The sequence below is a fragment of the Chrysemys picta genome, chromosome 11, assembly GCF_011386835.1.
Source record: "Chrysemys picta bellii isolate R12L10 chromosome 11, ASM1138683v2, whole genome shotgun sequence".
NCBI lineage: Eukaryota > Metazoa > Chordata > Testudines > Emydidae > Chrysemys > Chrysemys picta.
The window spans coordinates 78666879-78737006 of NC_088801.1; the positions used below are offsets into that span (position 1 = coordinate 78666879).

Genomic DNA, 70128 nt, shown 5'->3' on the forward strand with positions numbered 1-70128 from the left:
GATAGGACACTTGCTGACCAGCGCCTGACCTGGGTCAGAGGAGGCAGAACTGAGGGGGGCTCACACCACATTTTGGGGGTTTTCAGCTTTTCCCTTCATTTGCCAGATAGTTTCTGTGTCAGTGTCACTCCTCACCTGTGCAGGTGCCTCTTGGGATGTTGCTTTTCTCGAAGGCCTGGAGATCCGGAACCCACAGCTCTTCTCCTGCTTCCAGCTGGGCGATCAGGGCAGGTTTGGGAATGGGGAGTCCTGCTCAGGGGTGAAATCAGGCATGAGCAGAGTGCACTGAGGATTGGGGCATATTTGTCACAAAGGGCGCGTCTGAAGTTTCAAATGACCCCATGATTTCTTGGGGGGTTGCAGGATGTGAACAGATGGGAACATGGTCACTGAGCCCCCGTGGGAGAGGCCGATGTCTGGAGGGAACAGGAAGTTTTCACAGCGCTACTGGGAGTGTTCAGGGTCTGTGGGCTCTGGGGACTTGCCGAGGCACACACAGCTCTGGTGTTAAACCCCTGCCTGTGTCTGAACCCCCAGAGCCCTCCCCACACATGGAGCCAGTCCCAGGAAGGGAGGTGCACAGAGATGCTGTGTGCGAGTGAGAATTAATGCAGAGAATAAGACACTGTTTCTGCCCCCGGGAAAGCTGGAGGGATGGGGCTGAATTAGCAAGTCCATTAGGTCCGTGACTCCCCTATCGCATTGGAGGGGGTTTGGAGGTGAACGCTCCCTCCTATGGGCTACGCGACCCATTCCCCTGTAATCTAATTGACCGAAGAACCTGACAGATGCAGAAATGCAGACCCCATTGCTTCAAATAGCTGAGGGGACAGGAATCCTTACCCAGCGAGGTCACGGTCTCATAGTTCTCCTGCAGGACGTCCCTGTAGAGGGCTCTCTGAGCGGGGTCCAGCAGAGCCCACTCTGCCCTGGTGAAATACACAGCCACCTCCTCGAAGGTCACCGGCCCCTGAAACAACAGGTGCCCCCCTCTCAGTGCCTGCTGCCCCAGCCACAGCCCCACTATTCATGGGGGAAGAAGCACAACACCAGGACAGCTCTGGGAGGGCCAGAGGAGCAGAATCCCACCCCAGCCTGCTCAGAGTGGCCAGGAGGCTGCAGGGAACAGAGAGAAGGGGAGAGCTCCTTGTCCCTCCCAGCAGACGGAGGAGTGTGGGGTCTTCTCATTTCCCACCCACCTACTAGGCACAGGCTGAGGTGGGAAGCAGAGCTCTGGGCAGGGAACAGGGACAGGAATCCCAGCACCTCCCATTTGTATTTCACCGAAGTCTCTGCCTGGGGGGTTCAGGCTCCAGCCAACTGCTAGAAAAGAGCAGAATCAAGGGAGCAGCAAAGACTGGGTGAAGAGGGGCCATTTATGCAGAGTCACCTTGTGACGGTGCCCCCATAAGGCTTTATGGGAATATGCTTATGAATGTATCTATGACATAACTGGAATATGTTTTATGCTACATATGCCATGTAACACATCTCTGTGAAGGTTACAATCTACTGAATATGTTCATCCTATTTGTATCCATGTGTCATTGTTGTATTCGAAGTTATGAATATTGTCTGTTTACTTGTTTGATTCTAAGTAGGTTGTAGTGAAGCAGTTGGTCAGCTTCCTGAGAGAAGACGATTCTCAGTAAGTGCCCAATCAGGAAACACTTAAGCCAACAATGAACTTGGAGACACCAACACACATCTGGGCTTTCCCAGGAATGTGGCTTGGCTGGTAAGGAACTCTGTCATGCATGGACAAGTGACTTATCCAGGTGACTCCAAAACTCCATTTTGTAGCTGAATTCTACACAGGGGGAGGGGTGTCCACCCACAAGATAAAGTCTATTTAAACCCCTGGGAGACCCCTCCATTTGGTCTTCAGCTGGCTAAAGAAATAGCCTCTCCACCCCCAAAGGATACCTGAAGGGAACTGGAACAAAGGACAGTTACCACGGGGGTGTGAGTGATTGCTGGACCCAGACTAGGAGGCTAATCTGTAAAAGAGGCTTATCTGGAACATCTCTGAGGGTGAGATTTCATCTGTATTCAGCTTCTTACTGTATTAGGTTTAGACTTGCGTGTTTTATTTTATTTTGCTTGGTAATTCACTTTGTTCTGTTATTACTTGGAACCACTTAAATCTACTTTTTGTATTTAATAAAATCACTTTTTACTTATTATTTAACCCAGAGAATGTATTAATACCTGGGGGGAGGTAGGGGGGGCAAACAGCCATGCATCTCTCTCTATCAGTGTTATAGAGAGTGAACAATTTATGAGTTTACCTTGTATAAGCTTTATGCAGGGTAAAACGGATTTATTTGGGGGTTGGACCCCATTGGGAGTTGGGCATTTGAATGTTAGAGATGGGACCACTTCTTACACTGCTTTCAATTAAGCCTGCAGTTTGTGGGACGTGGTTCAGATCTCGGTCTGTGTTTGTAGCCGGCAAGCGTGTCTGGCACAACCAGGTGGGGTGCTGGGATCCCGAGCTGGCAGGGAAAACGGTTAGTAGTAGTCTAGGCACATCAGTTGGCAGCCCCAAGGGGGTTTCTGCGATCCAACCCGTCACAGTGGCATAGTCGAGCAGGATCTGTGCACAGCTGATTGCTCTGAGACACTGGTAGTGATTTTAAGTGAGTTTGGGGTGTGGTGGCTGGAGAACAGACAAAGTGGTTACTGGTTTGTTATTTTCTGTTTGCTTATTTTGGGGAAGGGAATAGAGGCAGGAAAATCAGCAACATGAGTGAGAGCGAGGCTCAGAAAAAGCTAGAACTGCACAGATTGCAAATGGCTGAGAAAGAAAATGACGGATGGAATTAAAACAAATGGAAATGGAGGCAGAAACAGCCAGGGAGGAGGCTGCTCACAAGAGAGCTATGGAGGCAGAGGCAGCCAGGGAGGAGGCTGCCCATAAAAGAGCCCTGGAGTTAAGAGACAGAGAAATACAGGGCCAGACTGAGGCCCAGAAGCATGAACTGGCTGTTATGGAGTTGAAGAGACAAACCCTCCAGCTGCTGGCTCCACTTGCCCAAAAATCCACAAATGGGAGCGACTGTGTCCTCAGTATGATGAATCCAGTGATATTGCCGAATATTTCATCACCTTTGAGAGACTGTGCACCCTCCATGCTATCCCTGAAGATCAAAAGATGACCACCTTGATAGCAAAATTGACTGGCAGAGCTCTAGACATATTCAATAAGATGCCTATTGATGATGCTTCAAACTATGGTAAATTTAAGGAACTGATTTTGAAAAAGTTTCAGATTACACCTGAAATCTACAGGGTTAAATTCAGGAGTCCTAAGAGGGGATCTGGACTGAGTAATGTGGCTTATGTAAATGAAATGAGAGATTTGATAGATAAGTGGGTGAGGGGGAAAGGCATGACAAGCTTTGAAGGAATGTGTGATTTGGTTACTCAGGAACAATTACTGAATATGTGCAGTGATGAGGTAAAACAGTATTTCTGGGACAAAAAGGTGAATGCAGTGGATGAATTAGCTGAGTTTGCAGACTCTTATGAGCAAGCACAAGCTGCAATTAAACATAAACCACTGGCAGAGGGGCACAGGGTTGGGGGAAAGCAGAATCACCGTTTCACCCCTGGGAAAAAGGAGGCTGGGCGGTCACCTCCCCATTCCCGTTACTCGTCCCAAATCTCCGGTACGAGCAGAGGAACCAAGAGGTGCTATCATTGTAAGTCCACTGAGCACCTGAGGAATAATTGTCCTTGGCTAAGAGGGAACAGGCAGCAGGCAACACAGGAAGCTGCTGCTTCTCAGAGCCCAGCTGCTGCCTCTTTCCACACAGGATTTGTAAAGGTGGCTTCTACCCAACCAAGCTGTGAGCAGGTGCCTGCTGTTAAACTGAATGGTAAATTACTCGTTGGGTTGAGAGATATGGGTGCTTTATGCTAGATATGCCACGTAACATGTCTTTGCAAAGGTTATGATCCATTGAATCTATTCATCCTATTCATCCGCACGTCTCATTTTTATAGCTGAAGTTAGGAGCGTTGGCTCTGGGCTTGTATTTAAAGTGTTTGCTGTAGAAAGCACCTAAGGCAGATTTGGTCAAGATAGTGTGAAGGGGTTATCCAAGTAATTGGGAGTATTTAGCTAACAATGGACTTTGGGAGACGCCAATCCACATCCGAGCTTTCCTGGGATTCGGAACGCTTGTGAAATCTCCAAAAAGAAAGCGGTATCTGGACAAAGAAAAGCCCAGAAAAGGATTGGGCCAATTTCTGATTCATTTGCAGATGAGCCACATCTCAATAAGAAAACCTGCCAAACTACTGGGAGCGGCAGAAAAATGTCATCATGCCCAAGCTGTATCAACTAGCACAACTTGTACTGGCAGTTCCGGCAACACAAGTGAGCGCTGAAAGAAAATGTCCAGGCCTCCAATGTGTCCTTCCACTGCAGAGGTCCAACATAACAAAGCAACTGTTTAAATACGTTATCTGAGGTTGTTCAAACAGTTTGTTTAGGAAAAACTAATTGTGTTTATTTGACAACACAAAAACAACCGGACAATTCATGTAAACTTAAAAAATAAACAACCAGTCAAAACCCAAAACCGTTTCCATCTGAAGTTGCAGTTCTCTTTTTTGAATTTACCTCCACTGAGATTGAAACAGGAATTGAACCAGTAACTGAACTTTTACTTTTGTTTCTTTGGGTGACAAGAACCAGAAATGAAACCGGAATGGAACTGAACCCAAACCAGAACCAAACCAAAATAAATACCAGTCGGGCTCCCTGCCTACTGTTGCTAGCAGTGACTCTGGTTTCACACAGAATCCTGCACAGAAATCAGAGCAGGGCCCTGTTCAGTCCTGTGAACATCAAACATTTAACATTCAGGAGTCAGATCCCCAAAACAATGAGATTGTGCCCTACCCCATGGGCTGGGGGAGTTGCCATTGTATCTCTCACCGTCCCCTGCCCTCTGGCTCTGCTCCCCAGCCAGTCTCCGCTTGCTCCATATTCTCCCTCCAGCCCCCCCACAGCCCCTCCCCCATGCCCCCTTTCCTTCCCTTTATCAGACACTCAGAGTTTCCCTCTAGTCCAGCTCTGCTCCCCTTAGCGCCAGAATTTTCCCTCTGCCCCGATTCCTGTGCGTTTCCCCAGCCTCCCTCCAGCGGCCCCACATCCCCCGGCCCCCTCCATCGTGCCGCTGGAGGACAAGGACTGCTCTAAGGAGCAGATTCCTGACTCAAATGGGGCTACAAGAGCATCTGGGAGCAGCAGTAGCCAGGCATCCCCAAGAGTCCTGTCCCCGACCATATGGGGGTCTTCACGATCAGGTGCCCCATCAGGGGATCGGAGACGGATGGGATTGGAGCTGAGCCCAGACCCTGCAGAAAAGCCCCGGTATCTAGCTCCCTTGCTGGGTCCCAAGGCCATAGACACAGTCAGCCAGATGGGTGGGTGGTGGACAGGCTCCCACTCCTGGCCCCGGCCTATATGTCTGTGTGGAGTCTCCTGGGATCAGACCCCTCGGACTCCCAGTGGGAGCGGAAGGTGGTGGTAAATGCGGGGACATGCCTGGGGTGGCGAGACCCTGGGACAGAGAGAACTCTTGTCAGGCCCCAGGGGGTGCAGCTGCAGATGCTGAGGGGCTGTGTGACCTGGGTGAAGGTCCCCGGGATGAAGCCCCTCGCCTTGCCTATGGCCTGGATCCCTGTGCAGACCCAGGAGGGGTCGGGCTGGCTGGTCGTTGGGGTTCTCCAGGATATCGGCTGTGAGGTCCTGTTGGGGGGTGACTCTGTCTCTTTGGTACAGGATCCAGGCCCTGCTCCTGTAATGGCCGAGGATTTGAATTTGAATCCAGGGAACAAATTGGCTAAGATGGAAATGGTCGGTGAAAATGCAAATGACTTGGCTCGCAGGGGGGAGGGGCTGCTGGGCTCAGGATACCTGCCTACCTGTAACCAGACCCCTGGGGCGGAGTGGGAGGGAGAGATGCTCCCCGCCCCCCTGCACACCAGAGAGGGGGCTCGAGCTCGCTGCCTTCCCTGACTGGGACAGCAAGGGCAGCGCTGAGCATGGTGGGAGCTGAGACCCCAGCTGAGTGGGGGGACACAGGCAGGGCAGGTCGGCTGCCAACCAGGTTTGCCTGGTTCAGACGTGCTGCTGGGAAGTGATTACACAGCAGGGAGGGAGCTACCAGGGACAGGGCTCGGGGGGCTGTGACCCCAGGCCGAGCCAGCGAGAGGGAGCAGGTCCCACTCCCTCCCCCAGCAGCTGAATTCCAGACCGAGCTGCAGAAGGATCCCTCCTTGGAGAAGCTGAGGGAACTTGCTGAACACAGTGCTCCAAACCCCCTTGGGGAAGGCTGCAGGGACAGAGTCCTGTGGGAGAAGAGATTCCTGTACCGGGAATGGGCTCCCCAAGGGGAAGTAGAACTGTGGGGAAGCGGGAGGCAGCTGGTGGTGCCCCAGAAGTATCGCCGCAGGCTATTGTACCTGGCCCACGATGTCCCTCTCTCGGGACACCAGGGGATCCAGCGCCCCAGGCAGCCGCTGCTGCAGAACTTTTACTGGCCCGGAGTCTGTGACGCCGTCCAGCAGAACTGCAGGTCCTGTGACCCCGGCCAGAGGGTGGGGAGGGCCCGGGATAAGGGTGAAGCCCCCTTGAGACCCCTGCCCAACATAGAGGAGCCTTTCCATAAGCTGGCTATGGACGTAGGGGGGCCCCTCAGCAAGGCGACCCGGTTGGGGAAGAAATACATCCTGGTGGTGATGGATTTTACCACCCGCTACCCGGGGGGATCTGTCCTCCACCGAGGCAGACACCATGGCAGACGTGCTGCTGACCATCTTCAGCAGAGTGGGAGTTCCTAGGGAGGTCCTTACAGACCAGGGGTCCAATGTCATGTCAGCCCTGCTCTAGGGCTTGTGGGAGAAATGTGGGGTCTGGCCCACCTGGGCCTCTGCATATCACCCTCAGTCCAACGGGCTGGTGGAGAGATTTTATGCAGAGGACTTTTATGAATCAGCATCCGCAGGGGCTGGGACAAGTACTTGCCCCACCTGTGGTACAGGGAAGTGCCCCAGGAATCCACACGGTTCTTCCCTTTCGAGCTGCTGTATGGGAGGAGAGTGAGGGGACCCCTGGACCTGGTAAGGGACGGTTGGGAGAAGGGGGAAGACCCCCTGGTGGATCTCTTCCCTGAGATGGGAGCCAATCCTCCCAACAGGTGTCCCCCGTTCAGAGTGACTGGGAAAACAGCCCAGGACCTGGAGAGAGAGGTCAAAGACATGCTGGCTTTAGAGGTGAGCCAGCCGTTCAACAGCCCATGGGCCTCACCCGTGGGGCTGGTACCCAAAAAGGATGGGTCGATCCGATTCCGTGATGCTGATGCAAGCCGATGCTAAGGGGCAGAGACACCCCATCGGGTACCTGAGCACAAAGCTGCAGCAGTATCTATTTGAGTGGCGCTTTACTGTGTATACTGACCACTCTCCTCTGACGGGGCTGATGCCGAGCTGCTGGGGACGGAGACACCTGTTCAGAGGGTGTCCAAGGTCAAGATGGGGGCTCTTAACTGAGAGAGCCCGAATCGCAGCCCTCCAGACTGGAGTTCTGGGAGACCTGTTCTCAGTTTGAACCCCAGGGGTATTGGGGTGGCAAAAGGGCACGGGCCGCATAAACCTTCCCAAATGCAGCCTGCGAGTGCCATCAAGCACACTCGATCTCAGGGAGGGCGTGAAACTGGAAGGGCCTGGTGTAACTCCCACCAAGGAACAGGAGAGGTGCTGGAGCATCCATGGGAACGTTGGTGGGTTCGAACTTCCCCAGGTCACTGATTAAAGTGACCCTGCTCAGTTCAGTCTCGAAGGGGGGAGAGATGTGACGAAGTGGGAATGTTCTTAATGTTTTCTCTGAGTGCTGTGTGGGTGCCTCAGTTTCCCCTATGCATTTCTCGAGTGTCTAGGGTGTGTGATTGTTGCAGGACCCTAGGGGGCCAGTGTGATGCTGTCTGCACAGAGAATGGCCGACACCCTGTCTCCTGGCAACTGATGGCCTGGGCCCCTCCCCTGCAAAGGTGCCAACTGAAGGTGTTGGAGAACAAAGGGATCAGGAGACCTCCTGGCCCGGGGAAAGAGACAAAGGGAGAGGAGGGGCTGGAGAGTTTCCAGTTTGGAGCTGGCTGGGAAAATGGAGGGGAGCCCAGATAGGGCTCTGGCCTCCCAACAGAGCTCTGGCCCCCCCAGGCCCCCCAAGATGGTCCTGACTGAGGGGATCCTGTTGTCTGTACCTGCAAGACCTGTCTTGGACTGTGTTCCTGTCATCTAAATAAACCTTCTGTGTTACTGGCTGGCTGAGAGTCACGGTGAATTGCAGGAAGCCGGGGGTGCAGGGCCTTGTCTCCCCCAAACTCCGTGAACAATTTGCACTCTCCCTAACCACTGGACTATCAAGTCATTCGTGCTCTCTTCTCGGCACATTCCTTATATTCAAATACTTATACCAAGTAGAACAGCGTCAGCGTGACAGACGGATTAGACTCACATCAGAATATCCCATAACCCAGTGGTGAGGACGCTCTCTGTCTGGTCAAATTCCTTCTTAGGGGGCAGAGAGGGGAATTGAACCTGTGACTGATGTGGCGATTTCCTGCAATATCCTTGAAAAACTTTCCTGTATTCAGTGTCCGTGATGTTGGCGAGGATTGTATGTAACCTGCCTAGCAGGGAAATGTGACAGGTATAAGACCTGGAAGTTCAAAAGACTATGTTGAAACCATGCCAAACAAACACAGGCTTTTGGGACAGGGAGTGTAAAGTGGATTTCCTGGGGAGTCCCCAGGGACAGGTTAATGCAAATGACCCAGGTCCGGTTATGCAAACACCCAGCTTTTGAAACTGCCCCGAGGAGAGTCCTTGTCTGCTGATTACTGGCTCCAGAAGGCCAAGATCTAAGGCCTGAGCTGCATGAAGAAATGGCTGCTTTGCATGGTCTTTGCTCCGATTCTGTATGTAAGGCTCCGTCTACACTAGAAACGTTAAAGCGCTGCGGCGGGAGCGCTCCCCCGACAGTGCTTTGCAGTGGAAGTGTGGTCGTGCAGGAGTGCTAGGGGAGAGCTCTCCCAGCGTGCCTGGTAATCTGCCTCCACGAGGGGAATAGCTCCCAGTGCTCGGAGCCTGTCCACACTAGCCCTTTAAAGCGCTCAGACTTGCTGCGCTCCGGGGGGGTGATTTTTCACACTCCTGAGCCAGCAAACGAGAGCGCTATAAAATGTAAGTGTAGATGAGCCCTTAGGCTTTGTCTACACTATCAACCTTAAAGCGCTGTGTAGTTGTGGCACCAGCGCTGAGAGGGGCGTAGCTAGGGGCCGTGACTACACTGGTATTTTAGAGCCCTGAAACTTGCAATGCTTGGGGGGGGGGGGGGTGTCACACCTCTGAGCGAGAAAGTTGCAGCGCTGTGAAGTGCCAGTGTAGACAAGCCCTAAGACAGATTTGAGCTTGTAGCCATGGAGAAAACCCAGCTGTGGGGTTTGAAGGGCTGATACCTACCAGTGGCCAGGAGGCTGCAGGGAACAGAGAGAAGGAGAGAGCTCCTTGTCCCTCCCAGCAGACGGAGGAGGGCAGGGTCTTCTCATTTCCCACCCACCTACTAGGCACAGGCTGAGGTGGGGAGCAGAGCTCTGGGCAGGGAACAGGGACAGGAATCCCAGCACCTCCCCTTTATATTTCACTGCAGTCTCTGCCTAGGGGGTTCAGGCTCCAGTGCTCTGCTCTGTTTTCCCAGCTCCGTCCAGGGGGTTGTTTCCAGTTTCAGAAATGGGGGAATGTTCACACGCTCCCAATGGGTCTGTTCATAAACCAGGCCCTAGGCTGAGCATGTCCCAGCAGGTTTATCAGTCCCTGCCCCCCACACCTCACCGTGAGTGTTTCCTGCCCCTCCCCCTCTACAACAACCCTCCCCAGCAGCTCCCCCAAAATCCCCTACCTGAGCTGGATCCACCACAGCCATTTCCCTGCCCCGGCCCCTAGGAAGATGGGACGATCTGGAGCAAAACGGGGTCGTTATTCTGCAGCCTGTCAGGGTGAGAAGGGAAGTTCGTGAGGTTTCTGAATGAGTGTTAGTCCATTTCACACCCCGATTCCCCCAGGCTCTGTCCCTGTAGACAGACACTCTAGACTCTGCCATGCTGGGAGAAGCCTCAGTGACGTTATTACACTCTCCCAGGAACAGAGTCTCTGAGCCAAACGCCAGAAAAGAGCAGAATCAAAGGAGCCACTTTGGGGGATCCCCCGACACTGTCCCCAGAACAGCCCATTCCCTCAGCAGCGCAGGGACCAGGCAGAGGCAGGAACTGGCTTTTCCTCTCTCTGCCCCTCCCCTCTCCCAGTTAAGTCACTGCCCCGGGGGGCTGCAGGGAATGGAGCTGGGCAAGGCTGGGTGCCCGGAACCGCCCTCCCCACTGATTGCTCCAGCTGCCCCGTCCAGTCTCTCCCCTCTCCCTCCTGCACTAAGAGCTGGTCACTGTCCTGCATTCCCGTGGGCGTTTCCTTGCCAATAGCTACAGCCACTGCTAACGGGGGGGGGGGGGGGGGCGAGGGGGGGTGAGCCTGGGGGTGTCGGGGGCAGCAGCTCTGGGACTCTCAGACACCCGGGAACAGACACAGTGTGAGGAGGGGCCCTCCTGCCCCCAGGTGTCTTATCACCTGCAGGCTCTGGCTCAAGAGTTGATGCCAGCAGAGCTCAGGGCTGCCCCAGGGAGGAAGTCCCCCCAGCTGGGCACAGGGGGGCATTAGTGATGGTCTGTCCCAGCCCAGACCCCACTCGGCAGCAGCAGCTCCTCAGCCCAGGCCCCCAGATCCCAGCAGAGGCAGCAGCATCTGCCCCAGGAAGCCCTGCGAGCTCCAGGGCTCCAGTATCCTGAGCTCAGAGAGAGACGGACACCGACTCCTCGGCCTGAGCAATGACCAGAGCCTCTGCTGGGGGCAGCTAACAACCGAGCCTCCCTGCGCTGCACCCGCAGCCCCCAGGGACAGTCAGGCTGATGCTGATCTCATTTGCCCCTCTGGACCCATAGCGGAACCGGAGACCCAGTTCAACCCGGGATTTCGTACATGAACCAGAACCGAATCTCACCCATGCATTTGTTTTACCGACTGAACCAGAACTGAACTGAACAAAAAAAGGGGGAGGGGGGGTAGAGGGGCTGTTACCAGTTAAAATAAAGATTCAGTATTTTTTACGCTCATTATTTAAAAAAACCCAAAACCCTACATATAGTGAGAAGAGAAGGGGGCCAGCCCACAAGTGCAGGCTTGGGAGCTGTCTGCACACTAGGGGAGACAGAAGGGGGCCCAGAGGTAGAGTTGCCCCCCTGAGGAGAGAAGGGGTTGGATGCTCCCTGGGCCCTGAAGTTCACAATAACTCTTCAAGCCCAAGGGCTCCCCAAACCTCTCCCCTTGACGTGCCTCCTCCCACCATCCCCACCCCTGGGGCAGCTCCTCCCTCCAGTTGCCCCACTTGAGGCAGGGTTCATGCTCCAAACTCCCTTCCCCACTGAAGCCATCTTCAGGGCCCACTCCCAGCCCCCCAGGACACTGTCTGATACCCACCTCCAATCCCCCAGCCCTACCCCAGAAAAATATGTTTCTCTCATACATATTATGATGGGACCCCCAGGGTGCGCCTGGGACTGTGGGACCGCTGTGCCCCTGATCTCTCTCCAGCCTGGGCTGTCTCCCACAATGCCCTGCTAGTGACCAGCAGCAAACCCCTCCAGGAGCTGTTATCACTCAGCACAACCGCATGTGGAGCCCCAGCCCCACCCCCACCGAGATGGCATGAACGCTCCCAGAGCCGCGCGTGAATCACATTGGGAAAGGCACCAGCCAGATCCCCCCAGCTCCCAGCCTTGCACCTCAGGAATAGACAGTCTTGCACTGCTCGAGATGAGCAATGCAGATCTGTTAACTGGTTCACCACTTCCTCGATGGAAAGTGGATGTACAGCAGCCTTTGCAAACCTGAGCAATTTGCCACACACTTCATACAAACTCCCTGGTGACGAGAAACAGTAAAACAACTGTATGGACTCTAAAAGATAGAGTTGAAGTGATATTATGTGATAGGTAAAAAGCCAGAGTTAGTTACCAAAGGACGCGGTCTAAACTCTCAACCCTATTAGCAAAGGTGAAAGTAGGCCGGGGCGCCCGGTGCAGCACCGCGGTAAGAGAGTGGCTGGCTGGAGACAGGGCTCTGGACGCAGCCGGACGACCGGTAAGGTTTCCGTACTGGTGCTGGGCATGGGCGGCCCACCCCTCCCATTCTGCCCCCCTTCCCCTTCTACCCTCCCGTATAGGGTCCCGGACCACCACCCCCCGTGGCTCCCAGCCCCATCGCTGGATGGCCAGTGGCGGGGGGGGGGAGGGTGCAGTGCGGCCACAGCACCCCCAGGCTCCAGCCACAGGGCTCAGGCAGCGCAGTCCATGCCACCCTGGGGGGTCTGGTGACCGCACTTCCATACCCACGCTCCCCACACACACCGCCACCCCCTGCCCTGAGCCTGCCTGAGCCCCCACCCCATGGCATCCTCCAACCCCCTGCCCAGACTCCTGCACCTCCCCACACCCCCCAATCCTGAGCTCCCACACATGCCCCAATCCCTTGCCCTGAGCCTGCCTGAGCCCCCCCACACACATTCCCCAACCCCCTGCTCCGACTCCTGCACCTCCCCACCCCCCATCCTGAGCTCTCCCCCCAACCCCAAGCCTCCCCGGGGGGGGGGGGGGTGCGATACGACAGTACCTGTAAGAAATTTAAGTTACTTTCACCCCTATTAAACTAGGCAACAACTAGACTAAGCCGTTTCTCTCACCCCACTGGATATTGCAGTCCTTAATACACAGATTTCACCCTTGAAATCTGGGCCAGTCCCCTCACTTGGGGTCTTCAGAGTGTCCTTGTTGCTTGCAGCGCCGGTGGGTGAAGGGGAAAGGCCCAGCATGGGCCCCTGTGTTTGGTGTTTCTACCCTTAGTCCCTGTGCTTGGAGAATACAAGTCCAGACATGTTTGGTGAGTACTGCTGAGTTTCTAAGCAAGGTTGAGCAATTCTCCCTGGTGTGGCCTCATGCAGGTGAGTCATTGCATTGTGACTCCCTTGCTGGACGGTGGCTGGTGAGTTCTGTTTAACAGCACCCGTCCAGGTGTTGGTACCTCCCTTGCCATTATCTCTGGGCGCCTCCCAAACCCACGGCATATTTTAGTGACAACCATAGAACACAATCTCATAACTTCACATGCACTAAAGATATACATATTCTGCTGGAACAGTGTCTTTCAGCCAATCATAACCTTTCCCCTGATACCCCACGTGGCATGCTTTATATGCAATGTCACAGTTCTGCACAGATGAGGAAATACGGGAGTCCGAGGGTGTTCCCCCAGGTATAGAATGTCACACCTTTATCTCGATCCTAGATGTCAACCCCCACTACCAGCAGAGGACAAAGTCAAGGCAAAATTTCATTACACAGATCCAATGTCAGACAGGTCTGAAATTGAAAGATGAAATGGACATTCGGAACGCTTGTGAAATCTCCAAAAAGAAAGCGATATCTGGACAAAGGAAAGCCCAGAAAAGGATTGGGCCAATTTCTGATTCATTTGCAGATGAGCCACATCTCAATAAGAAAACCTGCCAAACTACTGGGAGCGGCAGAAAAATGTCATCATGCCCAAGCTGTATCAACTAGCACAACTTGTACTGGCAGTTCCGGCAACACAAGTGAGCGCTGAAAGAAAACGTCCAGGCCTCCAATGTGTCCTTCCACTGCAGAGATCCAACATGACAGAGCAACTGTTTAAATACGTTATCTGAGGTTGTTCAAGCAGTTTGTTTAGGAAAAAATAATCATGTACATTTGACAACAGAAAAACACTGGGAAAACTCTTGTAAAGTTAAAGTTGCAAAATAAATAAATGATCAAAAGCCAAAACTGTTTGCATTTGAAGTTCCAGCTCTTTTGGGGATTTACCTCCACTGAGATTGAAATAGGATTTAAACCTGTCACTGAACTTCTATTTTTGTTTCTTTGGGTGGCTTGAACCAGAAATGAAAGGGACCACACTGAATGTAACTGAACCGGATTCAAACCAAACCAAATACCAGCTGGACTCCCTGCCTGCTCCTCCTACCAGTGACTCTGGTTTCACACAGAATCCTGCACAGAAATCAGAGCAGGACCCGGTTCAGTCCTGTCAACCCCAAACATTTAACATTCAGGAGCCAGACACCCAAATACTGAGAATGTCAAATACATCGAAGACTAAATTGGAAGCGGGGTGTGTGTTGGTGGGGGGAATATTTGCCTTGTAAATTCTGAGCCCCATGCCCCATGCTTGTTTGACCTCACCTAGGGAAAAAGATTCCCACTGGCTGCTGGCCGGTGCAGCCCCTCCTACCCCATGGGCTGGGGGAGCTGCCATTGTATCTCTCCCCTTCCTCCTCCTGCCCTCTGGCTCTGCCCTCCCCAGCCAGTCTCTGCTTGCTCCATAGTCTCCCTCCAGCCCCCCCACAGCCCCTCCCCCACAGCCCCCCTTTTCTTCCCTTTATCCCACACTCAGAGTTTCCCTCTAGTCCAGCTCTGCTCCCCTGAGACCCAGAATTCTCCCCCTGCCCCGATTCCTGTGTGTTCCCCCAGCCTCCCTCCAGCGCCCCACATCCCCTGGCCCCCTCCCGCCCCCTGCATCCCTGTTCCCCAATTCCTGCCCTCTCCCAGATCCCTGGTCACCCCCCTCCCTCCCCCTCCTACAGCCCTGTTCCCCAATTCCTACCCCCTCCCACATCCCTGTTCCCCAATTCCTTCCCCCTCCCACATCCCCCTTCCCCCTCCCGCCCCCTCCCACATCCCTGTTCCCCAATTCCTGCCCTCTCCCACATCCCTGCTCACCCCCTCCCACATCCCTGTTCCCCAATTCCTGCCCCCTCCCAGATCCCCAGTCACCCCCAATGCCCGCTGGCTCAGAGCCCCCTGCTCTGCCCCCTTCCGGCTCCCCCCCCCCCCCCGGCTCTCCACACTTCGCTGCCCCCCCCCCCCCCGAGGCTGCCCCACCCCTGCAAACCCTGGGATCTGCAGCCGCTTCCCTCTGCCCGAGGCCGGGACCCGGGGGGGGTCTCACCTTCTCCCCACGCGGGGCACTGCCGGGGGGGCTCGGGGTCCCAGTCAGGGGGGCCGGGCCGGGGTCTCTGCCCGGGGAGAGTCTCTCGGGGGGCGGGGGGGCAGCGGCCGGGCCGGGCTGGCGAGGAACGTGGGTTGCACCAAAACAAAGAGTCGCTGCAGCTCCCGCAATTCACTTCCTGCAGCCGGGCTGTGCCCCGGATGGGTTGTACCGGGTGTGTCTGCGTGTGTACACACACTCACTCACACACACACACACACACACACACACACACACTCACTCACACACTCACTCTCACACACTCACACTCTGACTCTCACACACACGCACACACACTCTCACTCACTCTCACACACTCACACTCTCTCCCTCACACTCACACACACTCACTCATACACCCAGTCACACATACTCACACTCACACACACAGTCACACACACACACTCACTCACTCACACACCCACACACGTTGTGTGATGGGATTGCACCGGGCAGGGTCGGTAACAGCCCCGCTGTCAGTCACTTCTTTGTGTGCATTGTTATTGTGTCTTTGTGCGAGTTAATCCGATCAATCCAAAGGATCTGCTGCATCCCCTCCCTGGGCCTCCGGCTCCAGGAGCCCCAGTCCCTGGACCAGGCGTGGGCAGAGAAGGCCCCGTGTCAATGGGGGACACAGAGCAGACACCCAGATTGGACATCTACAGAGATCTGGGCTATTTCCCAAGAGTTCCCAGTATTACCCTGGGCCCCGGTCCACAGGCGGCGGCCCCGATCCCAGAGAGGCAGGGCCGTGTCCCGGGGCGCTGACTGGTGGGGTTCGCTCTGTCGGAGATGGAGCCAGGGGGAGGGTTTAGGATGTGCTCTCTTTTCTCCACAGCATGTTCACTGTCTGCTAGTGCAAGGCTGAGCTGCGAGCTAGGGCTGCTGCTCCTTCGTTCGGGTCATGTCCTTGTCGGTGCTGTCTGTGCCACCAGGTCAAATTAACCCGCCACTGGCCTGTGGGCTCCCTGCTGCTCCCCCTGCCAATGTCACTTCGCCTGGTAGCTGTTATTACCGTCTGTGTAGCCCTCCTTTGGTGCCATGCCACAGTTCGCTGCTTCTGCCTTTCCCCGCCCTACAGCCCCAGGGCAGTAAGCTGTGATGGATGGAGACATTCCCACCACCGTTTGGTACCTCTCTGCTCCCGGAGTAACAGACTGTGATGGATGGGGTTCGTCTAGCATCGTTTTCCCGTCTCGGCCTCTCTCCATCCTTTGGTCCAGGGCTGGTCAATTCTGATGGATGGGGACATTCTCATCACAATTTGCTACATCTCATATTTCCCTTCCTCTCTATTTTTCCCTAAAGTTGTGATGGAGACAGGGGGTGCGCCTCACAATTTGCTACCTCTCCCTTTGCCCAGCAATGCAGCATTGCCAGATTGGGCCAGATCAAAAATCATAAGTCCGACCCCCCAAAATCATGAGATTGGCCCCCAAATGATAACATGTTAATAGAAGTTGACATTGTGTTTTTAGGTCAGACTGGTGATGTTTGAACTCCCCCTGCCCATTGCTGGGGTGTGCGCATGTGACAATTAGTGTCGCCCACTCTCCCACATACTGGGTAGGGAGATTTTGGTCCCTGCTACGGAAGCTCTCAACCCCACATCTGCCCACCTCCTGCCCAGCAATTAATCCTGTCCCCCCAGTCCCTCATCAGTTCTGTCTCCACCCAACCCCACTCAGTTCAGACCCCCCCATGGGTGGTGTGTGAGCCCCCCCTTTGGGGAGGCTAGCCATGCAGCCCCCATCCCTTCCACCAAGCCCCCCGACACCCATTGGAGCCTAAGCCCCCCAACATACCTCCCCATCCCCGAGCCCTCCCAACATCCCCACCAGACTCCCCAGCCGCTGGAGCCCTGAGCCCTCCCCCCAATGGCTGGAGGACCCCCATCTAACAGCCCCGGGCCACCGGCCAGCCGCAGATTCAGCTCACCCACCTGCCCGCCGCCCCCAGTGTCAGGTCGCCCGCTGGCCGCATCACCGGGCTGCCTACTGACCCCAGCGTCGGATTGCCGGCTGGCCCCAGTGCCAGCCCGAGCGCTGGCCTGGTTACCTGCTGGCCGCAGCACCGGACTGCCCACCGACCCCAGCAGTGGGTGGCCAGCCAGCCTCAGCGTCAGCCCCAGCGCCAGGTCACCGGCTGCCCTCTGCCACCTGCTGGCCTCCAGCCAGAGCTGGACTGCCACTGGCCTGGAGAAGAGGGTGCAGCGCGGGCAGAGACCTACCAGATACTCCTGGCTTCTCTCTACTCCGTTTAAATCCTAGGAGCTTTTCTCTCTCCCCTCAGAATCTTCAGATGGATCTGGATTGTCCCTGAATCATCAGAAATTATTTGGGTGATTTGATTTTTATTTTTATTGGTGAACCAAAAAAACCCTCCCCAACATAAAAACAGACCTGTCTCCACTGATGACTGGAGAAGGTTTATGGTGTCAGAGATACCAAGGAAGTGGAGTCCCATTAATGGAGCCTGAGAATGTTTTATATTCAAACTCTGAAATGATTTGACCTCGTGTCTTCACTGATTTACACCAACATGAAACTGGGGTCACTGCCTTGGATTTTCTCTCACTGTGTGAAACCACCGGCTTTGGAGAAGGTTTAACTCACACAGAGACACCGATCCCAGAAGCTGCTAGCAGCAGCGGGTTCTGGGATTTCAAAATGCCACAGCATGGGAGAGCCGTGTGAGGACTAATGGAGCCACTGTGGCTGGTCCTTCATCCTGACACAGGGCAGCCCCACCCAGGGGTTAGCTTTCCTGCAATCAGGTGCAACCCCAAAGGGATCTGACATGGACCTGCGCTGCCTGGAGCGCTCTTGTGCATGAGCTCAGGGGCCACCCCGTGGTCAGCCCAGCGAGCTCCTCTAGTGCAGACCAGCAACATGGGAATTCAGAATCCCAAGGAGAAACTTCATCTCCCTGCTGGGATTGGGACCTATCTCAAGGAGTCTTTTCCTTCTTACAGGCTTCATCACTGGTAGATGCTGCTTGGGCCACAACAGCATGGTCTCATGGTTCGGGCACTGGCGCGGGCCTTGAGAAACCTGGGTTCTATTTCCCACCCTGCCACTGTCCTGTTGGGTGACCGTAGGCAATTAACTTCCCCTCTCCGAGCCTCAGTTCCCCCCAAGCCCCCACTCTGCATTTTTCTTCTCAGATTAGCTTGTAATCTGTTCAAAACAGGGACTGTCCCTCACACACTTTCATGCAGGTTCCATCAGAATCTAGGTCGGATCTCACCTGGGGTCTGTATCGGCTACTGGGATGCAAATAACAACAGTGATGATGAATGCTAAGATACAAACAGGGCCGGCTCTAAGTTTTTTGCTGCCCCAAGCAGCAAAAAAAAAGCGCCGCCCCGCCGAGCACCCCCCCCCCCCCCCCGCTGAGCGCCGCACCGCCGGAGCGCTCCCCCCGCAGAATGCTGTGCCACGCCGCGCCGTGCTGCCCCCCACCACCCCAAGATTGGCCGCCACTTACCAGGTGCCGCCCCAAGCATGTGCTTGGTGCCAGCCCTGGATACAAATCAGCGATGACAACCCCAGCTGTATAACTTGACATTCTCCAGCCTGAAGACGACCCTGTGACCTAGACCAGCCGGCAGGCTCTGTGATTTAAGCCTCGCTGATCATTTAACCGCATCTGTTCCATTAAGCGTCCCCTTAGTTCACCAGGGAGAGCTGGCTTTGAAAAGGATTCAGCTTCTCGGGTAAAAGTTTCCCACATTAAAAATCCCTCAGGTCTTCATTGTTTGCCCTTCCCGCCACCCAGCCATCTCATGTACTGTTTATAGCATCTCCCATACAGAGAAGGCTTTACAGAGCTGAACCTGCAGTGACACCCGTGACAGGCAACTTGCACCTGTCATAAAACCCAAAGCTGTTACTCCTTGAGCTGGACAGCAATTCCCTATCTTGTACTCCGGGAGGTCCTCCTCTGTGGGAACCATGGTGTGAGCTCCGTTTGCCCGGGACAGACGGCAAAGCAGACAGATGGGGGTTTAATCCTCTTTGCAGAACAGTGTCAGAGCCTCCTGGTGGTCCCCACACCCCCTCTCCCCTCCTGCGGCCTGGAAACTCAGCCCTTTGGCTATGTCTAGGGCATTCGCCAGCTGCCTGTTGGGCCTGAGGTTTCTCCGTTGCACAGCTTGTTTGCACGGAGGGCAGGAGATGCCTGTACTGTACACGACAGTCTTGTGGAGTAGACAGGACCCATCTGTGTCTCAGTCCCCCACCCTGTAAAATGGGGACAATAAATGAAGCCTTCATTCTCGCTATTTTATCGTTGGGGAAACAGAGGCACACAGAGGTGAAGACTTGCTCATGGTCACAAAGCCAGGAATAGAAATCGGCAGGTCTTCTGATTGCCACTCTTGGGCCGCAGCTCTGATTCTCCTGGCCTGTCTGTCTAACTTCAGTCACAGCCAGCTGGAGGTTTTCTTCTTCTCCGTGTCCCTTATCTCCCCATCACTGCAGAAGAAAGAGTTTCTGGTAGCAGCTGGCTCCAATGCCTGTGGCTGTCGCTCCAAACGACATTCTCCGGCTCGCTCACATGCCACGGGTCTGACGGGGGAGCCACTTGGTGACATTCTGTGCCCTGTGGTACACAGGAGGTCAGACTAGATGGTCTCTCTGACCTTAAAATCCATTTATCTGTACATTTTTCTGCTACTAGGAAGATAACTCTGGTCGTGTGTTTTCTATCATTCACTTTTTGTTGGACTAATAAGGCAACACTTACAAGCACACACTACTCAGGGAAGTTTATTTATCCAGTACTGATAACACCAATCCATAACACCAAATTAGCCTTCTTCCTTCTCTGACCATGTGCTTTGTCTTGCCTCCTTTCCCACCGCCTCCCCCACACTCTCTCCTACGGAACTACCACTGCCCGCAATTCACACTAGTGCAAGTAGAAGCAGGCAGTATTATGCGGAGAGCATGGGAGAGACGGGGTGAGTCCGTCCTCTGTTTATCTTTATAATGAACAGCCTCAGAGAGGAGTGCGTATATTTAGCGAGGGAAAAGCAATTACTGTACATGTTGTCTGCGTCCACAGAGTAGTGCGCCGTTGGAATAGTTCACAAGCTGAGCAGTGTCAGGGTTGGTGCTTGGCTAAGTGCATAGGCACCAAATTTCCCGGCGCCGGTGGGTGCTCAACCCCCCCCAACCCGCCCCTGCCCCGCCCCCTCCCAACTCCTTGCCCAAAGTCCCCCCCAACTCCGCCCCCTCCCTGCCCCTATTGGATCCCCGCCCCGGACCCGCCTCTTCCCCAGGGGGAAGAAGTGGAGCTGCGGCGCGCTCAGGGGAGGAGGCGGAGCAGAGGTGGAGGTGAGCTGGGGCAGGGGGGCTGGGCAGGGAGCCCCGGAGCACCCACGGAGTCGGCGCCTATGGCTAAGGCTGTCCGAGGAGCTAGGGCTGTCTGAGGGCTGTCTTAGTTGCAGCACCGGAGCGATGGTTTGCCTCCCGCGCCTTATGGTACACCTGCCTCAGCTCCTTTATCTTCGCTCTGCACTGCTGCGTGTCCCGATCAGAGCCCTTTTCACACAAGCCTCGAGAAATTTGCCCATATGTGTCCTGATTCCTACGGGGTCACTTGACAGCTGTGACTGAACAGACTCCTCTCCCCATATACTGATCAGATCCAACAGCTCCGCGGTGGTCCAAGCGGGAGCGCGTGTGGTGCGATAGCCAGCCATGCTCACCTGGGAAGATGCCAAGACACCTCTTCACGCTGAGCCAGCAAGCAGGAAATGGGATTTCAAATTCCTGGGGCTTGCAAGGGGGAGGGGCGGATGGGCTGCAGGGCAGTGGAGTTAAATCGCTGACCAGAGCGGCAGCATGGTGTGACGCTCTGTACCTCGGGGGAACATCCGACACCCCCATGTTCAGCTTTATAAAATGGTTGTGTGGTGTCCAGTGCCAAGTTTATCAGTCTGGAATGTGCCAGGGCCTGGTGCTGTCCTCCTCGGCAACAATCCAGTCCAGGTCCGCCTCGCTGGGACTGGTACGGCGACAGTGGCTGGAAGTCTTGTCTCTGTGCCTGGTGTTTTTATAACAGCTGGAACTCCTGTCTTTTGTTGGGGCACCGGGCCAGGTCCCGGGAGTGCCCCCTCTCCTTCATTAGGTCTGATATCTGCTTGTAGATCTTGGCATTCTGGTGACGACTGATGGACAGGACACATGCCTCTCGCCAGAGGGCAAGAAAATCCAGGATCTCCGCATGGGAGCTTGCCGAGGCCCAGGGAATGGCAGCTATAACCAGTTTATGATTCCAGATCTGCAAACTCCCTTTGAGCTGCAATTGCAGAGGGGCGTACGTTGCTACACACCAGCATTTAAATGGGGGAGGTGACAAAAAAGATCTATTGGATTTGGAAAAGGCACCAAAAAGGACAACAAAAATGATGAGGGGTATGGAACAGCTTCCGTACGAGGAGAGATTAATAAGACTGGGACTTTCCCATTTGGAAAAGAGACAACTTAGGGGGGATATGATAGAGGTCTATAAAATCATGACTGGTGTAGAGAAAGTAAATAAGGAAGTGTTGTTTATGCCTCATAACAGAAGAACTAGGGGTCACCAAATGAAATTAGTAGGCAGCAGGTTTAAAACAAACAAAAGGAAGTATTTCTTCACACAACGCACAGTCAACCTGTGGAACTCCTTGCCAGAGGATGTTGTGAAGGCCAAGACTATAACAGCATTCAAAAAAGAACTAGATAAATTCGTGGAGGGTAGGTCCAACAATGGCTATTAGCCAGGATGGGCAGGGATGGTGTCCCCAGCCTCTGTTTGCCAGAAGCTGGGAATGGGTGACAGGAATGGATCACTCAATGATTTCCTGTTCTGTTCATTCCCTCTGGGGCACCTGGCACTGGCCACTGTGGGAAGACAGGACACTGGGCTAGGTGGACCATTGATCTGACCCAGTATGGCCGCTCTTATGTTCTTATGCCTAATGTGGAATGAAATGCCACATACTTGGAAAAAAATAATTTTGTGCATAGAAATCAGAAAAAAACTTTCGTGACAGTGGTCTGTGGAGCTTGGGGGGAGGTAACGGAAGGCAATATTGCTATGGTTCTTTCTGTGGTTTTGCAAATACTGGAGGACGGTTCGGCCTGAATTTGCCATGCCCTGAACAATAGTGCAGAGCTGGGCGGGCGCCATGCTTCTATCAAAGATGATCGACAGTGCGTAGTACCTCACAGGTTCATGGGATTAGTATAAAAGGCATGAAAATTATGGGATATGGGTGACATTTATGTGATGGCGAAAGTTGCTCGGTGGGAACTTGACCTCTTGCTCCCAGTCACACCTGCGTGACTCAATCCTGCCCCACCAGGTATTGCCATAATTTCCCCAAAGACAGGGTGCCGGCCGATAGCGAGGTGCACAGCGGGAGACTTATCCCTGGTGCACCATGCGGTGCATTGAGACAGGCACTCCTGCTGTGATACCAGGCAGCTCGGTGTTCTTGGGGAACCAGGGTGCAGTATCCAGCCTGTCTGACTCATGAAGGACACCCCCACCCCACCCCAACCTCTGCTTGAACCAAAAGCGATCAGAGGAAAGACGTGCAGAGTGGAGTGAAGAGCGTTGGGAGACACAGCTAGACCCTTCCTGACAAGGGTGACTCCCCTGGCCTCATCTGCACCGAAGATGGGACAGGGAGGCATCTCCATTAGCATACAGAATGGAGAACGAGATTCCAAGGCAAGAACCACACTGAATTCTGGGACCAGAGGAGCAGGGAAGCACTGCATGGTGGGGGATCTCTGCTCCAGATGTTAATGAACCTGCCTGCACCCACCCAGCTCAGCAGTTATCAGACCAATTCTACTAATAAATCCTTGATGGATATCCAAAATACTGAAGCAGCCTAGTTGCATTGTGAGCTCCCTGGAAGAAAACACCACCCATAGCTAGGAGTGATCGGCTCCTGTTGTCTAGTCTAAAGAAAACCCTGGAGTCATCAGTTTACCCATAAACAAATCTAGTGTTCTCTCTTGAACCATTGTATTTTCTCTACAAAAAAACCCTACCTCTGTTTAAGTCTGTGCTCTGATGCTTGGATCCAAACTATGCATCAGTTCCACTGGGACTCCATCTTCTCCTGACTGATCGGGCTGGGGGCTCTGCCTGTCTCCAGCATTCGGGACCCTCAGCTACCACCATCATCTGGGAACCCCGACCAGTTCAAGCTTCATGGATTGGTGAGATTCCAGCTCACTCTCTCTCTGTTTTCTTTTCTACCTCAAGTTTTCTATATATGACTTTTGTAACCTTTAATCATGTAACTGTTATGTTGGTTTAGCTCCTTGTGTGGATATCACTATTATTCAATAAATAACTTTTATGGTCAAGCTGGTTGCTTCCCTCCCTCCCTCTCTCTCTGAACTTTACTCGTTTGTGTTTTTAGCTTCCCCCATTTACTCTGCAGCAACACTTCTCTTACCTAAGCTAAAGATCCCTGTAGTGCCAAAAAGCCGGTGGGGTTTGCTCATCAAGTGGGTTACTACCAGTACAATTGTGATGTGAAAGTGGGGATAGAGACGTGCTGAACCTGTGACACAATGTAGAACTGATGGATGAAATTGTTTTTAATTGTTTACTTTATGAATATAACTTCATAAGTAAAGTTTTATGACTGAAACATCATTCATTCATAAAACCGGTTACCCCAATAACTGGCTAATTGAGAATTAAGATGCTTGTTAAGAGCCACAGTTGTTCAGCCCGCTGCCTTTGTAAGTTTCACTATCAATCCAATTCCTGCTTAAATGCACTGTTTCAGTATTGTAACTTCTGTTCACCATTCATTACACTTGTCTACATTGTAACTTCTGTTCACCGTTTGCCATATTGTAATTCAAACCCCATTTTAAAACGCTTACTGCATTTTGTAAAAGCTTGCAAAAAGCTAGATGTGTGAATGAGGTATGGATGGATGATGGAATCAACCTCCAGCCCCAGCCTATCCTGATTAAATAGAGTTCAGACACCAAGGGCTGAAGATGCAGACAACAGCCCTAACAAAGTAAGAAGAGTCCACCCTAAAAAGAAAAAAAAAAAACAAAGGTACAATTGAATAGACAGAAGATCAAAGCCAGGTCCGAGGCTGAAAGTCATGTCTGCAATTGACGGGTGATCAATCACACCGAACCCAGAGGCAGGGTGACACAGCAAGACCTATAGACTCTGGATTCAAACTAAAGCCTACAAAAAGGATGGGTGAGATGGAAGACTTTGGAGGATAACGTTCTGCTGCCAGCATGGAAGGGCATCAATGCGCCCAACACAGACCAGCCCTTCCTTGTGCCCGACTTTCTGGCCAGTTACCGCCACGAGCTACGAACCCAAGCTGTGAAATCAAGCCACGGACTCAAGCTACGTTCAGGACTGGTAACTATGCAGCAGCTGCAGAACATCTGATGGGTGTGTGTGTGTGTGGATGTGTGTATAAGTATTATTTATTGGTCATAAATCAAATTGTGTTATCATAATAAATGTGGCATCTTTGTCTTGCCCCCTGAAACGATCCTGTGTAGTTTTGTCTGCATAACACTATAGGGGTGGCAGCCTGGAAGTGCTGTTCGACCCACCCTGCGCAGGGTTACTCTATTCCCATGCGGTTCCTGTGGCACATAAGGGTGGCAGCTTAAAAGAGCTGCCTGACCCGGTGCACTCACACTTGCTCTGTTAGTGTGTGTGTGTGTGTGTGTGTGTGTGTGTGTGTGTGTGTGTGTGTGTGTGTGTGTGTGCTACCCCAAGCAGCCAACTATGCACGTGCATGAGCGACATACTAACTGCAGCAGCTTTATGCTGATATAATTCGCATCAGCAAAAATGTGTAGCGTAGATGGGCCCTTGGGTGCTGAACTGTATCAGACAGGTGGGGCTTAGCACAGGCAACACGTGGGGTGGAGGCAATGTGAGGTCAAGTGCCCACCTAGGTTCTGCTTGGCCTGGCGGTACGGAGAGGGGCTCTGTCCTTCTCCTGCTGCGCCTCCCCTGCTGCCACGTTTGGCCCCTCTCCCTGGCTGGCAGACGGGCCCAGGCAGGGAGTGGAAGGGATGTGATGGAGCCACTTCTCATGTGGGCTAAAGGAAGGTGGCTGCTCTGTGCAGCGCGAAGGCTGCCTGTGAGGACCCAGCAAAGGGCCTGCCCTGTCTGCTCCCCACCTGTGCCCAGCAGCCCAGGTCAGGGGTTAAGCAAGGCCCCTATCCCGGGTCCAGGCGGGGAGCAGAGGGGGCAGGCCGCCGCTGCCTCCCCAGCTGGGCTCTCTCTCAGACAGCTGCTGCATTGCACAGAGGCAGTGACCTGGAGCCGTCACCCTCAGCCCACAGTCCCGCTCCCCGCCTGGGCCTGGACCCAGCTGCCAGGGAGAGCAGCCAAGCGAGCTGGAACTGTGCTGGGGACATGCACAGCAGGAGAAGGACAGAGTCCCCTCACTCCCACAGGTTACTGGGGTGGGGAGAGCACGGCTGGGTGCAAGCGCTGGGAGCTGGTTCTCTGGTCTCTGCTCAGCCAGAAATAGAGGCTTTTCCTGTATCCCGCCCCTCCCCTGCTGAAGCCCAGAGACACTTGCTGTCTGATCCTGTGACCAACCCCCCAAGAGCTGGCAGGATTGGCAGCCCTGGCCCAGGGAGGTGGGCTGGAAGTTACTCCCAGAGGCAACGTGTGGGGTGGTCATGTGTGTGTCCACACACACACACACACACACACACACACACACTGTGCCCCCTCAGTATCAGGAGGCATATGGGGCTTAGGACAGATCCCTGTCATCAGCATCTCCCATTGGCTAGCTTGGGGTTCTCCCCACTGAGCCGGCATTCTAAGGCCCCCCACTCTCCTCATTCGTTGTACAGAGATCCCAGGCACCGGCCTCAGGCTTGGTGGGTCACACCGCCGCTCCTGTGACTTTCTAGGCATCTGCAAGTTTGGCATTGCAACACTAAGCATCACAACTCAAGTCTCTTGGTGAATTTAGCCCTTAGGTCTTTTCCTCACCGTTAAAAAATGGTGTCTGTTTTGTTTCGTACAGAAGTACAGATTTCGTGTGGAAAACTTGTTCAATATGTGTTATAGGTGTTGGAACTAGGGGGACTGCCGCACCCCCTGGCTTGAAGTGGTGTCCAGCACATACAGGGTTAATAGTTTGCTTCAATGGCTCTCGGCACCCCCACTCTACACATTATTCCAGCCCCCCTGATATATGTAACAGAGACAAGGGGGGGGGGGAGTCTGTACAAGGAACAATGGTCTATTTTCTGCCTAACATAGGGTTACCATATTTCAACAATCAAAAAAGGAGGACGGGAGGAGCCCCGCCCTAGCCCCGCCCCCGTCCTGTCCTAGCCCCGCCCCTGCCCCTTCCACTGCCCCCTCAGAACCCCCAACCCTCCCCCCCACTCCTTGTCCCCTGACTGCCCCCTCCTGGGACCCCTGCCACTAACTGCCCCCTAGGACTCCACCCCCTACCTAAGCCTCCCTGCCTCTTGTCCCCTGACTGCCCCCTCCTGAGACCTTCCCCACATCCTAACTGGCCCCCTAGGACCCTACCCACTACCTGTCCCCTGACTGTCCCAACCCTTATCCACACCCCACCCCCAGACAGACCCCTGGGACTCCCATGCCCCATCCAACCACTCCCCACCCCCTGACAGCCCCCCCCAGAACTCCTGACCCATCTAAACCCCTCTGCTCCCTGTCCCCTGACTGAACCAATCCCTCTCCCCACTCCTGCCCCCTGACAACCCCCCCCAGAACTCCCAACCCCCCCCTGCTCCTTGTCCCCTGACTGTCCCCTCCTGAGACCTTCCCCACATCCTAACTGGCCCCCTAGGACCCTACCCACTACCTGTCCCCTGACTGCCCCAACCCTTATCCACACCCCCCACCCCCAGACAGACCCCTGGGACTCCCATGCCCCATCCAACCACTCCCCACCCCCTGACAGCCCCCCCCCCAGAACTCCTGACCCATCTAAACCCCTCTGCTCCCTGTCCCCTGACTGCTCCGATCCCTCTCCCCACCCCTGCCCCCTGACAGCTCCCCCCCAGAACTCCCAACCCCCCCCCCGCTCCTTGTCCCCTGACTGCCCCCTCCTGGGACCCCTGCTCCTAACTGCCCTCCAGGACCCCACCCCCTACCTAAGCCTCCCTGTTCCTTATCCCCTAACTGCCCCCTCCTGAGACCCTACCCCCCACCTGTACTCTGACTGCCCAAAACCTTACACCCCCAACCCCCAGACAGCCCCCCCCGAACTCCTGACCCATCCAACCCTCCCCCCTGCTCCCTGTCTCTTGACTGCCCCCCCCCCCCCCAGAACCTCCCTGCCGCTTCTCTGACCCCCGGCCCCCTTACTGTGCTGCAGAGCAGCGCGCTCGGCAGGGGGAGGGGAGCAGGGTCAGCGCTCCAGACGGCCGGAGGCCGAGGCGACGGCCGGTGATCTGCGAATGAACGGGGGAGGGAGGGAGGGAGAGGAGGGGAGTGGTCTCAAGTTGCAGGGGAGAGGAGGGGGAAGTGGAGGAAGGGCTCTGGCTGCCGGAGCCGGTGCGAGTGGCATGATCCGGCCGGCTGCCCTGTAAGCCGCACACGCTCTGCAGCGGGGGGAAAGCCGGACATTGACAAATTCCCCCCGGACTCTATTTTTAACTCAAAAAAGCCGGACATGTCCGGGGGAATCCGGGGGAATGGTAACCCTAGTGCAGGCTCTGGGAGGGGGTGGGGATGCGGTGCTTACCTGGGGGTCCTAGGCAGGATGGGCCAGGGGTCTCCACCACTGCTACCCCCAGGCACCGCCCCACAGCTTCCTATTGGCCGCAAGGGCGGGACACAGACCCCCCCGCCCCCCCCAGGTCCGGCAGCCACGTGGAGCGCGGGAGCCGCTGCGCTGGTGAGTGGGGCCCCGGGCTGCTTGAAATGGGCCGGGATGGGGGGGCACCTCGGGCCCCTAGAACTCGTTACCCATGGGGAGGATCCTAGGGTTACCATACGTCTGGTTTTTCCCAGACATGTCCGGCTTTTCAGCAATCAAACCCCCGTCCGGGGGGAATTGCCAAAAAGCCGAACATGTCCGGGAAAATGCCAGCCGGGCACTTCCCCTCCCGCGGCTGCTCTGCTCCTCCCCTGATTCTTCGGCTCTGTTTAAGAACCGAGCTGCCCGAGCGCTATGGGCTTCAGGCAGCCCCCTTGCCTCCAGACCCTGCGCCGCCGGAGCCCGGGAGGGGAAGTGCCGCAGGGCCGGCTTTAGGCCGATTCAGCCGATTCGGCTGAATTGGACCCTGCGCCAAGAGGGTCCCGCGCTGCAGCTGTCCGCCCCGCCCCCAGCTCACTTCCCCCTCCTCCCCTCCCCTGCACGCCCCGCCCCCTCCCCTGCTTCCCGCGAGAAGTCTGAGACGAAGCAGGGGCGGGCCGGCAGCACAAGGTAAGCTGGGGTGGTGGGGGCGGGAGAAGGGCTCCGGGGAGGCGCGGCCCGTTCCTGCAGGCCCCAGCGGCTCTGGCCCGGCTTGGCTCCAGCCCGGCCCCCGGGGCCCGGCTCCGGCCCGGCCTGGTCCCCCCACGGCGCGGCGCGGCTCCCCCGTCCCCGTCCCCCCTGCGGAGCGGCTCGGCTCCCCCGTCCCCGTCCCCCCACGGCACGGCTCGGCTCCCCCGTCCCCGTCCCCCCCGCGGCGCGGCTCGGGTCTCCCCGTCCCCGTCCCCCCACGGCGCGGCTCGGGTCCCCCCCCCCCCTCCCGCGGCGCGAGTCCCCCCGTCCCCCCCCGCGGCGCGGCTCGGGTCCTGGGGGCGGGGCTTGCTGCAAGCCCCGCCCCCAGGAATCGGGCCCCGCTCTTGCTAAGGCCGGCCCTGGGCGCAGGGTCCGGAGGCAAGGGGGCTGCCCGAAGCCCGAGCGCTACCAGCTTCATGGTTTGCCGGGCAGCCTCCAGTGTTGTACTTAAAGTACTGCACAGGATCTTTTTAGGGGGAATAAGACAAAACGCCACATTTATTAGTAATACATGTATTCATTAACACTGTATTATATGCATATAATATATTACACTTACACTCACACACACACACAAACACACTCCGTCTTGTTGTTACCAATTAGTTGCTCCCCTTAACTTCACTGGCCAGGTGAGTTAGATGGGGGAGGGGGTGGAGCCGGGCTTCTGCCGATCCGGATTGATGCTCCCATGTTGACAAGACGAGACCCGGGGTCCTCTGCAAGACACCTGACTTTTATAGCAGCTTTCCTCTTATGCAAATCTGTACCAGATTCAAACTCTGTGTCTGTGTCCATTGGTCCTTTGTGCTGCTTTCTTTTGAGTGTTGTCCCAATGCTGCAAAGAGGGTGTTTCCAAAAGAAGGTGCTTGCTTCTAACCCCGAGGCCGTCAGTATGTCTGCTTGTCTTTAATGAGCCCACTTGACACGTTTTATTGTCCTTGGGTCTGGCTCCCAGCCCCTCTCCAACAGTTGAGGCTGTCTGGAGGTGCTGCCTTCCATGCCTTGCTCATCCACACCTCATTCATTCAACAGGGCAATTGATTAAGAGTGGGGGGTGAGAGCTCTTGTTCTGCTGCTAGCAAAAAGAAATTTTTCTTCTATCTTATTTTATCCTTAGGGGCTATAATATTATACCAAGGGCAATGCATCAGAGGGGTAGCCGTGTTAGTCTGAATCTGTAAAAAGCAACAGAGGGTCCTGTGGCACCTTTGAGACTAACAGAAGTACTGGGAGCATAAGCTTTCGTGGGTAAGAACCTCACTTCTTCAGATGCAAGTAATGGAAATCTCCAGAGGCAGGTATATATCAGTGTGGGGATAACGAGGTTAGTTCAATCAGGGAGGGTGAGGTGCTCTGCTAGCAGTTGAGGTGTGAACACCAAGGGAGGAGAAACTGTTTCTGTAGTTGGATAGCCATTCACAGTCTTTGTTTAATCCTGATCTGATGGTGTCAAATTTGCAAATGAACTGGAGCTCAGCAGTTTCTCTTTGGAGTCTGGTCCTGAAGTTTTTTTGCTGTAAGATGGCAACCTTTACATCTGCTATTGTGTGGCCAGGGAGGTTGAAGTGTTCTCCTACAGGTTTTTGTATATTGCCATTCCTGATATCTGACTTGTGTCCATTTATCCTCTTGCGTAGTGACTGTCCAGTTTGGCCAATGTACATAGCAGAGGGGCATTGCTGGCATATGATGGCATATATAACATTGGTGGACGTGCAGGTGAATGAGCCGGTGATGTTGTAGCTGATCTGGTTAGGTCCAGTGATGGTGCTGCTGGTGTAGATATGTGGGCAGAGTTGGCATCGAGGTTTGTTGCATGGGTTGGTTCCTGAGTGAGAGTTGTTATGGTGCGGTGCGTGGTTGCTGGTGAGAATATGCTTAAGGTTGGCAGGTTGTCTGTGGGCGAGGACTGGCCTGCCTCCCAAGGTCTGTGAAAGTGAGGGATCATTGTCCAGGATGGGTTGTAGATCACTGATGATGCGTTGGAGAGGTTTAAGCTGAGGACTGTAGGTGATGGCCAGTGGAGTTCTGTTGGTTTCTCTTCTGGGCCTGTCTTGTAGCAGGAGGCTTCTGGGTACACGTCTGGCTCTGTTGATTTGTTTCTTTATTTCCTTGTGTGGGTATCGTAGTTTTGAGAATGCTTGGTGAAGATCTTGTAGGTGTTGGTCTCTGTCTGAGGGGTTGGAGCAGATGCGATTGTACCTCAGTGCTTGGCTGTAGACGATGGATCGTGTGGTGTGACCGGGGTGGAAGCTGGAGGCATGAAGGTAGGCATAGCGGTCGGTGGGTTTTCGGTATAGGGTGGTGTTAATGTGGCCATCGCTTATTTGTACAGTGGTGTCCAGGAAGTGGACCTCCTGTGTAGATTGGTCCAGGCTGAGGTTGATGGTGGGGTGGAAGCTGTTGAAAGCATGGTGGAATTCTTCCAGGGCCTCCTTCCCATGGGTCCAGATGATGAAGATGTCATCAATATAGCGTAGGTAGAGAAGGGGCATGAGTGGACGGGAGCTGAGGAAGCGTTGTTCCAGGTCAGCCATAAAAATGTTGGCATATTGTGGGGCCATGCGGGTGCCCATAGCGGTGCCACTGGTCTGGAGGTATATATTGTCACCAAATTTGAAATAATTGTGCGTGAGGATAAAGTCACAGAGCTCAGCAATAAGTTGTGCTGTGTCATCATCAGGGATACTGTTCCTGACAGCTTGTATTCCATCTGTATGTGGGATGTTTGTGTAGAGAGCCTCTACATCCATGGTGGCTAGGATGGTGTTTTCTGGGAGGTCACCAATGCATTGTAGTTTCCTCAGGAAATCTGTGGTGTCACGGAGATAGCTGGGAGTGCTGGTGGCGTAGGGTCTGAGTAGGGAGTCCACATATCCAGACAGTCCTTCAGTGAGAGTGCCAATGCCCGAGATGATGGGGCGTCCAGGATTTCCAGGTTTGTGGATCTTAGGTAGTAGATAGAATAACCCCGGTCGGGGCTCTAAGGGTATGTTGATTTGTTCCTGTGTTAGTGTAGGGAGTGTCCTGAGTAGATGGTGTAGTTTCTTAGTGTATTCCTCAGTGGGATCTGAGGAAAGCGGCCTGTAGAATTGGGTATTGGAGAGTTGTCTGGCAGCCTCCTTCTGGTAGTCAGACCTGTTCATGATGACAACAGCACCTCCTTTATCAGCCTCTTTGATGATAATGTCAGGGTGGTTTCTGAGGCTGTGGATGGCATTGCGTTCTGCACGACTTAGGTTATGAGGCAAGCGATGTTGTTTTTCCACAATTTCTGCCTGTGCACGTCGGCGGAAGCATTCTATGTATAGGTCCAGACTGTCATTTCGACCCTCAGGAGGAGTCCATGTGGAGTTCTTCTTCCTGTGTTGTTGGTGGGAGGGTATCTGTGTATCAGTGCGCTGTTCAGTGTTATCATGAAAGTATTCTTTGAGTCGGAGGCGGCGAAAGTAGGCTTCCAGATCGCCACAGAACTGTATCATGTTCGTGGGGGTGCTGGGGCAAAAGGAGAGTCCCCGAGATAGGACAGACTCTTCTGCTGGGTTGAGTGTGTAGCTGGATAAATTGACGATATTGCTGGGTGAGTTAGGGGTACCCCTGTTGTGGCCCCATGTGGCAGGTAGGATTTTAGACAGCTTACGGTCCTTTTTCCTTTGTAGAGAGGTGAAGTGTGTAATGTAGATCTCCTGTCTTATTTTAGTAAAGTCCGTTTGTGTGGAGGGTTGGTTATTTATGAGAGTCTCCAGGTTGGAGAGCTCTTTCTTGATGTTTTTCTGTTTGCTGTATAGGATGCTGATCAGGTGGTTCCTCAGTTTCTTTGATAACGTATGGCATAATCTCTCACTGTGGTCTGTGCAGTATGTAGATAGCAATGGATTTTTCACCTTCAGTCCATTTGGTATGATGTCCATCTGTTTGCATTTGGAAAGGAAGATGATATCTGTCTGTATTTGTGCAAGTTTCTTCATGAGGTTGATAGATTTCCATTCCATACGGCTAAATGCAGTGCCTTGCATGGTGTCAAGTATCAGAGGGGTAGCCGTGTTAGTCTGAATCTGTAAAAAGCAACAGAGGGTCCTGTGGCACCTTTGAGACTAACAGAAGTACTGGGAGCATAAGCTTTCGTGGGTAAGAACCTCACTTCTTCAGATGCAAGTAATGGAAATCTCCAGAGGCAGGTATATATCAGTGTGGGGATAACGAGGTTAGTTCAATCAGGGAGGGTGAGGTGCTCTGCTAGCAGTTGAGGTGTGAACACCAAGGGAGGAGAAACTGTTTCTGTAGTTGGATAGCCATTCACAGTCTTTGTTTAATCCTGATCTGATGGTGTCAAATTTGCAAATGAACTGGAGCTCAGCAGTTTCTCTTTGGAGTCTGGTCCTGAAGTTTTTTTGCTGTAAGATGGCAACCTTTACATCTGCTATTGTGTGGCCAGGGAGGTTGAAGTGTTCTCCTACAGGTTTTTGTATATTGCCATTCCTGATATCTGACTTGTGTCCATTTATCCTCTTGCGTAGTGACTGTCCAGTTTGGCCAATGTACATAGCAGAGGGGCATTGCTGGCATATGATGGCATATATAACATTGGTGGACGTGCAGGTGAATGAGCCGGTGATGTTGTAGCTGATCTGGTTAGGTCCAGTGATGGTGCTGCTGGTGTAGATATGTGGGCAGAGTTGGCATCGAGGTTTGTTGCATGGGTTGGTTCCTGAGTGAGAGTTGTTATGGTGCGGTGCGTGGTTGCTGGTGAGAATATGCTTAAGGTTGGCAGGTTGTCTGTGGGCGAGGACTGGCCTGCCTCCCAAGGTCTGTGAAAGTGAGGGATCATTGTCCAGGATGGGTTGTAGATCACTGATGATGCGTTGGAGAGGTTTAAGCTGAGGACTGTAGGTGATGGCCAGTGGAGTTCTGTTGGTTTCTCTTCTGGGCCTGTCTTGTAGCAGGAGGCTTCTGGGTACACGTCTGGCTCTGTTGATTTGTTTCTTTATTTCCTTGTGTGGGTATCGTAGTTTTGAGAATGCTTGGTGAAGATCTTGTAGGTGTTGGTCTCTGTCTGAGGGGTTGGAGCAGATGCGATTGTACCTCAGTGCTTGGCTGTAGACGATGGATCGTGTGGTGTGACCGGGGTGGAAGCTGGAGGCATGAAGGTAGGCATAGCGGTCGGTGGGTTTTCGGTATAGGGTGGTGTTAATGTGGCCATCGCTTATTTGTACAGTGGTGTCCAGGAAGTGGACCTCCTGTGTAGATTGGTCCAGGCTGAGGTTGATGGTGGGGTGGAAGCTGTTGAAAGCATGGTGGAATTCTTCCAGGGCCTCCTTCCCATGGGTCCAGATGATGAAGATGTCATCAATATAGCGTAGGTAGAGAAGGGGCATGAGTGGACGGGAGCTGAGGAAGCGTTGTTCCAGGTCAGCCATAAAAATGTTGGCATATTGTGGGGCCATGCGGGTGCCCATAGCGGTGCCACTGGTCTGGAGGTATATATTGTCACCAAATTTGAAATAATTGTGCGTGAGGATAAAGTCACAGAGCTCAGCAATAAGTTGTGCTGTGTCATCATCAGGGATACTGTTCCTGACAGCTTGTATTCCATCTGTATGTGGGATGTTTGTGTAGAGAGCCTCTACATCCATGGTGGCTAGGATGGTGTTTTCTGGGAGGTCACCAATGCATTGTAGTTTCCTCAGGAAATCTGTGGTGTCACGGAGATAGCTGGGAGTGCTGGTGGCGTAGGGTCTGAGTAGGGAGTCCACATATCCAGACAGTCCTTCAGTGAGAGTGCCAATGCCCGAGATGATGGGGCGTCCAGGATTTCCAGGTTTGTGGATCTTAGGTAGTAGATAGAATAACCCCGGTCGGGGCTCTAAGGGTATGTTGATTTGTTCCTGTGTTAGTGTAGGGAGTGTCCTGAGTAGATGGTGTAGTTTCTTAGTGTATTCCTCAGTGGGATCTGAGGAAAGCGGCCTGTAGAATTGGGTATTGGAGAGTTGTCTGGCAGCCTCCTTCTGGTAGTCAGACCTGTTCATGATGACAACAGCACCTCCTTTATCAGCCTCTTTGATGATAATGTCAGGGTGGTTTCTGAGGCTGTGGATGGCATTGCGTTCTGCACGACTTAGGTTATGAGGCAAGCGATGTTGTTTTTCCACAATTTCTGCCTGTGCACGTCGGCGGAAGCATTCTATGTATAGGTCCAGACTGTCATTTCGACCCTCAGGAGGAGTCCATGTGGAGTTCTTCTTCCTGTGTTGTTGGTGGGAGGGTATCTGTGTATCAGTGCGCTGTTCAGTGTTATCATGAAAGTATTCTTTGAGTCGGAGGCGGCGAAAGTAGGCTTCCAGATCGCCACAGAACTGTATCATGTTCGTGGGGGTGCTGGGGCAAAAGGAGAGTCCCCGAGATAGGACAGACTCTTCTGCTGGGTTGAGTGTGTAGCTGGATAAATTGACGATATTGCTGGGTGAGTTAGGGGTACCCCTGTTGTGGCCCCATGTGGCAGGTAGGATTTTAGACAGCTTACGGTCCTTTTTCCTTTGTAGAGAGGTGAAGTGTGTAATGTAGATCTCCTGTCTTATTTTAGTAAAGTCCGTTTGTGTGGAGGGTTGGTTATTTATGAGAGTCTCCAGGTTGGAGAGCTCTTTCTTGATGTTTTTCTGTTTGCTGTATAGGATGCTGATCAGGTGGTTCCTCAGTTTCTTTGATAACGTATGGCATAATCTCTCACTGTGGTCTGTGCAGTATGTAGATAGCAATGGATTTTTCACCTTCAGTCCATTTGGTATGATGTCCATCTGTTTGCATTTGGAAAGGAAGATGATATCTGTCTGTATTTGTGCAAGTTTCTTCATGAGGTTGATAGATTTCCATTCCATACGGCTAAATGCAGTGCCTTGCATGGTGTCAAGTATCAGAGGGGTAGCCGTGTTAGTCTGAATCTGTAAAAAGCAACAGAGGGTCCTGTGGCACCTTTGAGACTAACAGAAGTACTGGGAGCATAAGCTTTCGTGGGTAAGAACCTCACTTCTTCAGATGCAAGTAATGGAAATCTCCAGAGGCAGGTATATATCAGTGTGGGGATAACGAGGTTAGTTCAATCAGGGAGGGTGAGGTGCTCTGCTAGCAGTTGAGGTGTGAACACCAAGGGAGGAGAAACTGTTTCTGTAGTTGGATAGCCATTCACAGTCTTTGTTTAATCCTGATCTGATGGTGTCAAATTTGCAAATGAACTGGAGCTCAGCAGTTTCTCTTTGGAGTCTGGTCCTGAAGTTTTTTTGCTGTAAGATGGCAACCTTTACATCTGCTATTGTGTGGCCAGGGAGGTTGAAGTGTTCTCCTACAGGTTTTTGTACAGGGCAATGCAAAGTTTCTAAATGAGGCTTTGATACAAAGTTCCATGAAAACAGAGGTCACACGTGGGTAGACCCACCACAAGGTTATATGAAGAGGCACAATGTAAAGTCATATGAAAATTATCAAAGATTTATCTACACCAGACCCTGCGCCCCCGGCTGGGCGCTTCCCCTCCTGGGCTCCAGCTGCGCTGGGGAAGCGCCGGCTGGGGGCGCAGGGTCTGGGGGCTGCCCAGCAAACCGTGAAGCCGGTAGCGCTGGGGCAGCCCTTTCCCCCTGGCTGGGAGTGGGAGGGAGGAGGGGCGGAGTTAGGGTGGGGTTGGGGCGGGAAAGGGGCGGAGTTGGGGCAGGGCTGGGGGGTGGGAAATGGGCGGGGCCAGGACCCCATGGAGGGTCCTCTTTTTTTATTTGTTAAGTATGGTAACCCTAGCCTGCACCCCCCTTGGGTCCCCCAAACTCCCTCCCAGAGCCCACCCCCTTCCTGCCCCCAAACTCCCTCCCAGAGCCTGCACCCCCACCCCTTTCCCACAACCTTCTCCCACCCCCAAACCCCCTCCCAGATCCTGCCCAGCTGATCGGGAGGAGTGGGGAGGGAGGGGGAGGCGGTGATTGGCGGGGCTGGCCGTGGGCGGGAGGTGCTGGGGGCTGGAGGGGGAGAGCGGATGGGGGGCTGCTGACATATTCCTGTGGCTCTTTGGCAATGTTCATTGGTAAATTCTGGCTCCTTCCCAGGCTCAGGTTGGCCACCCCTGGTCTAGACTGAGCACTGAGTCCCATTGGGTAGATAGAAAGATTAACCTAAATAATCTGTACAGAAGCCTCTGGAACCCCATAAGATTGGGTCCCTAATCCATGAACTATTGAAACTCATTTACAAAACTTTTCTTAAGCATGACATGAATATATTGTCTCATACTACAGATTTAGAATTTAGAATTCCTATTCCATGATGAGATATAATGTAGCTTAATTAAAACGATCTTTAGATATTTTTTCCCCTCAAAAATCGATTTAAATAAAAAAAAAATCTGAGTTTTTGATTTTTTTTTAAAAAGTCATTGATTTTTATCCACCCAGTCAGCGGGGCATGGTGCGGGGGGGGGGAAGGATTGGTCCCCAGCTGGAGCGAGACGAGCACAGTGGGGTATGGGGGGAGGATTAGTCGCTGCCGACTGGAGGAAGACAGGGGCCAGGGGCAAAAGCACAGTGGGGCAGGAGCTAGGGTTGGTCCTTGGAGCAAGGGGGGGGGGGGCTGGGGGTAAACTGCAAGCGCAGCAGGGCTGGGGAGGGGGTAAACAGGATCCCTCCCGCCCCTGCCCACATAGAGTGGGTACCTACCTTCTCCCTGGTTCTAGCCCATTCTCTTTGTCTCTCTCTGCACTGAGCTGAGGGTGGGTGTGCACTGAGCACGGGGCTGGGGGTGCAGGGTCTGGGAGGGAGTTAGGGTGCAGGAGCAGCCTGGGGGTTGGGGGTGCAGGGTCTGGCCAGGAGCTAGGGTGAGGGAGGGGGCTCAGGGATGGGGCAGGAGGTTGGGGTGTGGAGTGCTTACCTGGGGCAGCTCCCATTTGGTGCAAGGGGTGCAGGTGGGAATGTGGGGCCCTGTTTGGTGGTTGGGCTGGGTATGTGTGGGGGTGCAGGAGTCAGGGCAGGGGTTTGGGTGTGGGGGGGGTGCAGGAGTCATGGCAGGGGGGCTGAGAGTGTGGGGGGTGCAGGAGTCAGGGCAGAGGGCTGGGCTGGGGTAGTGGGGGTGCTCCCAGCGCCCTGCCCTGAGTGTCTCACAGGAACGCGGCACACTCGGGGAAGAGGTGGGGGAGAGGATGCTTGGCTGCCGTCAGGAGAGAGCGGGGGCAGAGAAGAGTGGGACGGGGTCCCTTTGGAGTGTGGGCCCGTCGCTATGATAAATCCGTTACTAGGGAGGTTGAGGGAACAGGGCTGGGGTGGGGGGTCTGAGGGCAGTGGGTCAGGGTGGGGCAGTGGAGGGGACTGTGCGGGAGGCTGAAGGAACAGGGTCGGGGGGTCTGAGGGCAGTGGGTTGGGGTGGGGAGACCAGGGGTACTATAGAATCACAGAATATCAGGGTTGGAAGGGACCTCAGGAGGTATCTAGTCCAACCCCCTGCTCAAAGCAGGACCAACCCCAACTAAATCATCCCAGCCAGGGCTTTGTCAAGCCTGGCCTTAAAAACCCCTAAGGAAGGAGGTTCTACCACCTCCCTAGGTAACCCATTCCAGTGCTTCACCATCCTCCTAGTGAAAAAGTTTTTCCTAATATCTAACCTAGACCTCCCCCACTGCAACTAGAGACCATTACTCCTTGTTCTGTCATCTGGTACCACTGAGAACAGTCTAGATCCATCCTCCTTGGAACCTCCCTTCAGGTAGTTGAAAGCAGCTACACATCCACTGCTTTCCCCTCATCCACAGAGCCAGTTATCTCCTCATAGAAGGCAATTAGGTTAGTCAGGCATGACTTGCCCTTGGTGAATCCATGCTGACTGTTCCTGATCACTTTCCTCTCCTCTAAGTGCTTCAAAATTGATTCCTTGAGGACCTGCTCCATGATTTTTCCAGGGACTGAGGTGAGGCTGACTGGCCTGTAGTTCCCCGGATCCTCCTCCTTCCCTTTTTTAAAGATGGGCACTACATTAGCCTTTTTCCAGTCATCCGGGACCTCCCCCGATCGCCATGAGTTTTCAAAGATAATGGCCAACGGCTCTGCAATCACATCCGCCAACTCCTTTAGCACCCTCGGATGCAGTGCATCTGGCCCCCTGGACTTGTGCTCGTCCAGCTTTTCTAAATAGTCCCAAACCACTTCTTTCTCCTATAGCGGAGGCTGAGGGAACAGAGGGGTCTGAGTGCAGGGAGTGGGGGTGGGGCAGTGGGGGGGACTGGGGGAGGCTGAGGGCACAGGGCTGGGGTGGGGGGTCTGAGGGCAGTGGGTTGGGGTGGGGCAGTCGGGGGGACTGTGGGGGAGGCTGAGGGAACAGGGCTGGGTGGGGAGTCTGAGGGCAGTGGGTTGGGGTGGGGCAGTCGGGGGGACTGTGGGGGAGGCTGAGGGAACAGGGCTGGGGTGGGGGGTCTGAGGGCAGTGGGTTGGGGTAGGGCAGTCGGGGGGACTGTGGGGGAGGCTGAGGGAACAGGGCTGGGTGGGGAGTCTGAGGGCAGTGGGTTGGGGTGGGGCAGTCGGGGGGACTGTGGGGGAGGCTGAGGGAACAGGGCTGGGGTGGGGGGTCTGAGGGCAGTGGGTCGGGGTGGGATGTGGGGGGGGACTGTGGGGGAGGCTGAGGGAACAGGGCTGGAGTGGGGTGTCTGAGGGCAGTGGGGCAGCGGTGGGGCACTGGGGGAGGCTGAAGGAACAGGGTCGGGGGTCTGAGGGCAGGGGGTTGGGGTGGGGCAGTGGGGGGGACTGTGGGGGAGGCTGAGGGAACAGGGCTGGGGTGGGGGGTCTGAGGGCAGTGGGTCGGGGGGGGGATGTGGGGGAGGCTGAGGGAACAGGGTCCATATTGCTGTGCCTGTTCCCAACATGTCTGCCCCTGTGTGTTACAGGGCGCAGCAGGCACTCGGTTGCCAGCCTGGCCGTGGGCATCACCCTGGGGGTTGTGGCCGTAGCCGCTGTGGCTGCGGTGCTGTTGTGGAACAGACACAGGTGAGTCCTCTCCCTCGCCGGGGTGGTGGGGCTGTTACACCCCATAACCCATCCCCTCTGCTCTCTCCGTCCAGGGCCTACCAGGACATTGGAGCAAGGGAGTCTAGGGCCTGAGGGCAGGGGGCGTCACCAGGCGTGGGGATCAGCCCCTCTCCTGGGGACGTGAACCCTGGGGCCGAGTCTGCGCCCAGCCCCAGAGCTGAGTGCCCTGAGGGCCAGTCTGGATCTGAGCAGGGGGAGATTGGGGCCCGAGCTCGGGGTGGCATTCTCCTCCCCCTGGGATGTTCTGTGCACATTAGACATTTGTGGGCTGTCATGGAATGGGAATTTTCTGTAATATTTTGTATGAATATTGTGTGTGCCTCAGTTTCCCCAACATGCTGCATGGTTTACTATGTGGTGGGACCCAGAGATTCAGCTGTGACGGATACCAGCTGTGGGGCCTCGGCCCCATGTCCGTGGAGGGTCGGAGAAGATAATGGCCACTCCAATTACCAAGATCTTTGGTACCGAGCACCTAATGACCATGGGTGGCCGACACCTCAGCAGGAAGCCAGCTGGGTGTGACCAGTTGGGAAACAAAGGGCTGAGGAGGGGCCAGTTACAGGGTTGTGGAGTTAGGGCCGGCGCAACCCATTAGGTGACCTAGGTGGTCGCCTAGGGCGCTACAATTTGGGGGGCGGCGACCGCGGCGGTATTTCAGCCGCGGGACCTTCCGCTGCCTCTGTGGGGGGCGGCATTTGGGGGCGGGACCTTCCGCCGCCTCGGGCGGCAGAAAAGCTGTCGGCGATCCTGTGTGGAGTATGGGCGGCTGGAAGCTGGGACTGTCTCCTGCAATGGGACAAAAGAGGGATCCGAGGGCTAAGGGCTTGTAGCTCTCTGTGCTAACCAAGGGATGTCTACTCTGTGGTCCAGCCAGCTAACAAACCCTTCTGCTGTCCCTGCAGATGTTTGCAGCAGGGTGAACACTCCCTTTGGGTGCACAAGGCTCTCCCTGGTGTCCAACCCAGGTGGACTTGCTGACGGGGGCTCCCGAAGTGAAGCAGGGGTGCTGGAGGCGCCGAGGTTCGGTCCCAGGAGGCAGTCAAGCCACGTCACTTACCCTAGTCACAGAATGAGACACTAAGTGGGTCTGGCTCCTGAAGGGGCCTGCCCAGGGACTGTGCCAGAGGCGCTGTGGGATCGCTGGGATCCAGGATCCGCATGGAGCCGGAGCTGACCTGTGCCGTTCAGTAACCCTGCAGGGAGGCGCTGCCCAACGGGCCCCGGGGGCAGGGGTCAGCCTGGCTACATACACAAGGGGAGAGAGTACAGCAGGGGCCATGGGAACCCGGAGGGGATCCTGGCAGAGCGTTCAGGCTGAGCTGGGATGCCCGGGAAGCAAGCGGATTGGCTACCCACAGGGAGCCCTGACAACACTACGGGACGCCGGGGAGGCCGCTCCAACTCGCTGGCTGGGCTGAGAGCTCCTGGGGGCCGGGCCCATCTCCAGAGCTGGCTGTGGGACACCACGGGCTCTCTGGGGGTAGCTTCCATCCTTTTGTTCTGCATCTGTGCGGAACCGAGCACTCGGGGGTCCTGGGTACGACCGGGATCCCCGGCCCTGCGGTAATCCAGCAATAATAATAGTCCGGGCTGTGGATGTGAAGTGGGTTCAAGCAAGGTGGGGGGATTTTAGTCAGGACTCCTGGGTTCTATGCCCAGCTCTGAGAGAGGGGAGTGGAGTCTAGCAGGTGAGAGCAGGGGGGCTGCATCGACCAGCCTGTTACAAGGTAGAACAGCAGCCCTGAGCCACGCTGAGAACAGATGGACAAATTCCTGGCCAGACACTTGCTACTGTGTGGTGTGTCTGCACGGCGGGGCCCTGAGCGGTGTGACTCCGCCAGCAGCCCGTTGTGGGCCCATGGGGGTCCTTCACCCTGCTGGGGGTGTCATCTCCAATCTGCTGTCAGTGGGCTGGCAGGTGGAGCGGGAGTGGAGTGGGACTTTTCTGTAATATTTTGTATGAATACTGGATGCACCTCAGTCTCCTCTATTTGCTGCATTGTTCGCTAGGTGGGGGAGGAAATGTCTGTTTACTCTTTGCAGAGGCCCAGGGACCCAGAGCGGTGCAGACTTCCTGCCTCTCGGGAAGGAGGCCGAACAGCAATACTCTGGCCGAGAACAAAGGACTGAGGAGAGGCCAGGTGGGGTGTTTGACAACTAGGGGAACGGGCTAAAGACGCACAGAGCGGGAGCCAAGGGGGCCACACAGCTTGGTGGGGCTCAGAGATCCCCCGAAGGAACTCTGCTGTAACTTCCATTTCCTTGTGCTGAGTCGGCCAACGCTGAGTTCCAATCACCTCATAAACCCGCCTGCTTTGCCAAGCCTGGCTGAGATGAGGGGGGAATCGCTCCCTTTGGGGGCTCAAGTCTCACAGCGGCGTCCAGCCCAGATGGACTTGCTGAAGGAAGCTCACGGTGTGAAGCAGGGCTGCTAAGCGGTGACGCCCTGTGGCTTTCCCTGAAGGTGGAGTGGGGCCCTCTGGGGGGTCTGACACTCCAAAAGGATCTCCCAGGCACCGTTCCAAGTCTGGGCCCGTGCACCGAACCTGTGGGGACGTGACAGAGGGGTGCAGAGCGGAGAGAGCCCAGGAGCTCAAGTGCTGGGGTCCTGGGGGTCAGTTTCTGGCTCTGCAAGTGACTCCATGTGTGACCCTGCACCAGTCACTAAATTCTCTGGGCCTCCCTCCCCAGCTGTGCCAGTGGGACGATGGCCTGGCCCTGCCCTGCCCTGCCCCATGGTGAGCGGGGGGTGAATGCAGCAGAGTGGGGAGAGGCTGAGACTGGGGGCTTAGAAGTCCCGTAGGGAGATGGATGGTGCGAGCGGTAGAGAGGCCTGACCCATGGAGACGGAGCCCCACTCTCTAGCAGGGTCCCTGGGGGCAGCCCTCAGGCCCACTCAGGTGGGAGGGGGGAGCTCGGACCTTTTCCCTGTGATGCCAGCCCTGAACCTTTCACTGGGACTAAATTTACAGAGACAAAGCTACCGATGCCGGCCACAGCCTGCCCCATCCCCAGCAGCAGGAGGCCAAGCAGATGGAGCAGCCCAGGCACTCTGCTTTGTGTCCTGTTCAGGGACGACTGGTCCTGGGCTGGCCACGCTCTCCAGCGCCATCCCAGCTGCCCTGGGGGCTCAGTGGGGCCAGCGCAGGGAATGGGCGAGTCCTGCAGCCCGACCCCAGGCCCTTGCTCTCTCCCCTGCGAGGGAGAAGTAGGGAACCGAGCCCTGCTGGGGCCGGCTCTGCCTTGCGACTGATGCTCTGCGAGCCCCAGTGCTGACCGGCTCGTGGGCTGAGGGTGCCCATGTTGTACTTAAAGTACTGCACAGGATCTTTTCAGGGGGAATAAGGCAAAACGCCACATTTGTTAGTAATACATGTATTCATTAACACTGTATCACATGCGTATGAGATATATTACACTCATGCACACACACAAACACGCACACTCCGTCTTGTCATTGTTACCAACTAGCTGCTCCCCTTAACTGCACTGGCCAGGTGAGTTAGATGGGGGAGGGGGTGGAGCCGGGCTTCTGCCGATCCGGATCGATGCTCCCATGTTGACAAGACGAGACCCGGGGTCCTCTGCAAGACACCTCACTTTTATAGCAGCTTCCCTCTCATGCAAATCTGTACCAGATTCAAAATCTGTGTCTGTATCGTTGGTCCTTTGTGCTGCTTGTCTCTGGGTGTTGTCCCACTGCTGTTCAAAGAGGGTGTTTCCAAAAGAAGGTGCTGGCGTCTAACCCCCGAGGCCATCAGTATGTCTGTTCTTCTTTAGTGAGCCCACTTGACACGTTTTATTGTCCTTGGGTCTGTCTTCCATCCCCTCTGCAAGGGTTGGGGCTGTTTGGAGGTGCTGCCTTCCCACCTTCATCCACACCCCATTTAATCAACAGAGCAATTGATTAAGGGAGTGGGGTGGGGGGAGATCTTATTCTACTGCTAGCAAAAAGACATTTTCCTTCTACTTTAACTATCCTTAGGGGCTATAACCTTATATCAAGCCTTGACACAAAGTTTCTACATGAGGCTTTGATACAAAGTTTCCATATTCCAAGGCTTGATACAAAGTTGTAGGAAATAGCTTAATACAGGGTTATATGAAGAGGCATAAAACAAAGTCACATGAAAGTTATGTGAAGATGCTTAATACAGAGATTTATCGACACCCATCCCCGGGGCGATGGATGTTGTCCTGGGTCTGGTGCTCAAACCTGGACAGACTCTGGATTTAGAGAAGAGCACGACCCCCAAGGACGAATTTGGGGGAGAGTCTCTCTTGAAAAGCAGCATCTGCTTGGGGGGCAAATGGGGGAAACCGAGCAGGGGGCTCCCCCTGCCCAGTGAAATGCCCCTGCCCCCAGAACAGCCGCATCCCACATTAAGTCCCTCCACCAGGCGGCCATGTGCAGCTGGAACCAACTGGGAATAGACAGCGATGGGCTTTGGATCAGCCCTGTGGGCTCTTCTGTCCCGTACCCAGACCCCAGAGGGTAGCAGCCCTCTCCCAGCAGAGGGGGCAGGGGCAGCCCTTGGTGAGTCTCTAGCAGGTTGAGGGAAGGGGACGGCATCGTGGTTATGGGGCCATGGGGCTCCCACCCAGGTACAGCAGCTGGGAGTGGAGCAGGGACACTGGGGACGGGGGGGTCGGTGCAAATGGCTCCCATGAAGGCACCTTGGATGGATTCAGGGGCATCGGGTCCTCCCCGCATTTATGTGAAAGCAAAAAGGGTCAGTGACCAGGAGCCACTCGGGGACTGATCTGCTACCCCTCCGTGGACCCACCGTGCACCCACCGGCAGCCAAGCTCCCCCCCTGTTCCCCCCTCATCTCCCCCTCCCAGCGCTTGCCGCCGCCAAACAGCTGTAGCAAGCTGCGGGGGGGAGGGGGACGGGGACGTGTCGTGCTCAGGGGAGGAGGCGGGGCCAGGATTTGGGGAAGGACTCGAATAGGGGCAGGGAGGGGGTAGAGTTGGGGTGGGGACTTTGGGGAAGGGGTTGGAATGGGGCCAGAAGAGGGTGGGACAGGGGTGGAGTCGGGGCAGGGCAGAGGGGGGGGCGAGCACCAACTGGCACCAGAAGAAGTTGGCGCCTATGACTGGATCGGAGTCATTTTGGGGCAGTGATTGCCACTTAGTTCTATAGTTCTCACAGTATTTGGTCTTTTGGCCCCAAGATGAAAACTCTGTCTGTGTCTCTTGGACGGTGAAATACAAATATTATCTCCTCAGCTAATATCTGTTCTACTCAGTGTGATCTCTGATCTGGTCCCCATTGCAGAGCTGGGTGGTCAATAGGGGTTTGGAGAAAGGGAGTTGGAGTAGGGGCTTGTTCTGCCCATTCCACGCGTCAGCCTGGCATTGCAGCGCTTCCAGGAGCGGTGCCTCTCCCAGCTGGGACAATCTTCTGGTTCAAAGGAAGTGAAAACAATGGTGGGGTCAGAGTCTGGATTGTGATGTTCCCATGTCTTGTCTTTGTTTCAGGTTGATTTGTGAGCTTTGAGTGGGGGGGCTGCTGTTGTATTAAAGTTTGCATTACTGTTGTTTGTAGATCACTTAAATGACTCTACTTATTTGCTGGACTGTTGGCGTTCACACTGCTCTTCTTCATGTACTTTCCAAAAGTGTGTGGTTTGGATCAGCCGTTCATCTGTGTGCCCCTGAAAGAGAATGTTTCTGACCCTTTCCCCTTGAGAAAATATCGTTGTTTTAGGGTAGGGAACAGTCTCTGTCAGTGGTTTCCCCAGCCTAGGAGCAGAAGAGGAGGAAGGTTTGAGTCAGATGGGTAGTTTCATCCACAAGAAACCTCCTGATCATCTGATCTGACCCCCTGCACGTCCCAGGCCACTGCCCCCCACCCAGTGACCCCTGCAAAGACCCCTGTCATCTGGATGAGACCATCTGCAGACTATCCTCTTGTCGGCCACGGGCAGAGAGTAGGAGGGACTGAGGTGCACCGGATCCTGAGGCCCCTGCAATGGAGGGAATTGATTTGGGAGATACACCCAGAGGATTCGAGCAAGCGACCCAAGGTCCCTACTGTAAAATCCCTTCCCGAGCCCCAAATGGCGATTGTCAGTTTGGCCCTGAGCACGTGAGCAAGACACAGCAGGCAAGCGTCTGAGGAAGATCATACATTGAGCCAGAGGGTCCCTGGCCGATCTCTGGCGCTTCCGGGTCCTACGCGGTGCTGGGTTCTCAGTGACTCGCATTAACTGAGGAGAGAGAGAGAAGAGAGAGGGGCCCCAGAGCTGAGCGCTGCAGAGCAGAGACTCCCACGCTGGGCAGCCCCTTCCAAGGACGGTTGTTACTTTGGACCTGGAACCTGTTCTCCAAATCCCACTCCATCTCTCCCCGCTCCCAGCTCTCTCCCCTCCCTCTCAGTTCAGCCCAAGGTGAAAGTTCCCCCTGAAATCGGGATCCCAGCCCCACCCCAAGATGCTGGTTGCTCCATGATGGGGTTTTACTCCTCGGGGACTGAAATCAAGCAGTCTAAGAATGGGAAGGCGCAGATGGAGACCGGCCCGTCCAGATCCTGGTGATGCTGGAGATGAACTCCCGGCACGGAGATGTCTACACCTGCCAGTGGAGCACATCAGCCTGCAGTGCCCCCTCTTACTAGGGTAAGAGACTCTGAACCTGGCACATTCCCTGAGCCCTCAGGGGCACCCCTAGCTCCGTGGAGCCCGCGGGAGACACGGGCATGTCTCCGAGAGCCGTCCCCATCCCTGGAGGCAGACAGCAGAGACGTGACACAGGGAAGGAGAGGCTGGGCCTAGCCCAAACCACCCGTGCTCTTGTTTTCTCAGAGGCACAGGCTGACCCTGCCCTCGCTGGGGTCGGGGGCTATGTGCTGGGGTTGGTCTTCATGATCCTGGGATCGCTCATCTCCCTGAGGAATAAGAAAGGTGAATGGCTCCGGGACAGAACTGCGCCACCAGGAAATGACTCCCATGGGGCCGTGATGAAGTCGCACTGGAGGATTTCACTAGAATTTTGATTCACCACAATTTACTTTAGCTTCCCCTTCCTGCATGAATCAAGTTCTCCAGTGACCGAGGAGCTTCCTCTGCCTTTCTCTGCCCACGGCCAGGAAGTGTGGGGCTATTCTCAGCTCCTGGCTTCCCATAAATCTGAGTCAGACCATTCAGATTTGGAGCTACAGTTGTGGCCCTCCTGGCCTCCCCTCCAGGTCTCCTCTCTAGTCCCACACGCTCCTGGAATGTCAGGGAGTTGCGGGCACAGTTGGTGGTGTCTGTAAATCAGCCACTTTCTCTCTAGTTGTGAAACAAATACACTTCCCCTATTACAAATATGGAGACCAAACTCACGTGAGAAACACAACAGCAATCCCACCCCTGAACTCGGAGACTAATTTATTGTACCCTCTACATTGCTTCCCTTTTTGCCTCAATGCATAAAAAGCATGTAATAACTTCCTGAGTTCCTGTTACGTACACGGGTCACACACACACACACACACACTGACCATCCGTACAGCGCTCTTCCGAAAAGCACCAGAGAACTCAGCTGAAACAATAAATCGGTGACATTTGAGAGTTCTAGCCCCAGACCACGAGTCAGGCTGAATTTTACTTAGAAATCGCATCTCTGGCGATGAAGTGGCGAGCGTTGGCACGTCTGTCCCTGGCACAGCACTTGCTCGGCAGGCGGAGGGGTGCCAGATCCCAGGGAGGGGGAAAGGGCAGGAGAGGGGTCTCTCCCTGGGGCGGGGGTTTCCGTGTAAGAGTTCCACACACCATTTGACCCTTCTGCTCTCTAGCGCTGATGGGACGTGTTAGCTGATGGCTGGAGCTCCAATCGCTGATCCCCAGGCCTCAGTGCTAAGCCCGAGACCTGCTGTGAGACAGTTGACAGGAACTGCTCGGCCTGCCCTAGCGGTGAGGCCCAGCCGCTAACTGCTGAAGTCACCGAGAGCTGGGCTGAGCGGGGGGCTCAGGAGGTGGCAATAGGAACAGGTGGCAGCAGAGGCGGCGAAGGCCCCGTGGCCAGCGGGGGCACAGTGGGGCGCAGAGTGAACGGTGGCACCGGGGGCCACTTGCAGTAGTGGCAGCCATAGCAGCCGAGGCGTCACTGATTGTAACCAGGGTGGGAAGTGAACTCCCGCCCCGCGAATGCACCTCTGAACCCTGGGGCTTTGCAGGCCAAGGACAGCAACTGTGAGAGGGGCAGCGGGGGCGGGGGTGGGGGGGGGGTTAAAGGAGCATTTGTTTGTTGGACTTTCCCAACGCCAGGTGAGGAGCTGAGGCAAAGGACACTGCCCAGCGTACTCGGGGGTGGGCGTTTTGCTCATGACTAGTGGTGATGGTGTTTCACCACAATAATGCCGGGCTCCTTTCCCCTTTGCTTTGCTATACACGACTCAGTGGGGGGAAGCGCTGGCTCTGAGAGGTACCGGGGTGCTGGTTAATTTTCCCAATTGTGGCCGGGGACTGAAGCGGGTTCTGTGCTGGATTGTTCTGAGGAACTCCTGGATGCTGAACCCGGCCCTGGTCGCTGCCGACTCCCCCGGCGGAAGGGTTGCATTGTACAGCAGGGGCATGCGACGGAAGGGCGTCAGAGTCTCCAGGGCAGAGCCAGGCCAGGCCAGTCTGGCAGCTACAACGCCACACAGGAGTCAGGACACCTGGGTTCTGTCCAGCTCCGCTGCACTTTCAGTGTGTGACCTCGGGCAGGTCACGTCACCTCCCCATTTGCTTCTCTCTGGAACAGGGTTAATGGTATTTCCTTGCCTGGCTGCGGTTAACTGTCAGTGCAAACCTGACACCACGTAAGGAAATGAGAGAAACCGCAATCTGACCAGCCCTGGGGCTAACAAGTGACCTTGGGCAATAACCCAGCGGGTGTCGTCGTGCTGTCACTGGTAGTAGCCCAGGGACGGAGCACGCTGCTGTGCACAGGATGGTCATTCGTGTGCTGCCGCAGGGCTCAAATGTCCATCCCAAAAGGCACAAAACAGCAAAGCTCCCGCTGCAAACGCAGACAAGCCCCAGCCTCAGCATTGCAGAGCACCCACGGCACAACCACCACCGGCAAACCGGTGTGAAACCCACCGCACTCACCTCTCTGTGCTCTCGGAGGGCTGGGCGGCTGCTCCCCAGGGTCTCCTGCTGTCTCGCAGTGCAGGGACCCGCTGCCCCTGCTCCATGGCGGGTACAGTGATGGCGCGTGGCTCCCTTCGGCAGGACATGTGGGGTCTGTCTGTGGCTGCACCTGCCCTGGCCTCCTTCCCTCCGTCACACAGTTCTGGGGGGTGTTGTGATGGCTGGGGGGGGTCACCCTGTGGGACTGCGCCCCCTGCTGTGGGGCAGCAATTGTGTGCTCACTCTGCGCTGGAGGAAATAGGGGACTCTGTGGGTGACAAGGCTCAACCCCCAGACCTGCCCTGACCCCAGCAAATGGCTTTAGAGACGAGCCCGACTGCTGAGGATGAATATGGGGAGCTTCTCTGTGGAAAAGCAGCGTCTGCTCCAGGGCTCAGTGGGGGAAACCCCTGCACAGTGGGATCCCCCTGTGACGGTGCCGCCATCATGATTTATGGAATATGCTTATGAATGTATCTAGGACATAACTAGACTGTGTTTTATGCTACATATGCCATGTTAAATATCTATGTAAAGGTCATGATCTACTGAATCTATTGATCCTATTTGTATGCACGTATCGTTTTTGTACTTGAAGTTAGGAATATTGGCTGTGTACTTGTTTGATAGCCTTAGTAAAGCATTTGGTCAGCGTCTTGAGAAAGGGGTGTGCAAATTAAGTGCTCAATCAAGAACCACTTAAGCCAACAATGAACTCAAAGATGCCAATCCACATCGGAGCTTTCCCAGGAATGTGGCTGGGCTGGTAAGAAACTCAGTCATGCATGGACATGTGACTTGCCCATGTGACTCTAAAACTCCATCTTGGAGCTGGACTTTGCATAGGAGAGAGGAAGGGGTCTCCACCCACAAGAGAAAGTCTGTTTAAACCCCTGGGAGACTCCTCCGTTTTGTCTCCAGCTGGCTCAAGAGAGAGCCTCTCCACCCCCAAGGATACCTGAAAGAAACTGGAACAAAGGACAGTAACTACACGGGGTATCAGTGATTGCTGGACCCAGGCTAGAAGGAGACTAGTCTGTAAAAGGAAGCTTACTGGAATTACTCTAAGGGTGAGGTTTTATCTGTATTCAGTTTCTTTTAGACATAGACTTCCGTGTTGTATTTTATTGTACTTGGTAATTCACTTTGTCCTATCTGTTACTACTTGAAACCACTTAAATCCTACTTTCTGTATTTAATAAATTCACTTTTTACTTATTAATTAACCCAGGTATTATTAATACCTGGGGGGGGGGGAGTGTACTCAGGGTATCAGCTGGGCCCTCTCACCCCCTCAGCTTACTATTGGCCCCTCCCTCCTTGTGCTGTCCGAGGCTGTTGGCGCCTCATGCTGCCTCCGCACCCATTTCCCACCCTTTTCCCTCACTCCCTCCTGCTGCCTCGGTTGACACCACCCAGCGACGAATGGCGCTAACACACAGCGACACAGTACGAGGGGGCGGGGTCACAGAGTGGGAGGGGCTAATGAGCGGGAGGGTGGGGCAGAGAGGGGGAGAGGGCTAATAGGAAAGAGGGCAGGGAGGGAGGGGCTAATGAGTGATGGGAGGGGAAGGGGCTATTGGGAGTGGGAGCGGCAGGTGGGGGCATTGGAATGGAGGAGCAGTGAGGGGAGGGGCTATTGCAATGGGGAGGGACTTATGGGAGGGTGGGGAGGGTCTATTGGGAGAGGGAGGGGTCAGCAGGGAGGGATGTTGGGAGAGAGAGGGGCAGGCAGGTAAAGGGAGGGGAGTGGGAGGGAGGGCAGATGGGGGGGCTCTGCCCTCCCTTCCACTCTGTCTCTTCAGCCCGATCTCCCCCATCACTTGGGGGCAGCCAGGCCCAGCCCCACAGTGCAGGCCTGTCACTGCAGCGCGAGTGGGGGTGGACTCCCTCTCCATCCCCCCGAACCGCCCCTCCACGCTAGGCCAAGTTTGGCTGCAGTGCCAGGGCCGAGGGTGCTGCTGTGGGCAGAGCCCCTGGGCAGGGTGAGGAGCAGGACATTGGCCACGCATGCGAGCCCTGCGTCCCGGCCTAGTTTGCCTACGTGCGGATCCGGCCCTAGTTCTGACCCTGCCGCCGGGGATCCCTCTCCCGCGCTGCCGTCGCTCCCCGACTCCCTCTGCCCTGATTGGCTGGGGCTGGCAGCTGCGGGCACAGAGCTGAGCAGAGACAGACAAAGAGAGAAGTTGGTGGCGAGGCTTGTGGCCTGGGGAGGAACCGACAGCCTGTGGGCGACCCTGGGCCCCTCGTCCCATTGCAGTGACACTGGCCAGAGCCGGGATCCCGCTTCCCCTGCCTGGATGCTGCTCCCTCTGCTGCTCCTCCCCTGGGCATGGGGGGCCCTGGCCGGTAAGTGGAGACCCGTCCCTGCCCTTTTCGCAACTGGCGGGGGTTGTGCCTGATATAATGCCAGGCCAGGGTGGGGCAGCACCACATAAGAACATAAGAACGGCCAGATTGGGTCAGACCAAAGGTCCATCTAGCCCAGTCTCCTGTCTGCCAACAGCGGCCAGTGCCAGGTGCCCCAGAGGGAATGAACAGACCAGGGAATCATCAAGTGATTTATCCCCTGTTGCCCATTCCCAGCTTCTGGCAAACAGAGACTAGGGACACATCCCTGCCCATCCCGGCTAACAGCCATTGATGGACCTGTCCTCCATGAACTTCTCTAGCACTAGTGACCCTTGCTGGGGTGCAAGAGGAGGGGGGAGGCAGGTTAGGGTTCAGCAGGAAACCCTGGAGCTGGGGAGTATTAACGAGACTGAGACGCCTTAATCTCTCTCCTCACCCGCTTTGTCCTCCCCTTGTTTCCTCTCCCCTCCCCCCAGCCTCCCCTCCTGTCCCCGCAGGGTCTCTCACCCTCCGGCTGCTCAAAACCACTGTCTTCCACAACGCCAGTTCTACGAACATGCAGGGGATGGCCCTGCTCGGGGACCTGGAGACCCACTCCATGAATTGCAGCACCTGCAAAATCCGCTTCCTGCAGCCCTGGGCCCAGCAGGGCCTCACTCCAAAGCAGTGGCAGGACCTGGAGACAGTGCTCCATGACTATCTGTCCAAATTCATCCTTCTTATTAACAAAGTGGCTAAGGCTGAAGAAGAGCACTGTGAGTATGGAGCGGTCCCCACACCCAATAGGGAGCTGAGAACTGACACACTCACTGCAGTAACTGCTTGTCTCCTGACAGGGTGGATTGGGGGCAAGACAGCCAGTTCCTGGCCCTTGGGTTGAATGGAGCCGGTGTGCCCTAGAAGGGAATGGCCCCATTACCCATTCTCCACCCTGCTGAGCCAGTCCCCCAGCTCTGCGGCCAGATTATAGTCTGTACACACTAGATGGGAAAAGCCCCATGTCCCATCCCCTGAGCATGGGCACATGTTTTTTCACAGCCATCTGCCCTACCAAAGGCTTGTTCATGCCACTGGAACCTGGCCAGCCTGAACACTGAAATCTGACACCTTCAACACAAGAATTGGAAAGGCAGGAAATGCAGAGCTAAGCGAATCCCACCCCCACCCTCACAACCAGCTCTGCCCAGTGGGATGGGACAGACCCAGCTCACCTCTGCTCAGCGGCTCAGCCCAGGGTCTGCGCTGGGGGTCTGGTGCTGGAGCACTAAAAGCAGGTCCTGGGCGAGACTTTCTCTCAGGAACCCCTTACCCACCTGCCCCCAAATTTGCACCACAAAGTGTCCCCTGCACCTTGCTGGGGCAGAGCTGGTTTCAAGGCAATCTGCCTGGGCATGTGCATTTCCCGACAGTGACAGCCGGCCCTGCGATCACAGCTCACCCCCACAGGAACCTCTCGGCGACAGGCTCAGACGGATGCTCCTGGGGGGGGCTCACAGGTTTCTGCCTCTCCGGCTGAGTGAGTGTGCGACTCGGTGTGTCATGCCCTGGGATGTACACTTATTGAGGCTCGGGGCCATAATTTTCTCTAGTCTAGAGCATCACAAATCACTTTTTTTAAAAAGTAATATTTAAAAGGCAGGTGATTTGGGTGGGGGTCTGTATCTCAGAAAAACCATGACCAAGGGGCCCCAAATTTGCACCACAACCTCTGTCTAAGGCCCCGATATAGTGCAGCGATTTCTGAGCCAATCTGACTATGTGTGTGGACCTCAGAGCACTTTGAAAACATCAGCTCTAAACAGAAACCGCAATGTGCCCTTAACTCCATCCAGAACCACCCCACAATCCCGCTGCCATCTTGTGGCCAAACATCCTCATTCCACCTGACATTATGTCTTTATTCCCCCATCTTTCTATTTCTGCCCCCTACCTCTGGCCCCCGGTGACCTCCTAATGGCCAATCCTCATTGCCCTGCCGTTCTTGTTCCAGACCCCTTTGTCATCCAGGCCTCCATTGGCTGCGAGCTCCACCCCAACGGCACCTCACGGCAGTTCTGTGACGCCGCGGTGAACGGGGAGGATTTCATCAGCTTCAATGTGGACGTTGGCACCTGGGTCGCTCAGCACTGGCGTAAGCTGGCCCTCAACTCACGGGATTTTCTTAACCAGGATAAGAGCACGATTGCCATGGCTCAGTTTCTCCTGAGAACAACGTGTGTCAATGAGCTCAAGAGCTTTGCCCAGTACGGGAGAGAGTCTCTGGCGAGACAAGGTGAGGCTGGACACCGCTCCCTGCTTGCTGAGATGCAGCCACTTCTGGGGTGGGCTTTTTAAACAGGGACCCCTTGTCTTGTGTACAAATGCAGCTCTATCTGGGCTGGAGCGCAGTAGTGATTTCACAGCCGCACCGCACAGCAGTTTAAGACAGGAAGTGAAGGGGGATTCCGTCAGCAATGGTAACTGCGGTATTGGGGTCTGGCCAGGACAGCAGGGCCAACGCCTAACCCCGGGGAATGGAGCTGGGCTTGGCTAGTGAGTCCCTGAGGCTCAGACTGAATCGTCCCCTCTCCCCCGCCCCATCTCTCTCCTCCTGTCTCAGAGCGGCCGGTCGCCGTGGTGTTTGCCCGAGCGCCTCCCCCAGCCGGGACCCCCGTGCTGGTACTGCTGGTTTGCCGGGTCACCGGTTTCTACCCCCAGCCCATCCACGTGGCCTGGCTGCAGGACGGGGAGGAGGTGGGGCCGGGCTGGCGGCTGAACTCCAGCGGGATCCTGCCCAACGCGGACCTGACCTACCAGCTGCGCAGCTCCCTGGCCGTGGGGCCGGGCGCCGGGCACAGCTACGCCTGCCGGGTGCAGCACAGCAGCCTGGGGGGGCCGGAGCCTGCTGATCCCCTGGGGTAGGTGCACATCCCCGGGCGGGAGGGTCGTGGTCTCTGGGAGCTTTTCCTGCACATCTCAAGCAGGGCAGGGTCCAGGCAGTGGGACTGGGGAGAGGAAGGCAGAGCGGGTGTGTGGGGTGTGTGGGGATGGATCGGGGGGAGCAGGGTGGAGGAGCTGAGGGGAATGGGACAGGACTGCACAGGAGGAGCAGGGTGGGGGCTGAGGGGAGAGGTAATGGGATGGGGTGGAGAGAGCTGTATGGAGTGTGGCAGAGGGGAGACAATGGGGCAGGGCTGGGGGGATTGGGGAGAAAGGCAGGAGTCCAGAGGCAATCGGACAGAGGGGACAAGGACTGGTGTGCAGGAAGTCTGAGGGGGTGGGAATGTGGGGGGAGCAGTGAGGGTGGGATGATGGAGGACAATGAGGGAAAAGGGTTAGGGTAGGAGCATCTGCGAACAGTGGGGGTGGGACAATGAGGAAGGCAGAGGGAACAGGGCTGGGTGGGGGGCTGAGGGCAGTGGGTCAGGTTGGGGGAGCAGGGAGGACTGCAGAAGAGGCTTGGGGAAGAGGGCTGGGTGGGGGGCTGAGGGCAGTGGGTCGGGTGGGGGCAGCAGGGGGGACTGAGGGGGAGGCTGAGGGAACAGGGTCAGGGTGGGGGGCTGAGGGCAGTGGGTCGGGTGGGGGCAGCAGGGGGGACTGAGGGGGAGGCTGAGGGAACAGGGTCAGGGTGGGGGGCTGAGGGCAGTGGGTCAGGTTGGGGGAGCAGGGAGGACTGCAGAAGAGGCTTGGGGAAGAGGGCTGGGTGGGGGGCTGAGGGCAGTGGGTCGGGTGGGGGCAGCAGGGGGGACTGAGGGGGAGGCTGAGGAACAGCGGTGGGGTGTGGCAGGGCAGATGGCAGTGGGCCAGGGTAAGGAGATGGGGGACTGCAGGGGAGACCTTGGGAACATGGTCCAAACTCCTGCGCCCGTTCCCAGCGCATCACCCGTGTGTTACAGGGCACAGCAGGCCCTGGGGCCCCGGCCTGGCTGTGGGCATCACCCTGGGGGCTCTGGCTGTAACCGCCGTGGCCGTGGTGCTGTGGTGGAGAATGCGCAGGTGAGTCCTCTCCCTCTCTGGGGTGGGGGTGGGGCCGTTGCACCCCCTAACCCATCCCCTCTGCTTCTCCTTCCAGGGGCTACCAGGACGTCCGACCAGAGGAGCCCAGAGCCTGAGGATGCAGCACCGGCTTAGACATGGTGATCGGCCCCTTTCCTGGGGACATGGACCTGGGGGCTGAATCCGCACCTGGCTCCAGAGCTGAGGGCCCTGAGGCCCCGTCTGGATTGGGGCACTGGGAGATCGGGGCACTGGGTGGGATTCTCACCCCGCACCCCCAGTGGTGTTCGTGCCAAGGACGCTAACACAGAAGGGCAGCAACGCCAAGGATAGTATAGACCCGTCCTTTGATTTTGGCAATAAGCTTGTCCGAATGAAGATCATCACTGAAATGTGTCATAAAAAATGTGTAGCCTAAATAAAAAGCTATGAAATTACAATATAAAATAAGAAATATACATAATTTAGTAGGAGGGATAGCTCAGAGCATTGGCCTGATAAACCGAGTTGTGAGCTCAATCCTTGAGGGGGCCACTTAGGGATCTGGGGCAAAAAAAATAGTTGGTGTTGGTCCTGCTTTGAGCAGGGGGTTGGACAAGGTGACCTCCTGAGGTCCCTTCCAGCTCTGATATTCTATGATCTATGTATGCAACAAATGAAGTAACAGAAGAAGAGAGTGTACACCTCAGCATTTGCAAGAAGGTGGATTATTTACAGAAGGGTTAATACATTTCCAATTATAAAACTGGGAGGGGGGATTAGGGGAAATCACGTGTTACTGGAAGTTCAAAATAGTATTAAATGTTATAGGAATGTACACCCATTTTAGGTATATTGATTCTTTGGATGTAACAGCTAAAGTATGAAGTTAGTGGATGATAAAAGCCCAGAGACAAAAAAGCAAATTAAAAGAACCCAAAATTTATTTATTTATTTATTTAATTTCATGACGTTTGGGTGTGTAACTCAAGGTTTTTTGAATTCTTGTGGTTGTCAGTGTATTTTGGGGTTGTAGATCTATATTAACTAAATATTATAGTAGAAATTGACCATTGAGAAGGTTTTCCTACAAGATAGTATAATGCCCTTAGGACCAGATTTTCAAAGGGTCTCTAGTGGGATTTTCAAAAGCAACTAGGTGCTTTCAGCCTTTAAAAATCTGGCCTGTGGTGAATATTTGGGAACCATGTTCACCACAGTAGTGGTGACACTTTCTTCAAGCACTGGGATGTCGGATAGCGAGACAAAATAATAGTTGACAAATGCAAGCCGTATTAGCTGATCAAAGGCAACTGAAGAAGTTTTGACAGCAACCCAGGAAACCAGTCAGCCGTGGTGTGATATGAACCCAAAGAATATACACGTGTATGAAAACAATGGGGAAAAAAACCCAAAATTTTAAAATTAAAATTATCCCAACCGAAACAAGAAGTGCTCTCCTAGAAACACTGTGAGATGGGGGTGCTGAAGTGGCTCGCAACTATTCATATTTCCAATGATGGTTGGTTATTAAAATATAAATTCAATAGCGCCGTGGGCTCCATCTGCATTATATTAATGAAGGTAAACGATGAAGTGCAAAGAGTAATAAAAATAACATTGAAAAAACATATAATGTAAAGCCTGGACTCTACAGTTACAGTGGATTACAAGACAAAGGCAATCCAGTTATTTCTGTAACTGCTGCAGCCCATCTGGGGGCCCTGTTACCCCCTCTGCCCCTCCAGTCATGGGGCTAGCGCCCCCCCACCCCCCCGTCTAGCAGCCTTTACCCCATTCTCAACCCTGGCTTCTGCACCCTGTCCTTGCTTGCTCCTTGGCTCCTTTCCCTCCCCTGCTGCTTCCTGTTTGCCTCCCCGTGCAGTCAGATTGGCCCCAGCACAGCCTCTGCCCCCCCCTGCTCCTATTTGCCCACCTCCTACTCCGCACCCTTTAACCCCCCTGAATGCAACCGGAGCACAATTCCCATCCCAGTGGCTTCGATGCATGCTCCCTGCCCGTCGCGCGCATGCTCACACACAGCAAAGTAGCAAATGGGCAGGACAGAGTAACACTGCACTGGGGAGCGCCAGGTGGAGTGTATTAAATCGCTCCCTGTAGGTATAGGTGCCGACTTCTAATGGCGCCGGTGGGTGCTCGACCCCCACCCCTGCCCCCGCCTTGCCCCCATTCCAACCCCTTCCCCAAAGTCCCCGCCCCAACTCCGCCCCCTCCTGCCCCCATTCCACCCCCTTTCCCCAAATCCCTGCCCCAGCCCCACCTCTTCCCCCCTCCCTCCCGGAGATTGCTACAGCTGTTTGGCGGCGGGAAGCACTGGGAGGGAGGCGGAGGAGGGGGACGCGGCGCACTGGGGAGGAGGCAGAGGTGGAGGTGAGGGCGGGGGAACTTGGCTGCCAGTGGGTGCAGAGCACCCACTAATTTTGCCCGGTGGGTGCTCCAGCCCCAGAGCACCCACAGAGTCGGTGCCTATGCCTATAGGAATGTGCTACTTAGGGTGCACTGAGCATGCTCAGTAACGTGCTGAAGCCACGGCCCTTCCCCCTGCCCTTATACCCGCAGGATTCTGCTGACTGCTTTTGACAGGGGTTAAAAAGGGGCAGGGGGTGAATCTAGGGTTACCATATTTTGAGCCTCCAAAAGGAGGACACTCCATGGGGCCCCGGCCCCGCCCCAACTCCGCCCCTTCCCCCAAAGTCCCCGCCCCAACTCCATCCCCTCCCCTGCTTCCCGCGAACATTTGATTAGCGGGAAGCCTGAAGCAGGTAAGGGGGTTGTGGGGGGAGGAGGCGCAGCCCAGTCTGCCCCCCCCGGCATTTCCAACCTGGGTCGGCTTGGGCCCTGGGGTGCCAGCCCCGGGGCCTGGCCCCCGGACGAGCACCCCCGGCCCACCCAGCACTGCTGGTGCCCGGCCCCCGGCACCGCACCGCCGGCCCGGCCCCCGAGCCCCCGGCGGCTCGGCACCGCACCGCCGGCCCGGCCCCCGAGGCCCCGACCCGGCACCGCACCGCCGGCCCGGCCCCCGAGGCCCCGACCCGGCACCGCACCGCCGGCCCGGCCCCCGAGGCCCCGACCCGGCACCGCACCGCCGGCCCGGCCCCCGAGCCCCCGCATGTCCCGATTTTCCCGGACATGTCCGGCTTTTGGGGATTTCCCCCCGGATGGGGATTTGGAGCCCTAAAAGCCGGACATGTCCGGGAAAATCCGGACGTATGGTAACCCTAGTGAATCAGAGCAGGGGGGTGGCCATGGTCTGAGCAGGGGGCGGAAATTTACTGGTCTGGGGGGTCAAGCAGCTGGAGGCAGCATTAGGAGAGGGGCTAAAGGGAAATTCAGGGCTGTGGGGGGAGGAGACGGAGTTAAGCCCAGGCGTGAGGCGCTGGCAGAGGGTGACAGAGGGAAAAACCCAGCACAGGTGGGGCAGAGGGGGCAGCAGTTACCCCAGTGGCACTGAGACACCCATGCTTGGCAAAAATAGGTTGTTGGGGGAGGGAGGGCGAGATGCTTTTTTATTTGTACGGGCACATGAAGTGAGCATGCTCAGTACATCTTCTGAAGCCACTGCCCTTCCCCCTGCCCTAACTGTGCGTAGATGTATTAGCAGGAGTGTTGTGAGCAAGACCCGAGAAGTAATTCTTCCACTCTGCTCCGCGCTGAGTAGGCCTCAGCTGGAGTACTGGTTTCCGAGTGGTAGCCGGGTTAGTCTGTATCAGCAAAAAGAACAAGGAGTACTTGTGGCACCTTGGAGGCTTTTGCAGTATTTTCCACTGCATGCATCCGATGAAGTGGGTTTTAGCCCACGAAAGCTTATGCCCAAATAAACTGGAGTATTGTGTCCAGTTCTTGGTGCCACATTTCAGGAAAGATGTGGGCAAATTGGAGAAAGTCCAGAGAAGAGAAAAAAAAAGGAAAAAAAAAAAAGATTAAAGGTCTAGAAAACATGACCTACGAGGGAAAATTGAAACATAACAGTTTTCAAGTATGTAAAAATCAAGTTGCAGTTTTTTACAATCTCCACATATCAATAACAGCTACAGATAGCACATTTCTACAGTAGCAATTTCAGACACACTGTAGTACAAGGAAATGCTACCTGGAGGCATTTGCTACAACAGGTAGCAGTTTTATACAGTAACCGCATCTTACAGTCCAATATATCAGTAACTGCTACCAGTAGCACATTCCTACGGGGAACAGTTTAATACGCTACACCTGCCCCAGCCCTTCCCCTGGGCTCCCCTCACCTGCAGGCTCCGGGTGCAGGGCTGGGGCAGGCAGAGCCCGGGGTCCCCCCGGCCGGGCACAGAGCGGTCAGGGCCAGCAGCGGCTCCGCCCGGCTGGGAGCCCCAGCCCACAATGGAGCAGCAGCACCAGCGTCTGACCCGGGAAGTCCAGCCCCGAGCACGCTGGGCAGACAGAGCCGCCTCCGCTCCCTTAGCAGCAGACAGCGCCAGAGCCCTCCAGCGTAGCGGCTCTCGGCCTGTCCGGCCTCCTGCAGCCCTTCCCGGAGCCGGATCTGTCCGGCCTGGCCCGAGTGTCCCCTCACCGAAAACGTGCTCGCTTCCAAATCAGACAAAAGTGTCACGGTCACTGACACCGACAAATCACGACTTTCTCCTTTTCACCCTAGAATTAGAACATCCATGGACTGGAATGTAAACCTGTCCTTGCAGTTCAGTGTATGCGATATAGATAGGGTTACCATATTTTGTGCCTCCAAATGGAGGACACTCCACGGCCCCCGGCCCCGCCCCCAGCCCCGCCCAACCCCGCCCCCTCCCCAAAGTCTCCGCCCCCTCCCCTGCTTCCCGCGAATATTTGATTCGCGGGAAGCCTGAAGCAGGTAAGGGGGGTGTGGGGGGAGGAGGCGCGGCCCAGGCTGGCCCCCCGGCGTTTCCAGCCTGGGTCGGCTCGGGCCCTGGGGTGCCGGCCCCGGCCGACCACCCCCGGCCCGCCCAGCACTGCCGGCCCCCGGCGGCCCGGCGCACCCCCCGGCTCCCGGCCCGGCGCACCCCCGGCTCCCCGCGGGCCCGGCTGACCCGGCTCCCCGCCGGCCCGGCTCCCCGCCGGCCCGGCTGACCGGCTCCCCGCGGGCCCGGCTCCCCGCCGGCCCGGCTGACCGGCTCCCCGCGGGCCCGGCTGACCTCCCGATTTTCCCGGACATGCCCGGCTTTTGGGGATTTCCCCCCAGACGGGGATTTGAGCCCCCAAAAGCCGGACATGTCCGGGAAAATCCGGACGTATGGTAACCCTAAGTTCATTGTGCCAGCTGAAAAGGCTTTGCCCATTAATCACTGGGCAAAATCCCCTCTTTTTAATGGCAAATTGGGCAGGCATTTCCTTTGCAAATGTGTGGCCATAGGAAGCGCAGTATTGTGGGCCTCAGACGGAAAGGGGCTGCCACCACCTGCCCCTCTCGAGGAAGAGCCATCTCTGCCTCTCACCTGCAAAATCTGTCTTACCTTCACTGTGCATCATGCATCCAGGGCACAGAATGAGGGATAGGTGCCACAATGCTACAAACACAGACACAATGCTCTGGGTGGGTACATTGCACTGCTCTACCGAAGCCAGGCTAGCTAGCATGGGGAAACTGAACCACTGCAGGGAACCTTTCACAGCAGCCCTTATCCCTGACACTGCACTCCGCTCTGGGGTAGACAGATCCCGGACAGGAACTGCCCTAATACCTCACATCTACATTCTGCCCAACCAAAAATCCTCCTGCAGTCTGCACTGGACACACTAGTGTTTCCTACATGTCACAGATTAAGTCCAGAAGGGACCACTATGATCATCTAGTCTGGCCTCCTGCAGAAGACAGCCCTGAGACCCTGCCGAGTACTATGGTGCTGAGAGGGGAGACTACATTGCATCATGGAAGATGTAGTCCAGCCAGAGAGCCTGGCCCATTGGGGAGAGTGGAGGCCTAAACTACACCTCTCATGGAGCAATGCATCACACTAGAGAAATGCAGGTTAATGTTGAACTGACCCAGAATGAAAATATTTTAATTTTGATTTTCCTGATGGAAAAATGGAAAGATTTTTGGTAACATTGAAATGTACCCACCATCTTTGCAGAAATGGCATTTTCTGTCACAAAGTCACTTGGATGGAAAATTGCCAGCTAGCTCTAGTCAGGGTTTGGCGTGACACTCTCAATAAGGCAACATCCCAGGGAAGGTTTGGGGAGGCAATGCCGGCTGGGTCCCAAACTTCTGCCATGAGAGAGGCTGGGGGATTAATAGTCAGTGGGACACTCACCAGCGATCCCCTAGCAAGTAGCACCAAAGCTGAGCGGACGGGAAGAGCCACTAAAAAGCTTCTCCGTGGGGGTAAGAGATTTTGGCAGGAGTCGCACCCCCCCCCCCGCTACCCCGGACCGGCTCCCCGCCCGGCCCCGCGGCCCGGCGCACCCCCCCCGCTACCCCGGCCCGGCTCCCCGCCCGGCCCCGCGGCCCGGCGCACCCCCCCGCTACCCCGGACCGGCTCCCCGCCTGGCCCCGCGGCCCGGTGCACCCCCCCCCCCCGCTACCCCGGACCGGCCCGCGGCCCCGCGCACCCCCGGCTCCCCGCCCCCGGCTCCCCGCCCGGCCCCGCGCCCGGCCCAGCACCATGCCCGCGACCCCGGCCCCGGCCAAAGAGGCCCCGGCCGAGCCCTCCATCCCTCCCTCCCGATTTTCCCGGACATGCCCGGCTTTTGGGGATTTCCCCCCGGACGGGGATTTGAACCCCCAAAAGCCGGACATGTCCGGGAAAATCCGGACGTATGGTAACCCTAGATATAGAGCCCGGGGGGCTGCAGACTGTGTCTAGGATTCCCAAAGGGGTCTGCACCTCCATTCGAAATGTTTTTGGGGTCCACAAATGGAAAAAACCCACTGGCCTAGTCCCTGTTGCAAACCACGGGCCTAGTGCCCGTGCTGCTGGGGGAGGGTCAGGGGACCCCCCCAGAGCTGTTCCTTTGGTTCTGCTCTTTCACTGCAGCTGGGGGTAGGGTGACCAGACAGCAAATGTGAAAAATCGGGACAGGGGGTGGGGGGTAATAGGAACCTATATAAGAAAAAGACCCCAAAATCGGGACTGTCCCTATAAAATCGGGACAGCTGGTCACCCTAGCTGGGGGCCCTGGAGCGCCGTGACCCCGACAGCGTCAGCGGCACCATTTCAGTCTCAGGGCCCTTTTCAGGTGCTTGTAACATCCTCAAATGACTAGATGGGCCTGGAGTCTGCTATAGTCCAACAACCCCTATGTTCATCTTTCCAGCAGAGAGTCTCTCTGCCGGGGGAATTTGGTTTGCAAGTTGGATGGGAAAAGTCTGTTGTGATGTAGGCTTGGGGAGAGGGCAGGAAAGAGTCACACATATGGGGGGGGGGGATTGTTACATTGAGAGACTTAAAAGCTCAATAGGTTGAATTTATCCTAAAAGAATAAATATGTTGAAAACTAAGAGGTGATGTCATTTGAAGTATAGGTACCGTCACAGCGGGGAAATACTGGTTACCAAAGCACTCTTTAGTCTAGCGGTTCAAGGCCTCACAGGAACCCATAGCTGGAAGCTGAAGCCAACGAATGTGGATTAGAAATGAGGCCTCCATTTTCAGTCATGAAGATGATTAATCCCTTCTAGAACATTCTCAAATGCCCTTCTCGCCCTGACAGGCTGCAGAATAAAATCCTCATTTGCTCCAGTTTGTCCCATCCGTGGCGAGCCGAGGACGGGAACTGGCTGCAGTGGAGCGGGTGGCTGTCGAGGAGGTGGCTGTGTATTTCACCCGGGGGAATGGGCTCTGCTGGACCCGGGTCTAGGGTGACCAGACAGCAAATGTGAAAAATCGGGACAGGGGGTGGGGGGTAATAGGAGTCTATATAAAAAAAAGACCCAAAAATCGGGACTGTCCCTATAAAATCGGGACATCTGGTCACCCTACCCGGGTCAGAGAGCCCTGTACTGGGATGTCATACAGGAGAATTATGAGATTGTGACCTCGTTGGGTAAGAATCCCTCTTCCCTCGGGGATTAGACACTGGGGGGAGGGGGTCTGTGAAGCATAAGGGCAGGTGTCATGAGGTGCCTGACGATGCCGGGAACCCCAGGAAGTGTCGCACAAGAACTCTGACAATAGCAGCAGAGACGTAAGGAAACCTCTGTGGTGCTTCGCGAATACGTCTTTGTGCTCCGGGGCCTCTTGGCTGGGTTGAGTCTTCATGAGTTCCTGGGGATGGGGCGTGATGGTCGCTGCTGCTGCTGCTGCTTCTGCTTCACAGATTAGCAGGACTCTGTGTCTGCGGCTGAGCCCAGGTGGGACTCGAGCGGCTCCTCTGCCCCCCTGGCCTGTGGTGCGCAGGGCAGCTGGAAGAACAGGAGTACTTGTGGCACCTTAGAGACTAACAAATTTATTTGAGCATAAGCTTTCGTGGACTACAGCCCACTTCATCAGATGCATGAAGTGGAAAATCAAGTAGGAACATATATATATATATTCACAGAGAACATGAAAAAATGGATGTTGCCATACCAACTGTAAAGAGAGTGATCAGTTAAGGTGGGCTATTATCAGCAGGCGAAAAAAAAACGTTTGTAGTGATAATCAGGATGGCCCATTTCCAACAGTTGACAAGAAGGTGTGAGTAACAGTAGGGGGGGGGGAAATTAGCCGGGGGAAATAGGACTCCTGGTTCTTTTTGCGGATACAGACTAACACGGCTGCCACTTTGAAACCTGTCCGAGTAGCTGGGGTGGATGAGCTCAGCAATCCTCGCTAAAGGAAGTGTTCTGGTCGGTGTCTGAAGTAGGGAGCAGCCCGACATGGCTGGGGAGGGAGGCAGGCCTGGGGTTTGGCACCTGTGCCCAGTCCAGGGGGTGGCTGGCCGTGTGTGTGGGCCCGTCCTAGGGGTCTTAGCGCTGCAGGGAGCTGAGCCGCTCTATGAATGATGGGAGAACTTGTAAAAAGAAGAACAGGAGGACTTGTGGCACCTTAGAGACTAACAAATTTATTAGAGCATAAGCTTTCGTGGACTATAGCCCACTTCTTCGGATGCATATAGCTATATGCATCCGAAGAAGTGGGCTATAGTCCACGAAAGCTTATGCTCTAATAAATTTGTTAGTCTCTAAGGTGCCACAAGTCCTCCTGTTCTTCTTTTTGCGGATACAGACTAACACGGCTGCTACTCTGAAACCTTTCATTATGCAAGGGAGAACTTGTGTGTCATTGTAGGCCCAGGGGGAATTGTGGGAAGGATTTGAGCAATTATTGACACTCGTGTAATAGAACCTGCATCCTCACTGCACCATGAACTGGGAACCAGCCTGAGTGCAAGCAGCCCCTGGGTGTAGCCTCTGTCCCCGCAATGACCAGCCAACTTGGCTTTGCTTGTGTTGGAGCATTAGGAGACTATTACTGGACTCCGTGACCCGGTCTGGCGTCCACACTTGAAGAGGAACGTTAACACATTGGAAAGGGGTTATACAAGTGCCACAAGAGTGATTCGAGGTCTGGAAAATCTGCCTTAGAGAGAGTGACTGAAGGAGCTCAGTCCAGTGAGTGTATCCAGGAGAAGTTAAGAGGTGTTTTGAACTGAGGCCGCAGGTACCTACGTGGGGAGTATATTTCTGACAGACGAGAGCTCCTTAATCTACTTGACAAATTCAGAAGAGGATCCAGTGACTGGAAGCTGAAGTTGGATAATTGACTAGTCAGAAAGTGCAAATGTTTAAGAGTAAGGTGAGTGAACCACTGGAGTAACTTACCCAGGGCTGTGGTGGCTTCTTCATCATTAGGAGTCTTTGAATGAAACCTGGATGTGTCTTTCTAATAAATATAATCTAGCTCAACCACAAGATATGGGCTTGATGCAAGGAATCTCAAAGGTGAGGTTCTCCTGCCTGTGTAGTATCGAGGACCATAATATTCCCATCTGACCTTATCATCTGGGAATGAATGTTTGCAGTTATGCAGATTACTCAAAAACCTGGGTAGCCTCGTCTCTTGATTCAAGCCACAATTCAGCAAACGTCCCTGATTATCAAGCACGTAAACACATTCTTTCCTCCATTAAAGTCAATGGGACTCAAGCACTGAGTTTCAGTGGTGCACTGCACAAGGCCACCTGGGAGATTATGGGGGGGTTCAGTGGGATTTGTTTGTATGGAATATCTCCTGCATCTAAGGAAAGGAAGGCGGGAGAGGACGATGCACTTACTTTCACAAACTCAGAGAACTAGTACTTGTGGTCCCATGGCAAGAAAATCTAAGGCCTTGGCTACACTTACCCGGTAGTTCGGCGGCGAGCGATCGAACTTCTGGGTTCGACTTATCGCGTCTAGTCTGGACGCGATAAGTCGAACCCGGAAGTGCTCGCCGTCGACTGCGGTACTCCAGCTCGGCGAGAGGAGTACCGCGGAGTCGACGGGGGAGCCTGCCTGCCGAGTGTGGACCAAGGTAAGTTCGAACTAAGGTACTTCGAACTTCAGCTACGTTATTCACGTAGCTGAAGTTGCGTACCTTAGTTCGAATTAGGGGGGTAGTGTAGACCTGGCCTAAGGGAAAAAGGCATTCAGGAGAGCTGGTGATTTCTCAGAAAGTATTTATGACACAACAGCAAACTCTCCCAATGACAGGGAAAGATAGGAAGAATAGCAAGGAGCCAATATGGCTGCATTGAGGTCTTGAATGACATGAACATTGAAAAGGAATCCTACAAAATATGGGAACATGGACAGATTGCTAAGGATGCGCATGAAAGAACAGCAGAAGCATGTGGGGGGAAAATCAAAAAGTCTGAGGCACAAAATGAGTTACAAATAGCAAAAGACATAAAAGGCAATGAGAAAAGATCCTGTAAATAGATAAGGAGCAAGAGAAAAAGAGAGGACAATGTAGGCCCACTACTTGGAGGAGAAGGAGAGCTAACATATAACAACATCAAGAAGGTTGGGGTGTAAAGGTCTTTTTTCTCTCAGTCTTTATTTAAAAAGTTAATGTTATCCAGATGCTTAACACAACTAATGTCAAAAACAAGGGGGAAGGAACAAAACACACTAGAGAAAGAACAGATTGAATACGTCAAACTTATTAAATATTCTCTAAGTCATCAGGGTCTGATAAAATTCACCCTGGGGTACTGAAGGAACTAGGGTACTGGAGGTCCCAGAGACAGGAGAAGGGCAAACCTAGTTCTTCTTGTTAAAAGGGGGACAAAGATGTCTTGGGAATTATAGGCAAATCAGCCTAACTTTGATATCGACGTAGACACTGAAGCAAATTATTAAATCATCAATTTGTAAGCACCTAGAGGATATGTAATAGCCAACATGGCTTTGTCAAAAATAAATCAAGGCGAGTCCAAAGTGCTATCCTGAGGAAGGACAAATTAGATGCACAAATCCACAATGGGGAGTGACTGGCTAACCAGTAGTACTGTGGGAAAGGATCTGGGGTTTTAGTGGATCACAAAATGAATGTGAGCCAACAGTGCAATGTAGTTGCAAAACGGGCTAATACCACTCCTGTATTAACAGGAGTGTCCTGTGTCAGACACAGGAAGGAATTGTTCCTTTCTACTCGGCACTGGTGAGACCTCGGTGGGAAATTGTGGCTGTTCCTGGGTGCCCGGCTTTAGGAAGATGTGCACAATTGAAGAGTGTCCAGAGGAGAGCAATGAAAATGATGAAAGTTATAGAAACACTATCCTATGAGAAAAAGCAAAGACAAGTGCCCATGTTTAGTCTCAAGAAAAGAAGACTGAGTGGGAGACCTGATACCAGTTGTGACGTTGTGCAGTCTATATGGTTTTATAAAAACTTGATAATAAGTCAATATAATGTAACTGAGATAGTTTTAGAGAAAATACGGTAATAAGTGAATGTAAGTAACTGGGATATGCCTCATGCAAAAGGTCTCTTGTAAGGTATCATTACAAAGCTTATAATCTACTGAGTGTGATCATCTGATTTGTATAAATGTACCACTCTTGTATCTAAAACTAGAAATATAAAATGTAACTCTGAGGGCCTATTGTAATTGTGTAAAGTGTGGACCATTAATGATGGTTTGGAATCTTGATGACTCCCATTGTCTGCAGATGGCTGTATTTACCTGTGAGTCTTCCTGTATGTGTGTGTGCTGGCAAGTGAGTAATGAAGTCTTGCAGTGACATGTGATCATGTCACCTGAACTGGAATCCATCTTTAACCTGGTGCTTTTCCAGTGAGGGGGGGTGGAAACCCAGAGAGACAAAGAGTTCCCGCCTTATGCAAAAGATATATAAAGGGGGGAAGAGAACAGAGAGCGAGAGGAGCCATCATGAAGAATCCCCTAGCTTATCACCTGAGCTGCAACAAGAGCTGTACCAGGGGAAAGAATTGTGCCCAGGCCTGGAAGGTGTCCAGTCTGAGAAAAACTTACTGAAACATCTCTGAGGGTGAGATTATCTGTATTTAGTTTGATTAGGCATAGATCTGCGCATTTTATTTTATTTTGCTTGGTGACTTACTTTGTTCTGTCTGTTACTACTTTGAACCACTTAAATCTTACTGTCTGTATTTAATAAAATCACTTTTTATTTAGTAATTTACTCGGAGTATGTATTAATACCTGAGGGAGCAAACAACTGTGCATATCTCTCTATCAGTGTTATAGAGGGCGAACAATTTATGAGTTTGCCCTGCATAAGCTTTCTACAGGGTAAAACGGATTTATCTGGGTTTAGACCCCACTGGGAGTTGGGCATCTGAGTGCTAAAGACAAGCACTCTACTGTGAGCTGTTTTCAGGTAAACTTGCAGCTTTGGGACAAGTGATTCAGACCCTGGATCTGTGTCTGGAGCCAGACGGGAGTGTCAGGTTCAGCAAGACAGGGTGCTGGAGTCCTGAGCTGGCAGGGAAAACAGAAGCAGGGGTAGTCTTGGCACATCGGGTGGCAGCTCCCAAGGGGGTTTCTGTGATTCAACCCGTCACACCAGTCTTTAAAGATGTTGAAGTGTTGTAAAGAGGACGGTGATCAATTGTTCTTTATGTCCACAGAAGGCAGGCCATGAAGTGACGGGCTTAACCTGCAGCAAGGGAGATGTAGATTAGGAAAAACTTCCTACCTGTAAGGACAGTTCAGTGGTGGAATAGGTCACCAAGGTACGCTGTGAAATCCCATTCCCTAGAGGTTTTTAAGGACAGGACAGACAATCATGGGTTTGGGTTTCTAGGGTATTTGGTTCGGACTCAATGCCGGGGTCTGGGATAGGTGACCTCTTCCCAGCAATGTGTTTCTACGATTCGGAGATATGAGCTGATACAGGAGGAGAATGTCGACCCCACCTGCATGGTGCAGGGTCTGGGGGGAAGGAGGAGATGGCAGGCACACTGCGAGGGGCAGGGAGGGGTGGCGTGGGGCGGAAGGGCCACGGTTCGGGCACTGAGGGCCCCCGTCACCCTGCACCCACCCTACTACCAGAAAACTCCCTGCCCAGCTCTGCAGTCCTGTTTTCCTGAGCTGAGTGCAAAAGCTGGGGGTCAGCGCAGGGCAGGCCCCTGGGCAGTGGCTAGATAGGGCACTGGACGTGTGCTGAGCGGAGCTGTAAGCGTCTGCCGCACGCCTGCTGCACTGGTTCAGTAGCTGTGCCAGGGCACCACGGCGCATCGGGGCTCCGGCCCAGCGCGGGCACAGTCTCTCTGACCCATTGCTGTAAGCGTTGATGCTGGCGGGTGGCGTTACATGTCAGTGGGCGGGTTTAGGCCCATTAGCAGTGTCTGCCAGGAGCCAGGGTAGCCGCCCACATGAATTGAACGAAGCAGGCGGGAGGAAGTCTCTGTCTGTGCAGAATCCGGTGTGGAGAGTTCTTGCTTTGAGGGATTGAATGGGAGTGATTTCAGGGCAGTGATTGACACTTAGTTCCATCGTCCCCAAAGTCTTGTTAATGCTGCCTGGTGTCCGTCTGCGAGCTGCTCCCGGGGCTGTAGAAAGCGGCGGGAGCGGGAGGGCTGCGTAGTGTTGCAGTAAAGAAGCATCACTTCTCTGCTCCTTAGAGATAAGACCAAGTGCAGTAGCTTCTTGGTCCATTAACGGCTTTGGTCAGGCGTCGTGACGTGTTTGGTCTTTGACCCCGAAGTGAAAGCCTTGTCTTTGATTCTTGGACCCTGAAGTGCAAATATTATCTCCTCAGCTAATATCTGTTCTACTCAGTGTGATCTCTGATCTGTTCCCCATTGCAGAGCTGGGTGGTCAATAGGGGTTTGGAGAAAGGGAGTTGGAGTAGGGGCTTGTTCTGCCCTTCCACGCGTCAGCCTGGCATTGCAGCGCTTCCAGGAGCGGTGCCTCTCCCAGCTGGGACAATCTTCTGGTTCAAAGGACGTGAAAACAATGGTGGGGTCAGAGTCTGGATTGTGATGTTCCCATGTCTTGTCTTTGTTTCAGGTTGATTTGTGAGCTTTGAGTGGGGGGCTGCTGTTGTATTAAATTTTGCATTACTGTTGTTTGTAGATCACTTAAATGACTCTACTTATTTGCTGGACTGTTGGCGTTCACACTGCTCTTCTTCATGTACTTTCCAAAAGTGTGTGGTTTGGATCAGCCGTTCATCTGTGTGCCCCTGAAAGAGAATGTTTCTGACCCTTTCCCCTTGAGAAAATATCGTTGTTTTAGGGTAGGGAACAGTCTCTGTCAGTGGTTTCCCCAGCCTAGGAGCAGAAGAGGAGGAAGGTTTGAGTCAGATGGGTAGTTTCATCCACAAGAAACCTCCTGATCATCTGATCTGACCCCCTGCACGTCCCAGGCCACTGCCCCCCACCCAGTGACCCCTGCAAAGACTCCAATCATCTGGATGAGACCATCTGCAGACTATCCTCTTGTCGGCCACGGGCAGAGAGTAGGAGGGACTGAGGTGCACCGGATCCTGAGGCCCCTGCAATGGAGAGAATTGATTTGGGAGATACACCCAGAGG

The 70128-nt window shown here is 54.7% G+C and overlaps 2 protein-coding genes and 2 pseudogenes across 6 annotated transcripts in view; 3 read left to right on the plus strand and 1 right to left on the minus strand.

The window, feature by feature from the left end:
* LOC101942995 (zinc finger protein 436-like) overlaps positions 1–15623 on the minus strand; it is a 194096-nt gene extending 178473 nt beyond the window's left edge. The window contains exons 1-4 of one of the 5 annotated variants that reach the window (XM_065561214.1): positions 15166–15623; positions 9977–10065; positions 844–970; positions 136–249 (exon numbers count right to left, since the gene is read on the minus strand). In XM_065561214.1, coding sequence (XP_065417286.1) covers positions 136–249; positions 844–970; positions 9977–10000 — 265 coding nt within the window. In that variant the 5' untranslated portion in view covers positions 10001–10065; positions 15166–15623. Of the gene's footprint in view, positions 1–135; positions 250–843; positions 971–9976; positions 10066–12862; positions 14500–15165 lie in introns of those variants that run through there. The other 4 variants (XM_065561213.1, XM_065561211.1, XM_065561209.1 and 1 more) reach the window with 4 other exon arrangements.
* Positions 15624–27898: 12275 nt separating this feature from the next.
* Positions 27899–56767, plus strand: LOC101946292 (antigen-presenting glycoprotein CD1d-like). The gene is given in 14 exon segments (XM_065561282.1): positions 27899–27923; positions 39615–39714; positions 44245–44296; positions 46162–46201; positions 46204–46269; positions 46272–46343; positions 46346–46382; positions 49785–49846; positions 51692–51970; positions 53206–53487; positions 53815–54083; positions 54085–54112; positions 55091–55190; positions 55267–56767. Coding segments are annotated over 14 exon segments (1452 nt in total). The 3' UTR covers positions 55307–56767.
* LOC112061051 (U2 spliceosomal RNA) lies at positions 44971–45151 on the plus strand (annotated as a pseudogene).
* A 12571-nt stretch (positions 56768–69338) lies between the features above and the next one.
* LOC135974430 (U2 spliceosomal RNA) lies at positions 69339–69509 on the plus strand (annotated as a pseudogene).
* Positions 69510–70128: the final 619 nt, after the last annotated feature.